The sequence below is a fragment of the Eucalyptus grandis genome, chromosome 8 (genome assembly GCF_016545825.1).
Source record: "Eucalyptus grandis isolate ANBG69807.140 chromosome 8, ASM1654582v1, whole genome shotgun sequence".
NCBI classification, from domain to species: Eukaryota; Viridiplantae; Streptophyta; class Magnoliopsida; order Myrtales; family Myrtaceae; genus Eucalyptus; species Eucalyptus grandis.
This window is the reverse complement of record NC_052619.1, coordinates 32,459,825-32,531,913: the sequence shown is the minus strand read 5'-3', so window position 1 is coordinate 32,531,913 and position 72,089 is coordinate 32,459,825. Positions and strand designations below refer to the sequence as shown.

General features: G+C 40.0%; 1 protein-coding gene and 5 pseudogenes across 1 annotated transcript; 3 read left to right on the top strand and 3 right to left on the bottom strand.

Moving 5' to 3' along the window:
* The first annotated feature begins 4,808 nt into the window (after positions 1-4,808).
* On the top strand, positions 4,809-6,801 carry LOC104416947 (L-type lectin-domain containing receptor kinase IX.1). Its single transcript, XM_010028279.3, has one exon. It carries the CDS (start codon positions 4,861-4,863, stop codon positions 6,757-6,759), a length of 1,899 nt encoding a protein of 632 aa, XP_010026581.2. The 5' UTR covers positions 4,809-4,860; the 3' UTR covers positions 6,760-6,801.
* A 7,400-nt stretch (positions 6,802-14,201) lies between these two features.
* LOC120286721 lies at positions 14,202-16,216 on the top strand (annotated as a pseudogene).
* Positions 16,217-28,906: 12,690 nt separating this feature from the next.
* Positions 28,907-30,855, top strand: LOC120287169 (annotated as a pseudogene).
* Positions 30,856-41,790: 10,935 nt separating this feature from the next.
* LOC120287168 lies at positions 41,791-52,030 on the bottom strand (annotated as a pseudogene).
* A 119-nt stretch (positions 52,031-52,149) lies between these two features.
* LOC120287167 lies at positions 52,150-54,099 on the bottom strand (annotated as a pseudogene).
* A 7,414-nt stretch (positions 54,100-61,513) lies between these two features.
* Positions 61,514-69,823, bottom strand: LOC120287166 (annotated as a pseudogene).
* Positions 69,824-72,089: the final 2,266 nt, after the last annotated feature.

Sequence of the window (72,089 nt, the reverse complement as noted above, 5' to 3'; positions counted from 1 at the left end):
CTGAACAACGTCATTTTAACCTTATTCTTATTGTTTTGGCCACATCAATGTCACGTATGAGAGAGAAAATAATTAAAAAAAGTCATATCATCATTTATGTAGTCAAATTGGACGAAGTCAATGGAAGGGCTTGATTACACCAAATTAACAATTTTTAAGACTTCTTTGCACTTTTCTAAATTTTACCATTAAATTGCACTTTCTGACAAGTTTTAAAATTTTTATACAAATCCTTTTTTTTTCAGAAAATAAAAGGCCTTCATTTATACTGTATTTTCCTTTTTTAGAGAGTCGTTTCATAAAACTAAGAAAATTTTAAAAAAAAAATTCAACAAGGCCACTTTTTTTCCAAAGTGGTAGTTATTGCAAAAGGAAAATTAAAATTATTCAATTCGTCTCAGTTGATCCTCTAGCTGAGAAAGTATTAGGTGCATTAAATGTGCCAAACCCCTTCTTTTTTTTTTTAAATTAGGTATTGAATTTTAAGTACCAAAAACCGAAATAAAAGATTCTTCAATGATGTGTAAAAAATCAAACACCTGAATATCAAGGTGTAAGAGAAAGTCTTCATAAGGATTTTAGCTCTTAGTTAATTTTATTAATTTCTTTCCATACACATGGAACTAGGGCCATCATTGATAGGTTTTAACAAGATGATTGGTAAGGTTTTAATTACCATATTTGATCTTTTTTTTCTAATTGAGTGAATATAAAAACCCTTCCTTACTTAGCTCGTCAAATGAATTTTTGGTTTAATTAAAACTTTTATGTCAATCTTACCTCTTTGTATGTGCATAGTTCGAATCTGTTATGTGTTGAGGAGAACCGGTAACAATTCACTAAGGAGAATTCATGTGAAGCGGAGAACTGGATAACAATTTATCAAAAACTAACCTAATGCAAGATCATTTTTTTTCCCCAAAAGTAAATTGGCCAAAATTGACTTGGCCCCAACAACAACCGGCATTACATTCTAATAATACAACCTCAAAATAAGTATATATAATGCTGAACTTTACGTGAAAAACCCAATATAAGAAAAATCACAGACCGCCAATAAATTTTCACTAATCACCAAGACTAGTATGACACATAAAGTTTCTTAGCTCAAAAACTTGCATTAATAACTAAAAATAGTAGGATATATAAAGATTTTTATCTAGTCAGACATTACAAGTTAACATCAACAATACAATAATATTTCATCATTACAAAAGTAGATTAACACAAATGGAGCAAGAAAATCTAACCACAATTATAAATTACGGGAGATAACTTAGAGAATGTTTTTATAGAACGAAATCAATCAACTTATAGGTCTTGATCTCACGAATAACACATTGAAATTCGAGCCAATTTTGAAAATGGTCGACAGTTGAATCATCGCCCAAGCATCTCTTTCTCTGTCCTACATTTTTACTCCACGAACAGCCCCACTCTTTTCTCCTTTACTTTTCGACTTCTTTCAACTTTCCTTTTCTTTTTATTACATGTTAGCTGGGCCCCGGAAAGAAGCGGGCCCAGCCAAAATTATGCACGATGAAACGAGTCGAAATGCAGAACAAATGGAGCCGGTAATCCGTGGACAAGGGGATGGGCTTAAGTACGATCCTTGAGGGCGCCTAGATGAAGCTTGCACAAAACTCATCACAAGAAACAATATTATATATTAAATTTATATTATATAAAATTGAATCAAAGTCGAATATATAAATAAAAATAATATTAAACTAAAAATTAAATTTTTATTTTTATTAATTTAAGTGTATTGTATTAGAGTTCAAATATTATTTATGTTGAAATATAAATCCAATTTTGCTAATTTAATAAATTTATTATTTATGAAAAAAATTCCTATCATAGATATAAAAAAATTTATCCACATTTTATCACACCTCTTCATGAGATATTTTTATTTGGCTTATATTCTCCTTATATCTAACTTTGTTCATGTCTAGAGTAGGTATCAAACGCAGAATATGATAAATTCTATTATATCCCGAATTTTATTCTGACTTCAAAATTCAGTTTTTGTTGTGTGACGATACGAGCTTTCATTGAATAATTGAAGAGTTAGATGCCAGCATGTTCGCACGTATCCTCAATGCTTTGTCCGGAGTTTTAGACCCAATCACATAATGTGAACGCATTTTCTTTTGAAGTCTCCCCAATCCCGCCAGCTCACTTCAACAGTTGACCGATTGAATTAAATTTGTTTCCGAACGAGGAAAGAGGAGCTCCGAGTGTGAGCTCATCTTAGGATAGGACAAATGGAGCTCTGCCCTCGTTGACTACATCGTTATTTAATCCTATAATGTCGTTATTTTCGCCGTTGTATTGGGGATGATGATCGGTCTGGAAAGATCGGTGCGTTGTTTAGATTATCCGCTCTGGCTTCACCTTCAAATGAAGCCTCACGAAAGTCAACAAATCATTGTGGCCGAAACTTGAGCATCAAGGACTGATCTTGTTTCGAGACCATGGACAGCATAATCTAACCGTCACTGCATGTCTCGAAACTCAATTTTCACATCATCTCTCTCTCTCTCTATATCGCCATGGCCATCTATTCGGAATTGAAGGGCTCGTTGCGCCACTTCCTTCTCTTCTTGTCCTTCCGAATGTCGCTTCGATAAGGCTATTCTCTTTCCTTCAACATATCTCGGTTTGACCAGCAGGCCACGGACATGATCTATGAAGGCGACACGAGGCTGAACAAGAAGTTCACCCCATCTTCCTCATCCTTCTCAGACTTTCGTATGCCAAATACTATTAAGATTGACTATCTTTATGAAGTCTCTCTTAGTGATGAAATCAAGATTTCTGAAACTCAACTCCTCAAACCCCTATTTTGTTTTTGCTAAACCTGTCTCATTATTTTCTTCCATTTGCTCTATTCGACATTTTATTCAACAAACTCCTAAAGAAGTAAAAAAATACATAAAGTCCCATGAAGTAAAGTGAATGTTTTTTGAAAAATTCTCAATGTCTCTCTAAAAACACTTTTTCTTCTCCAACCTGATAGAATCCTCTGAGGAATACAGCTTGGATAGCTAGAGTTGTTATCATCCTAGCACTCTTGAATGTTTCTATGCTCTGAATTAAAATTTTGAGTAGTTTGTTGTTAAAAGACTGTTCCTAAAAGGCTTGAACAAGAAGTTTGCCTATTGTGAGAAGGCATACTTGCAAAAAAACTAACTTCATTTTCCTTGGTTCTAAGCATATGACTATTTATTGATATTAGAGCTGGAACAATCACTAAAAATAGTATTTTGAAAAGAGTAACATGTTGAATACAGCTGTAGATTAGCACTAATCAATTTCTACGTCTCTGTCTCACGAACAACATATTAAAATTTGAGCCAATTTCGAAAATGTTTGACCGTTGAATCATCGCTTGATCTGTCTCCTCTCCTTGCCGGTAGGGGGCTTCGGCTCTCTCTCTCTCTCCTGGCTTTTAAATCCTCGGACAGCCCCACTCTTTTCTCCTTTACTTTTCGACTTTTTTTACTTCTTTTTTCCTTTTATTTTACGTTAGCTGGGCCTTGAAAAGAGGCGGACCCAGCCAACGTATTGCACGATGAAACGAGTCATGATGAAGAGCAAATGGAGCTGATACTCTGGGGAAGGGGATGAGCTTAAGTACGAGCCTCTGACGGCGCCTAGATGAAGATAGGTACAAAAGTCCTCACAAGAAATAATATTATATATTAAATATAATTATAAAATTGAATCAAAGTCGAATTTATAAATAAAAATAATATTAAATTGACAAATTTAAATTTTTATCTTCTATTAATTTAAATTTTTATATTAGATTTCAAATATTAACTATATTGAAATATAAATCCAATTTTGTTAATTTAATAAATTTTTTATTCCAAACAAATAATTTTCTTATTATAAATATTATAATTTTATCCATCTTTATCCTATCTCTCCATGTGATATTTTTATCTGGCTTAAATCTTTCTTATATCCATTCTATCACATTCTGAATTTTACTGAATACCAAACGTAACCTTTGTTACCCACCCACGCATAATTACGTTAGTTAAAGCCTAGCCTCTTAACCGCCAAGTCAGGGTTCGACTCTCAGAGTCTGCTACTATTCCCGAGCAGTTCTGTGACTTAAGTGGGGGGCCCTAGCTAGTAGGTTGTTGGGCTAGTTTCCCGATGTATAATTGGTACTGTACTCCCGTAAGGTGAGTTAGGTCGAATTCTCAGCATAAATAATTAAAAAAACAACAACAACAACAACAACGGAACCAATGTTGTATGATGACATGAGCTTTCATGGAATAATTGAAGACTTAGATGCCAGCATGTTCACGCATCTCGATGCTGTGTCCGGAGTTTTAGACCCAATCACACAGCGTGAACACGTTTTCTTTTGAAGTCTCCCCAACCCCCCCGCCTCACTTCAAGAGTCGACCGATCGAATTAAATTTGTTTGAGAACGAGGAAAGGGAAGAGCTCCCAGTTTGAGCTCATCTTAGGTTAGGACAAATCGAGCTCTCCCCTCGTTGACTACGTCGTTATTTAATCCTGTAATGTCGTTATTTTCGCCGTTATGTTGGGGATGACGATCGGTCTGGAAAGATCGGTGTGTTGTTTAGATTATCTGCCCTGGCTTTACGTTCAAATGAAGCCTCACGAAAGTCAACAAATCATTGCAGTCGAAACTTGAGCATCAAGGTCTGACCCTGCTCTCAGACCATGGACAACATAATATAATCGTCACTGCATGTCTCAAAACTCAACTTTTACAGCATCTCTCTCCCTCTCTCTATCGCCATGGCCATCTGTTCGGAAACGAAGGGCTCGTTGCGCCTCTTCCTTCTCTTCTTGTCCTTCTTCATGCCGCTTCAATCAGGATATTCTCTTTCCTTCAACATATCTCGGTTCGACCCGCACGCCACAGACATGGTCTATGAAGGCGACGCGAGGCCGAACGTTGGGACCATCGACTTCACCAGCCTCACTTACTCTTGCCATGTCGGCCGGGCATTTTACGCGGAGAAGCTGCGGCTCTGGGACTCCGCCTCTAGGAGGCTCACGGACTTCTCCACTCACTTCTCCTTCGCCATCGACACGCGGAACCAGTCGGGGTATGGGGCGGGCTTGGCCTTCTTCCTCGCCCCGGTCGGGTTCCAAATCCCGGTCAATTCTGTTGGTGGCTTCTTAGGCCTGTTCAACACCACGTACAGTGACTCGCCCTCAAACCAAATTGTCGCGGTCGAGTTTGACCCCTTTGCCAATCCCGAATGGGATCCTCCATATGAGCACGTCGGGATCAACATCAACTCCATCGCCTCGGCCGTGACCACCCCTTGGAACGCTAGCTTCCACAGCGCTGACACCGCTGATGCGTGGATTGTGTACAACTCCGAGACCAAGAACATGAGCGTTTCTTGGAGCTATCAGACTACGCCGAACCCACAAGAGAACACAAGTATTTCGTATCAGATTGATCTCACCACTATCTTGCCCGAGGAGGTGATGATCGGTTTCTCAGCTGCGACTGGCTATTACATTGAACGTCACCAGCTTGAATCTTGGTCCTTCAATTCAAACCTCGAAGTCAAGCAACGGCAAGGAAATGCAAAAAGGACAAAGTTGGTTGTCGGCTTAGCAGTTCCGCTGGGGGTCCTACTCTGCGGCATCGCAGCAACATCGGCAATCCTCTGGAGGAGGAGGAGGAGGCAGGGGAGGAGCGAGAGATTGGAGACGGCAAACATAACGTCCATAAATGACGAGCTTGAGAGAGGCGCCGGGCCACGGAGGTTTTCATACACAGACCTCGTTTCCGCCACCAACAACTTCGCCGCAGAGAGGAAGCTGGGCGAGGGTGGGTTCGGGGCAGTCTACAGGGGATATCTGGTTGGCCTGGATGCGGTGGTTGCGGTCAAGAGGATATCAAGAGGGTCTAAACAGGGGAAGAAGGAGTTCATCACCGAAGTGAAGGTGATCAGCAGCTTGAGGCACAGAAACTTGGTGCAACTCATAGGTTGGTGTCACGAGGCGAGCGAGTTCCTGCTCGTCTACGAGCTCGTGCCAAACGGGAGCCTTGACACGCACCTCTTCGGCAAGAAGAGCCCTCTAGGCTGGGCTGCCCGGTACAAGATTTCGGTCGGGCTTGCCTCTGCGCTCCTCTACCTCCACGAGGAGTGGGAGCAGTGCGTGGTGCACCGGGACATCAAGTCGAGCAACGTGATGCTGGACTCGGGGTTCAATGTCAAGCTCGGAGACTTCGGGCTGGCCCGTCTCATGGACCACGAGCTTGGGCCACAGACGACTGGGCTGGCCGGCACGTTCGGGTACTTGGCCCCGGAGTATGTGAGCACGGGGCGGGCAAGCAAGGAGTCCGACGTGTATAGCTTTGGGGTGGTTGCGCTCGAGATTGCGACGGGACGGAAGTCCGTCGACCCAATGTACCAATCCTTGGAAATGAGTTTGGTGGAGTGGGTGTGGGACCTTTATGGGAGAGGCCAGGTTGTCGAGGCCATGGATGAGAGGCTTCAAGTGGATTTCGACCGGAAACAAGTGGAGTGCTTGTTGGTGGTGGGCTTGTGGTGTGCTCATCCCGACCGAAGCCTGAGGCCCACCATAAGGCAGGCGCTTCAAGACCTCAATTTCGAGGCTGCGGTGCCGGTTCTTCCTAATAAAATGCCCGTCGCAGTGTACCACGCGCCGTTGCCACCGTCTGTCAACTCCGGCGAGCCAGTCATCACGAGTAGTATCCAAGAAGGTCGTTGAGCGTGGTTGATTGACAATTGGAAAGGATGGAACAAGAATTATGTAGCATGTGTTCTCAATTGTTCAAGTAACGGAATCATGAAATTTGTCATTAGTGGCTTTTTGTGTTTTTTCCAAGTAAATTGAATACATGTAAATTCTTGTTTGATAACTCAATTCGATGTTGGAAACTAAAATGTCCCTATCTCGATCTTAATTGTATTAATTTGTTCTGAATTCCAGATGTTTGGTTCGTGTTGAAATATGTGGAATTGATGCCAAAACTAGCGACTGTGCAGAAGCGTCCCTTCATCCATGGGAAACCGTTGTTGCATTTCACATTAATGCAGCTTCCTTTGAACAAAGAATGAAATTGTTGTTTTGTACTTGGTTCAGAAGTCAGATAATAATGCTGAGAAAACTATTGTGATGTAATGAGCTCTAGTTGTATTAAATTAATCTCTTGGCTTTTCAGTCAAATGACAGCTAATTTAGCGTGTGATTATTGATAATGAATGAATTGACCTTTCAAAGAAATTTATAGGAAAGCGGTCGGGCCATAATTACAGACTATGGAAAGAAAGACTACCTACGTTACCTCTTGTTGTATTTACTTAATGGATTGCAAGCTATAACAATCAAGATTCGGTGAACTGGTCAAAACGTAACCAAAATATTTACAAACTCCTCTTTGTGCAATTGCACTTTAAAAAAATTCAATTAAGTCTTAAAATTTATTATAATAGTGCAATCGAATTCTAAAATTTTCAGAAAGTGTATAATCAATAAAACGATTTGATTGAATCAATTTGATAAGTTTTAGGATTTGTTGCACTTTTTGAAAATTTTAAGATACGACTGCACATTTATGATAAGTTTTAGGATTTTTAGTATATTTATCCCATTTCAGAATGGTAATTGGCAAAATGAGCACAAGCATGTACTTGCAAATTCAAGTATGTGCAATTCTTCTTCTTCATGGCTTCAAAGCTTCCTTTCTTTTATTTATAGATAACCAAATCTGAATGTCGAACCTTGAATAGATAGTTGTTGTATTGATCAATTTTCCTTGAATATGATAGCTGTTAATTCACGAAATCAGCTATAAAAGAAACTATCTTTCAAGGATGAGTTAGGCTAATTTCGCATCAGATGCCCAACTGAGTTTCGCATCACTAGTTGCTTCATTTCCTATGCAAGAGTTTTCCGAAGGAGTGTATGCATTCTCACAACATTTTACTCCCTGATCAGATAGACAAATTGCATGTCCTTGTAAAAGAAAAAGGAACAAGTTAAGTGCACTATATAGCTCAAGCAGAGACGTGTTCCGTAGCACGCTCATGTGGGAGAGTACGACTAAGAGAGAACAAGAGAGCCAATACCTCCCATTAGCAGCCAATTAAACTTTATCTAAGAACTTTCTCTCTTCTTCTTTTTTCCATATCTTCCGATGGCAGCCTATACTTCCCATTTGCGATTGATTCTTAAAATTTATGTAAGAACTTTCTGGTTGATGCATCTTGGAAATGGTGCAATAACTCTCATTTGCATAAATCTTTTGAGAAACATCTAACCCTATCACTTTTTTGCAGCCAACCAAGAAGCCCTTTTTGCATACATTGAAACATAAATACATCTTGTCAAACTTAGTCTTAGAATTAGGTGGTGGCCTTTCATATCATCTATATAGACTTTACTACCTAAGTTGTGAAGCCTACATTCTCCTGCATGGTCACATGTTTGCGCATATTCTTCTTTGTACAAATTTATCAATGTACGCATCACCTTATACTTAACCCATTTGGATTGATATCCAAACACATTACCACTAGTTGCTTTTCACTAACTATTTCAATTGAGGACTCTTAATTTTTGGCACGACTTGTATAGTGTTGAAGAAATGATTGAACAACCGCATATTGATCACCTTTTATTGTCAAATACAATGCTATAGCTATGTTCCTCATGGAATCACCATACATAGAATGAGCAAGTGCTCCTACTCAATGTTTTATACCTTTCATGGACAATTCTCTTATGCACACATTGCTCTGACTTATTCATTTCTATATTTAGTGAAATCAACCTTTCTCTATTTTACACTCAAGTACTTCAAAATTACATCTATGAATCGTTTTGCATCATCAGATTTCCTATATAGTAACATGTGATTTCTAGCATTTGGATTATGAGAGGGAGACCTACTTTTCCTTCTACATAGAACTACTTCGTTATCTTCATTATCATCTTTTGATCTAACATTCTCATCATCACCTCTTTTGTCATATTTTGTGTCTTAACCATCAGCTACTAGAGCTCCTTGGTCCTTATTTATAACTTCATGTGTTCATAGAGTGGTGCATTTCTCCTTTGTTGAAATTCCCTTACTTGTTCCCTTTGCTTGCACAAGTTCCTCATCATCACTTGGGCAATTTACATGCACCAAAGATTCATCATCCTCATCATTGGAAAGTGCAAGTTCCCAACCTACCCTTCTCCAATCCATTCTTGATCAAGTGTGTCTTCTCCCCCATATTTGTTCCATGTCTCAATTTGCTCAACAATCTGTTTAAAACTAGCTCTGTGCGTTGCCTCAATCTCCTCTGCTCTCTTTTCAATAGTACTTATATTTACTCTTAAACCAGATCCATCACTTACTTGGATACTCTATTCAATACAAGCTTCCACTCCTTCTCAATCACATCCATCACTTACCTATGTATCCTGTTCTTTATCGCCATAATTCTCAAACATATACAAAAACATTATGACCATGAAGATAATGATAAATAAAATCCCTAACACCATTATCATCACGCAACAATCTTAGACCATTCTTTAAACTCTTACCAAGTACCCTATAATAAAAATTTTCTATTTTGCATACAAGTTTCGCTATATTCATCGCACATTCTTTTATGATAATCTTTCCATATTAACTAGGAGAGAGAGAGAGAGAGAGAGAGAGAGAGAGAGAGAGAGAGAGAGAGAGAGAGAGAGAGAGAGAGAGAGAGAGAGAGAGAGAGAGAGAGAGAGAGAGATTCCAAATTAATTGATGTGTTGTTGTGAGACAACCAATTGCCATGTTGAGATCAATTGTCCATTTTGGATTTAAATCTCTTTAAAGTTGCAACTTAGGTTATGTTATGCACATACAAAATAAATCTACGTAGGATTCATTGTCAGAAATATGTCCCTAGAGTAACTAAAATTATACTACATATGATGTCCTTTTTCTATGAAAGAACTGCATGTTTCTCATGGTACATTAACTCCAAATTTCCTAACAAAAACATATAGATAGGATGGGTTTTCCATCAAGAAGACTTGCTTGATCGTCACTTATCAATTGTGACAAGAGGGTTCAGTCATTTTTATTAAGGATTGTCTCTTTATAAGCAAGATTGAAGATTGCTTGAAGAGAACGCCCACTGGATTTCAACTATTCGAGTCACGGCCTGTTCACTCAGAAGAGATGTGGGTTTGGCCCGCTCCATCAAGTGAAGTGTAAATTCACAATTGGACCCTCCTTCAAACTTAGGGCTTTTATGCTAATATTGAAATATATATACTAAATATTTAAGGTAGAAGAACAGCCCAAGTGACATAACTTGGCACAGAGGATACTTAAGTACCATAACTTCGAAAATGTACATTTAAGAGCCAGTTTGGTTAAATAGAACACTTAGGTGCCACTTCGGTGAAAATCCAACCAAATGGCGACGTAGCAATTTTCCGGCGAGTTTGGTCCAAAACGATGTCGTTTTGCACGTTGACGTGGCAGAAAATACAAAAATGACGCCGTTTCGTGTTTAATGTGTAAATAATAATATAAAAATTAATTAAATTAAATTTTAAATTAATTTTATTTAAAATATTCTAAAAATTAAAAATCTAAAAATTAAAAAAAATTAAAAAATTAAAAGAAAAAGGGGAGGCCGAAGGGGGCGGCTGAGGGTGAGCCCTTGCCGCTGCGCCTCCTCGCTGTCACCGGAAGGGCTGGCGACCTTGGCCGACCCTCCCCCTCCGTCGCTAGCCCTTCCCGGTAGCGACAAGGAGGTGGCGAGGGCCCGTAGCCTCGCCAAATCTGGGCGAGGCTCGCAGGCCCTCGCCGCGATCTAGCGAGGCTCACGGCCCTGCCGCCGTGGGCCGTGGCCGGCGACCCCAGCTAACCCTCTTCCCTCCGTCGCCGGCCCTTCCCGGCGACGGTGAGGGCTCGGCCCTCGCCTGCCCCCTTCGGCCTCCCTTTTTTTTTTTTTTTAGTTTTTTAATTTTTAGAATATTTTAAATAAAATTAAGTTTTAATTTAATTTAATTAATTAATTTTTATATTATTATTTACACATCAAATATGAAACGGTGTCATTTTTGCATTTTTTCGTCACGTCGGTGTGCAAAACAACGCCGTTTTGGACCAAACTCACCGGAAAATTGCCACGTTAGTCATTTGGCCGGATTTTCACCGAAGTGGCACCTAAGTGTTCCATTTAACTTTGAAACTGGCACTTAAGTATACATTTTCGAAGTTATGGCACTTAAATGTCCTCCCGTGCCAAGTTATGGCACTCTAAGTGTCCCAAACTCGAATACTTAAGTATTGAATTCTAAGTACCTTAAATAGAAATAAAAGGTTTTTTGATGACAAATAAGAACCAACTAAAAATGAAGGTGCTAATAAATATGGTAAAGAGAGCCTTTTCAACACCAACCAATCATAAGGATTCTAGCTCCTAATAAATATGGTTAATTTCTAGCATACATATGGAGGGGTCGTTACTGATAGGTTTTAACAATATAATTGACAATTTACCAATTTTTTTTCTAATTCAACAAATCAAGTAACCCCTTCCTTAATTACCTCATTAAGTAATTTCTTGACTTAATTGAATCTTTTAGGTCAATCTTAAAAAGAATTATTAAACAAGCTGAAGATTAAGTTCACATGTTTTAATTTTCACCCTTATTTAGGTTATTAAACAGGTTCCGTATGTAATGGAGAGATTTGGTTTGATTCTCGAAAATTAACATTATGTTTGGGAAAGAAGGGAGAATGACTATTCGGGTGAAAATATTTGAAAATTATTAAAAAAGAATTTATAGTTAAAGAGAGGAATTTTATTTTATCTAGATAATAGGTGTATTCTTTTCCCTATTTCTTCCTCTTTGGTCTCCCAAACATAGCATAAATTGTTTGTGTTTCCCTCCAATAAGTTTAATTTGACCTGTCATTCTCCGTATATATTCACTCATAGGAAATGAAATAGCGTCAATATCAAATATGAAAGGCAGAAATTTTTATCACAAAATCCTCATTGTTTAAATGAAATTTTGACAGGGAAAAGTACCAAAAGTCATAAACTTATTGCATTAGTACCAATTCAGTCCTAAATTTTTCAATTGAACAAATTCAGTCATAAACCTTTTACTATTGGTACCAATTCAGTTCATCTAGCCAATTTTGGCCGGCCGACGCTGACGTGGACGTTGGGCGGTGGCCGGATGCTTGACGTGACAATTTTTATGATTTTTTAATTATTTTTTCGAATTTTTATCAATTTTTTTTTTCTTTTTTTTTTTTTTTCTTTTCTTTTTTTCCTTTTTTTTTTTTTCTGTCTTCTTCCGAGTGGCCCTCGCCAACGCCGATGAGGGTCGTGGCCCTCGCTCGGCCTCACACAGGGCTGCGGGCGGGCGGCTTAGCCTGGATCGGGTGAGGCCAGCCTCACCTGCGCCCCGGGTGAGGCCGAGCGAGGGCCACTCGGCCTCGCCTAGGGTTGCGACCGAGGCTGGCCTCGCCTAGGGCTGCGACCGAGGCTGGCCTCGCCTAGGGCTGCGATCGAGGCTGGCCTCGCCCACATCCTGGCAAAGCCTCCTCACCGGTGGCCCCGGGAGGCTGGGTAAGGGCCGCGACTCTCACCGGCGATAGGCTCGCCGACCACCGCTAGGAAGAAGACAGAAAAAAAATCAATAAAAATAATAAAAAAAATCGAAAAAATAATTAAAAATTGAAAAATAATTAAAAAATCATAAAAATTTCCACGTCGACGTCCGACCACCTGCCGACATCCACATCGGCGTCGCCAAAATTGGCCGAATGGACTGAATTGGTACCAATAATTAAAGGTTTATGACTGAATTGGTTCAATTGAAAAGTTTATGACTGAATTGATACCAATGTAATAGGTTTATGACTTTTTTTGGTACTTTTCCCAATTTTGACATGACCATGAGCAAGAGAAAAGTAGGTGTGGCAACTGTAGCAAGGGACAAAATATACCATATAAACTATAGCTTACCGTCCCCGGCAGTAAATGAGAAGAAAACTTGCAATATTAACTCTTGAATACGATAGATTAATTGTTGAAAATGACTCTTATTGTTTCTTGATAAGTATGGCTGATAGTCTAATTTCAATTGTTATAGATATAGAGCAAGAAGCAAACGGAGCTGGTACTATATGGCAAAGGGAGGAGCTGGTGCTATTGATCAAAATAAAACCTTAAGGTTAAAGTTCCACCTACATCGAGCTCGAGAATTGGTTGTGGCTTATGTAAAATCTTAAATTCTCAATGGATCAAAATAAAATCTTAAATCCTCAATTTTCTAGTGGCTTGCACTTATGTTTGCTTATGTTCTCTAAAATAGCCTTTCTTGTCTTCTGAAACATTTATGTGATCATTACTAATTGTTTTAAAATGTTAAGCTATTAAACGAAAACGTGAATTAATATTTAAGTATTCTAACACCATTTATTAGTGCATAGTTCTAATCTGTTACGGAAAAACTTGGCCCGAAAAGTCATGATATTGCCTGTTATGCAATATAAAATCAATTCCATATGAATAACAATGGAACTGGTACTGTGTAAAAACTAAAAGAGTGTGCCCTGCCCATATGCTGGCAAGATGGGGCAGGGTGAATTCCTTTTCTGCCACATCGAATAGACCTCGCTCAGATACCATCTGTAACGATCCGATTCTCATCCAAAAGAGCACTCAAAGCAATGGACATTTTGAGCATTTGTTATTTCTTAACCATCTCATTCGACTTTAGTATCATACACCCAACTTCGACATAGTTCGTGGAACCAGCTTCAATTGAATAAGCGCGAACCCAACTGGCTTATTTAACGATATGAGCTCCCATCTGGACTTTTAGACCCAATCATATGGTGTGAACATGTTTCGTCTCGAGGTCACCCCAGTCCCCACCTCACATGATGAGTAGGCCGATTGATTTTATTTATTCCAGACGCGGAAAGATAAAGAGAACCACCACCCGTTCGATCTAATCCTAGGTAGGAGAAATCGAACTCTGTCCTCGTCGCCTAGGTCATAATTAATCCTATAATGGCGTCATCTCCTGCTCTTGCTGTTCCTTCATACGAAGCTTCAAAAAGTCAACAAATCGTTTGGGTTGAATCGTAAACAGCAAGGTCGGACTCTGTTCATACCTCGTCCGATATAATGTAAGCATCACTGTATGTCTTAAAACTCAATTTTCTTTCACGAACTCTCTCTCTCTCTCTATGGCCCTCTATTCGGAATCGAAGCGCTCTCAGCGCGTTTTCCTTCTCTTCTTGTCCTTCTTCGTGCAGCTTCGATCGGGCTATTCTCTTTCCTTCAGCATATCTCGCTTCAACCCGCAGGCCACGGACATAATCTATGAAGGCGATGCTAGGCCAAACGTCGGCACCATTGACTTCACTAGCGCCACTTACTTTTTCCATGTCGGCCGAGCATTTTACGCAGAGAAGCTGCAGCTCCGGAACTCCACTTCCAAGAGGCTCACTGACTTCTCCACTCGCTTCTCCTTCACCATCGACACAGAGAACCAGTCAGAGTACGGGGCTGGCTTCGCCTTCTTCCTCGCCCCGGTTGGGTACCAAATCCCAGTCAATTCGAATGGTGGCTTCTTAGGCCTGTTCAACACCACGTACAGCAACTCGTCGTCGAATCAAATCATTGCGGTCGAGTTCGACACCTTCACCAATCCCGAATGGGATCCCCCATATGAGCACGTGGGGATCAACATAAACTCGATTGCCTCGGTCGTGACCACCCCTTGGAACGCCAGCTTCCACAGCGCCGACACTGCCGACGCATGGATTGTGTACAACTCCACGACCAAGAACTTGAGCGTTTCTTGGAGTTACCGGACTACGCCAAACCCACACGAGAACACAAGTATTTCGTATCAGATTGATCTCACCACTGTCTTGCCCGAGGAGGTGATGATCGGTTTCTCAGCTGCGACTGACTATTATACTGAACGTCACCAACTTGAATCTTGGTCCTTCAGTTCAAACCTCGAAGTCACGGAAAAGCAAGGAAATACAAATAGGACCAAGTTAGTTGTTGGCTTAGCAGTTCCACTAGGATTCCTACTCTGCGGCGGGGTGGCCATATCGGCAATCCTATGGAGGAGGAAGAGCAGGAGCAAGGGATCGGAGATGGCAAACTTGACGTCCATAAATGACGAGCTCGAGAGAGGAGCAGGGCCACGGAGGTTTAGGTATACGGACCTTGTTGCTGCTACCAACAACTTCAACGAGGAGAGGAAGCTCGGCGAGGGCGGGTTCGGGGCAGTCTACAGGGGATATCTGGTCAGCCTGGATGCGGCGGTCGCAGTGAAGAGGATATCGAGAGGGTCTAAACAGGGGAAGAAAGAGTTCATCACCGAAGTGAAGGTTATCAGCAGCTTGAGGCATAGAAACTTGGTGCAACTCATAGGTTGGTGCCATGAGGCGAACGAGTTCTTGCTCGTCTATGAGTACATGCCAAACGGGAGCCTCGACATGCACCTCTTTGGCAGGAAGAGCCCTCTAGGCTGGGCTGCCCGGTACAAGATTTCGGTCGGGCTTGCCTCTGCGCTCCTCTACCTCCACGAGGAGTGGGAGCAGTGCGTGGTACACCGGGACATCAAGTCGAGCAACGTGATGCTGGACTCGGGGTTCAATGTCAAGCTTGGAGACTTCGGGCTGGCCCGCCTCATGGACCACGAGCTTGGGCCACAGACGACCGGGCTGGCTGGCACGTTTGGTTACTTGGCCCCGGAGTATGTGAGCACGGGGCGGGCAAGCAAGGAGTCCGACGTGTACAGCTTAGGGGTGGTCGTGCTCGAGATCGGGACGGGACGGAAGTCCGTCGACCCGATGGAGCAGTCCTTGGAAATGAGTTTGGTGGAGTGGGTGTGGCACCTTTACGGGAGAGGCCAGATTGTTGAGGCCATGGATGAGCGGCTCCAAGTGGATTTCGTCCGGAAACAAGTGGAGTGCTTGTTGGTCGTGGGCTTGTGGTGCGTTCATCCCGACCGGAGCCTGAGGCCCACCGTAAGGCAGGCGCTTCAAGTCCTCAATTTTGAGGCCGCAGTGCCGGTTCTTCCTAATAAGATGCCGGTCACGGTGTATCACGCGCCATCGCCGCCATCTGTCAACTCCGGCGAGCCTCTCATCACTAGTAGCATCCAAGAAGGTCGTTGAGCAGGGTTGACTTACTATTGGAAAGGAGGGAACAAGAATTATGTAGCATTAAATTAATCTCTCGATCCTTTTATGAACTATATATGAAACTCTTGTTTTGTACTTAAATTCAGAAGTCAGATGATAATGCTGAGAAAACTGTGGTGATGTAATGAGCTTCTGTTGTATTAAATTAATCTCTCACTTGTGAGTCAAATGACAGCTATTTTAGCGTGTGCTTCTTGATAATGAATGAATTGACCTTTCAAAAAATGTCTAGGAAAGCGGTCGCGCCATTACTATAGACTAGAGTAGGAAAGAAAGACTACCTGTATTACCTCTTGTTGTATATACATATTGGATCGGAAGCTATAACAATCAAGAGTAAATGAACTGGTTGAAACGTAACCAAATTATTTACAAACTCTTTTTGTGCAAGTGCACTTCAAAAAAAAAAAAAAATACAATCAAATCCTAAAATTTGCTATAAAAATACAATTGAATCCTAAAATTTTCAAAAAGTACAATCAGTTAAATGTCTTAATTGAACCAATTTAACAAATTTTAAGATTTGTTGCATTTTTTGATAACTTTAATATTTAATTGCACTTTCATGATAAATTTTAGGATTTTTAGTTTATTTATCCCATTTCAGAATGATTTGCAAATATGAGCACGAGTGTGTACTTGCAAAGCCAAGTACGTGCAATCCTTCTTCTTCATGGCTTCATAGCTTCCTTTCAATTCTTCTTCTTCATGGCTTCATAGCTTCCTTTCTCTTATTTATAGATATCCAAATCTGAATGTCGAATCTTGAATGAATAGTTGATAGCCGTTAATTCACAAAATCAGCTATAAAAGAAACTTTCTTTCAAGGATGAGTTGGGCTAATTTGGCATCAGATGCCCAACTGAGTTTCGCATCACTAGTTGCTTCATTTCCTATGCATGAGTTTTGCGAAGGTGTGAATGCTTTCTCACAACATTTTACTCCTTGATCAGATAAACAAATTGCTTGTCCTCATAAAAGAAAAGAAGCAAGTTAAATGCACTATATAGCTCAAGCGAAGTGTTATGCGGCACGCACATGTGAGAGAGTGTGACTAAAAGAGAACGAGAGAGCCAATCCCTTCCATTTCCAGCCAATTAAACTTTATGTACGAACTTTCTCTCTCTCTTTTTTTTTGGGTCTCTCCATATCTTCCAGTGGCAGCCTCCACCACCATTTGCGATCGACTCTTAAACTTTATGTGAGCACCTTTTGGTTTATCCATCTCTTCTAGCGGGCGCCAATACCTCTCATTTGCATAAACCCTTTGAGAAACGTCCATCTAACCTAACCACTTTTTTACATCTAATCAAGAAGCCCTTTCTGTATGCATCGAAGCAAAAATGCAACCTGTCAAATTTAGTCCTAGAATTAGGCAATGACCTTTCAATATCCTTTATACAAACTCTTCTACCTGAGTTCTAAAGCTTGCATTCTCTTGTATAGTCACATACATATTTATGCATATTCTTCCTTATACATACTCATCAGTGTACTCCTCACTTTGTATTAGATTCATTTGGATTGATTTCCAAACACATTAGCCGCTAGTTTCTATTTCATTAACTACTTCAATTGAGGCCTCTTAGGGCACATTTGGTAACGATTCTGCTCCGAAAATAATTTTTAATGAGAAATGATTTTTTTCCATTTCTGCTCTCGGGAATAATTTTTAAGCAAAAGAACGCATTCGGTAACTTCCCAAAATTTGTATTCCAGGGATAGAAATACGTTTGGTAAGATTCTTAGATTTTTTTAATTCTTTTATTATTTTTTTCTTTTTTCTTTTCTTTTTCTCTTTGGCCAATCGCCGCCACCGCCGTGGCCGGTGACTAGCTAGGCAACATTTGGTGAGCTCACCGAAGCCTCGCTAAGCCAGGGCGAGGTCTAGCGAGCTTGCCGGAGGCCAGCTTGGCCTTGACGAACCTCAGCCTTGCCCAAGCGACGCGAGGTCAATCTCGCCTTGGCCTAGCAAGGCCTAAGCCTCGCGCCAGCTGGGGAGGCCGATCCTCGCCATGGCCACGCGAGGCTCGGCCTTGTCTAGGTTGGGTGAGGTCGACCTTGTCCAGATCTAGCAAGGCCGAGCTCACCTAGCCATCGGCGAGGCTCTCGCCAGCCCGGGCGAGACCGAGCCTTACCGTGGCGTGACATCTCCGAGGCCAGAGATGCTTCGGCAAGGTTGCTGGCCCTCGTCTAGTCAGTTGCTGGTGCCGGCCATGGCCAAGGTCGGCAACCGGCCAAAAGGAAGAAGAAGAAGAAGAAAAAAGAAAGAGAAGAAGAAAAGAGAAGAAAAAGAAGAGAAAAAAAATTGATTCTAGAAATTATTCCTGAGAACAAGAAGTTACTTCTTTCTACTTTTTGTTTCTATTCCAAATCTATTCCTAGATATATATATATATATATATATATATATATATATATATTGTTTCCAAGAATAAAAGTTTTACTAAATACGTTTATATTCTTTTTTTAGTTCCCCGAAACAAAAGAATAGAAATTTTTGTTTCTGGGAACATAATTTTTTTTTAACAAACAGGACCTCAATTTGTGGCAAGGCTTTGATGGTTTTGAAGAAGTGATTGAACAACCAAATACTGATAACCCTTTTATTGTCAAATACAATGCTATAGCTATGTTCCTCATGGAATCACTTGATGTAGAATGAGGTGATCGTACTCAGTGTTTTATACCAATTAAGGACAATTCTCTTGTGCACTTTGCTTAGACATATTCATTTGTATTTCAAGCGAAATTGACCTTCCTTTGTTTAAGAATCTAGTGCTTCACAATTGCATCTATGAATGGTGCATCATCAAGTTTCCCATGTAGTAACACATGATTTCTAGCATTTGGATTTATGAGAAGGATACCTACTGTTCCTTCTACATAGAACTACTTCATTATTATCATTATCATCATTACCTCTATTATCATATTTTGTGCCATAACCATCAGCTACCGGAGCTCCTTGGTCCTTATTTATAACTTCAATCTTGTTTACCGAGTGGTGCATTTCTCCTTTGTTGAAATTCCTTTACTAGTTCCCTTTGCATGCACAAATTCCTCATCATCACTTGGGCAATTTGTGTATGCCAAAGATTCATCATCCTCATCATTGTAGAGTGCAACTTCCCAAAATACCCCACTCCAATCCATTCTTGATATGATAATCTTCTCATATTAACTAGAATAATATCGACATTTCTCCCAACATGTTCATACTCATCACCAATAACAAACTCCCCAACGGAGCAAACGTCAATGGTTGCAATAGTATCACCTATGACGATGTTGGAAAAAATATGTCTCAAGACTAGAAGATACAAAGAGATGATAAATTGAGCAATCGGTCCCATAACCACACCAAATTGAATAGGCAACAACTAATTTCATTATTAAGTGGACAAAAAATAATAATCTACCTCATGAAACACAATAAACCACTCACCACTCACCTTTTCCTAGTTGTGACATTCCTCGCTCCAGTGCCGAGTCCAATGTTTTCCCTCAAAGCTATGTCCTATTTCCCCCTTTAAGTCCATTTTGGAGTTAAATCTCTATAAAATTTGCAACGTAGGTTACGTTATACAAATATAAAATAAATCTATGTAGGATTTATTGTCAGATATATGTCACTAAGTTACTAAAGTTATATTGCGTGTTGTGTCCTTTTTAATATAAAAGAATTGCATGTTTCTCATAGTACGTTACTCCAGTTTTCCTAACAAAAACATTTAAACAGGATGAGTTTTCCATCAAGAAAACTTGCTTGACTGTCACTTGTCAATTGTGACAAGAGGGATCAGTCATCTTTATCGAGGAGTGTCTCTTCATAGGCAAGATTGAAGATTCCTGAAGAGAAAGCTCACTAGATTTCAACTATTTGAGTCGCGGTTCACTCAGGAGAGATGTGGATTTAGCCCGCTTAATCAGGTGAAGGTGCAAATTTCACGATTGGACCCTCCTTCAGACTTAAGGCTTTTTACTAACACTGAAAAATATATACTGAATATTTAAATATTGAATTCTAAGTACCTTAAATAGAAATAAAAGGCTCTTCGATAACAAATAAAAACCAAAGAAAGATGAAGATGCAAAGGTAAATATAAAGCCTTTTCAACACCAACCAAACATAAGGATTCTAGCTCTCAATAAATATGGTTAATTTATACCATACTCAAGGAGGGGTCGTTATTGGTAGGTTTTAACAATATAATTGATAATTTACCGAGAATTATTTTTTCTAATCGAACAAATTAACACATGCCTTAGTTACCTCATTTAGTAATTTCTTGACTTAACAATCTTTTAGGTCAATCTTAGAAAGAATTATTGAACAAGCTCAAGATTAAGTTCACATGTTTTAATTTCAGCCGCTATTGGGTTATCAAACAAGTTCTGTATGTAGTAGATAGCCATGGTTAAATTCTCAAAGAGTAACGTTATGTTTGGGAAATAAGTGAAAATAAAAATTCGGGTAAAATTATTTGAAATTTGTAAATGATCTTTTAAGTGAAGAGACGAAAAAAATTAAGATAATAGGTGTATTCTTTCCTATTCCTTGTCTCCCAAACAAAGCATAAAAAATTTGGGTCAATTTCTTTCCAATAAATTTAACTCCACCTGTGTCATATATTCTCATTGTTTAAATGAATTTTTGACACGACCATGAGCAAGAAAAAGTGGGTGTGCCAACTGTAGCAAGGGACAAAATATACCATATAAAATAGTTTACCGTCTTCGACCTTAAAAAAAAAAGAAAAAAAAAACTAGCGTATCGTCTCCGGCAGTTCTTGATAAGAAAACTGGCAATATTAACCGTCGAATACTATAGATTAACTCTTGTAAATGACCGTCATTGTTTCATGGTAAGCATGGCTAACAGTCCAGTTTCAATTATGATATATATAGAGCAAGGAGCAAATGAACTGGTACTATATGGGAAAGGAAGGATCTGGTACTATTGATCAAAATAAAATCTCAAGTGTAAAGTTCCACCTACATCAAGCCCGACAATTGGTTGTGGCTTTTGTAAAATCTTTAATTTTTTTCTCTCTCGTTTATGTTAGAGTTTCTTCTCGCGTCATGCTCGAGTCTTTCCCAATGTCTTTGATATACCCAGATGTCCTTCTGCACTTCGCGTTCTGTTTGCAACACCATCGCTTCCTTCTCATTTCACCATAAATGCTCCCTGTCTTTGTTTGATACCTTTGCATGCGAAGTTTCTCTCATCCCCTCCAGTCATCGCCATCTTCTTTCTCTTCCTACCCCTTTTCTTGTTACTACTGACCTTCTCAATTCCACAAAAATCTGCAATTTCATGTATGCATGTTGGCGATATGGAACATGCAACCCCTGAGAGTTTATTTGATGTACTCTGTTCCTGCCACTTATCCATACTAGTGAATTACTATAATTTTGGCTATGGATGAAAGCGACGATACCTCTCGCATTGCTTCATTATGTCATCGTCTGGGCCGTCTGTGTTCGGAACAGGAATTGGAGGTTTGGGATGACATACCTGCTTCAGAAAAACTGAAGGACTGTCGCCTTATACTGGTGGGTAATATCTTCACAAATCCTACTGTCAATTTATCTGCTTTTCAAGTTGCGATGAAGAAAGCATGGCGAGTTGATTATGTAGAGATTTCTTCGGCTGATACCAGGCTGTATATCATTAAATTCAGATCTGAAATGGAAAAACGACGCATATTAGAGGGCAGCCCTTGGTTATTTTCAGGTCAATTGGTTAATCTACGTCCATGGCAACCCAATACTCCTTTACAATGCTATGACTTTTCCAAGTGCCTGTTCTGGGTGCATGTGATAGGCTTACCTTTGGAGTGGACTACTCCGCCAATCTTGCGAAGAGCCATGCAACAGGTTGGTTGAGTTCTGGAAGTGAAACATGATACATCTGCAAGAATTCGAATAGAATTAGACCTGAAAGCTCCTTTAAGGTCAGGAAAACTTATCAGCATTGAAGGAAAAACCCTATGGCTAGACTTTAGGTATGAGCGACTATCCCATTACTGTTATTCATGTGGAAGGCTTGGTCATTATGCAGCTTCATGTCCAGAGTACTCTTATGACAAAGCACAATTTGAAGGCCGCAAGACGATGGTCTATGGACCTTGGCTAAGAGCAGAGGTTAAACAGCCCTTATTGGGATGCTTTTTATCATCCTACAATACCTATAGAGCAGATGGAAGAGACAGTACCTGAAACTCCACCTCCAATGCAGCCCGCTATCCCAGCTCTCCCTCCCATTCCTACATCAGAGGCCCCTGCTTCGACCCCTGTTCTACCTCAAGGGACTTCTAAGCCTCTGAATTCTGTCAATCCAACTGCAATAACTACTGATTTAGTACCTGCAAAGGAAAAGATGAAGAGCATTCAACCCCCTCCATTGGACATTCCTCAACAGAAGAAACCCAAAATCCCTCGACCAATGCCAATTGGGGGATCAAGTAAGAAAACGAAACGCTACTCACCCTATGACATCAGACTTCCTTACTCTACAGGTTTTGATGAAACTTTACTACTGGATACTCCGGTGTTGGAGGCAGACAATCCTACTCCTTGGGCTTTGGCGGTTGGCCCTCAACAGCCACCGTGTTCCAAAGGAAACTCCTGAGTTGGAATTGTCAGGGGTTGGGTAATCCCCTGACAATTCAAGCACTAAAGGCGATGTTAGCCTCTGAAAAGCCCGATATCGTGTTTTTAATGGAAACTAAGAATGCACAATCAGTAGTGAATAGTTTACAGCGAAGATTTAAATTCCCTCACTCTTTTTGAAGGACCCAGTTGGCTTTCTGGGTGGACTTGCTGTGTTCTGGAATGATTTCTTTGAAGTTACTATTGTAAAATCAGATGATCATTTTGTTGATCTCATAGCCCTTGACCCTTTGACAACTGCCTCGATGCATATCACGTGCCTGCACGCCCCTTCAACTTATCAGATACGCCAGGAATTTTGGGATACAATTCAGGTCATATATGCTGCAAATCACTTACCTTGGCTGTGTGTAGGTGATTTCAATGACTTCCTTTCCCCCTGGGAGAAAATGGGCAAGAGACCAGCCATCACTTCGCGAATGACATCCTTTCGGAATGTAATCAATGACTGTGCTTTATTAGAACTGCATAGTAAAGGATGTGAATTTACCTGGTCAAATAATCGAGCAGGGGATGCTTTGGTAAAGGAGAAGCTCGATCGTGTTTTTTGTTCCATAGAATGGATGATATCTTACCTTTCTGCAGAAGTGTTTGCCCTACCACCTGTCGGTTCGGATCATTGTCCTATATTGCTGCACACTTGTCCACCATCTGTCAAGCGAGCAAAGACCTTTCATTACGAAGCTTTCTGGAATCAAGATCAGGAATGTCAAGAGGTAGTCAAACAAGCATGGGAGAAAAGTAATACCTCGTTGGTCTCTAAATTACAGGCAGTTGCTACTCGGTTAACAAACTGGAGCAAAGCACGTTTTAGCAATTGCCATCAGCGAATCTCTTAATTCCAATATCAACTGCAGATAATTATCAACATAACATATTATCAGACTGGAGATAAGGAGCAAGCCACTGCTATTAGAAGTGAAATTCAAAAACTCTGGAATCAAGAGGAACAATTCTGGGCTATGCGTTCCCATATTCAATGGTTGAAATGGGGAGATCACAATTCAAAATTCTTTCATGCCTACACTATGCAAAGAAGACAACGCAATAGAATTAATATGCTTAAGGATACTAACCAGAATTGGACTAGAGAACCAGAACAGCTCAAAGCTATAACACTGGGCTTCTTTTCTCAATTATATCAATCTGTGGGGTACCGGGATTTTCGTCCATTCTTAGAGCAATGTCCAGCAGTGGTAACACCTGAAATGAATCAACACTTGATGAGTAGGGTAACAGAGGAGGAGATTTACCAGGCTACCTTCCAGTTGGGGGCTTCGAAGGCCCCTGGACCTAACGGCCTTAATGGACTCTTCTATCAGCAACACTGGAATATCATCAAAACAACCATCATTAAAACAGTTCAAGATTTCTTCGCAACAGGTTGTATGCCTCCTAGACTAAACAGAACAATAATTGCCCTAGTTCCTAAAGTTCAACACCCAGAAAGCATTGAACAATACCGACCCATCAGTCTTTGCAATTTCGCTTACAAGATTATTTCGAAAATATTGGCCAACAGACTTAAGCCTTGGCTATCTAGTTTGATATCAAAAGAACAGGCAGCATTTATCAGTGACAGGCAGATACAAGACAATATCATGGTGGTACAAGAAGTGCTTCATCAGTTTAAAGTGCGAACATGCAAGAAAAGATTCAACCTTATTCTCAAAACAAATATGCAAAAGGCTTACGATAGGGTTGAATGGGATTTCTTGGAATCCTATTTGAAGCATTTGGGCTTTAATGATAGATGGGTTACTATGGTTATGGCTTGCATTACTATGGTCTCTTTTAGTATTCGTTTTAATGGGGAACAGCTCCCTTACTTTCAGCCTACTAGAGGGCTACGCCAAGGTGACCCCCTATCTCCATATATCTTCATTCTACTTGCCAATGCTCTGTCAACTACTATCAGTCAAGCTGTGGATATGGACTTATACAGGGGATTAATTCAATAGAGCCTATCCTAAGTTATCTCACTTGTTTTTTGCTGATGATTCAATATTTTTCCTAAAAGCCACAGTTTATGAATGCCAAAACCTTGCCAATCTCCTAAACCAATATTGCCTCGCTACAGGCCAACTCATAAATTGGAACAAATCAGGTTTGTTCTTCAGCAAACACTGCCCTCTTACCTTACAACACAATTTAGCGCAAGAACTCAGAATACCTATTATCAATAAATATGGAAAGTACCTAGGCATTCCCTCGGATTGGGGTCGTTCCAAACGGGAGATGTTCTCCTAGATCTTGGCAAGAGTCAATGCTAAATTAGCTGGTTGGTAGGAAAAATTCTTATCAAAAAGTGGCAAGGAAATCTTATTTAAATCAGTAATTCAGGCCTTACCTCAGTATGCCATGTCAATTTTTAAGTTTCCTTTGTCGCTCTGTAGATTAATAGAAAGAAAGATATTAGCATTCTGGTGGAGTAAACACAACAGTCAATCTGGAATTCATTGGAAAAATTGGACAGAATTAAAGAACTCAAAAGCATCAGGGGGGATGGGATTCAGAGATTTAATTAACTTCAACAAAGCTATGCTTGGTAAGCAAGCTTGGCATCTTCTTCAGCAACCTAATGCTATATGGAGTTAGCTTTTCAAGGGATTATATTTCAGATATTCATCTTTTCAAACCGCTCAATCAGGCTATCGACCTTCTTGGGGGTGGCAGAGTTTGTTGAAAGGATGAGAAGCTATTACTCCTAAACTTCGTTGGTTAGTTGGGGATGGATCACAGATTCGAATAAGAGAAGATAACCGGTTACCAATTGGTCAGATAGGAGGATTAGTATAGGAGGGAGAACCTGAGGTAGTTGCTGATCTAATAGACTTACCAAAGTCCGAATGGAAGACGTCTCTTGTTACCACCTTCTTTGATGCCCAGGTCAGTGAAGCAATTCTAACTACTCCTCTCAACCCTTCACTCCTGCAGGATCAATTAGTTTGGATTGCTACGTCTTCAGGTACCTACACAGTGAAAAGCTATTATCATTATCTCTCTTTGACACATCAAACCCCAATGAATGTAGCATCATCATCTTATACCAACCCTACCTAATTATGGAGGAAAATCTGGCATATGCAAACTGCTCCAAAGCTTCGGGTGTTTCTCTGGTTAGCTTGTAAAAACGCCATCGCTACAAAAGATAATCTCTATCAACGCCATATTTCCCCTAATCCCTACTATTCACTATGTAACCACAACATTCCAGAAACGATTGAGCATCTTTTCTTCTTCTGCCCTTGGACTAAAGACATTTGGAGTTATGAAGAAATTAAGGTCACAATTTTACCTACCTTAGTTCGGCGTTTTGATGCCTGGGTTGCAACCCGAGCTTCTACCCCACGAGCGTCTCCAGATTTCGAAGTGATCGCCAGTGTGCTGTGGGAGATATGGCGTCAACGAAATAATGTAGTCTTTCGGCAGCACCAACTGGATCCGCTCCAAGCCTTGGACAACGCCCTTGCCCACAACAGAATCTTCAAGCTTTTACACCCCTCTGTACAGCGGATTAACAACAACCACGTCGGTTTAGATCAGAGATGGAAACTGCCTGAAAAGGGATGCCTAAAATGTAATATTGATGGGGCTTTTCGCATGGGGTCGGAGAAAGGATCAATCGCATGTATTTACAGAGATAGCAAAGGTGTTCTTACCGATGTGATTACCAGAATTGTGCCCGCCCAATCGGCCTTCCAAGCCGAGATCTATGCTCTCATATCAGCCCTTCAACGGCTGATCCAGCAGGGGCTTCATCTTCAACACTTAGTGATCGAATCTGACTGCATACTATTGGTGGAGATCGTTCAACAAAAACAGCAGCCGCCATGGACGAAACGCCATCTCTTCGTGATTCTCAGCGACTTACTTGCTCAATGCCCTAACCTCTCTCTTCAACACGTTCGACGACAAGCAAACCTAGCAGCCGACTGGGCTACTAAAGCCCACAGGGATCAAAGCCCACTTAGAAACTGGCTTCTTTTCCCTCCATGTATTTTCCAGGACATTCTATCTTCGGACGCCGTTGCATCCGCTTGTATTACCTTATAATCTAATATATGTTATCTTTCGACCAAAAATAAAATAAAATAAAATAAAATTTTAAGTCCTCAATTTTTTATTGCCTTGCCCTTACTTTGCTCCTGTTCTCGAAAAAAGCCTTTCTTGCCTTTCGGAATATTTTATGAAATCTTTATTAAAAATTCTAAAAATTAAAATGTTCAATAAAGACGTGATTTGATAATTAAGTATTTTAATCCCTTTATTAATGCATAGTTTAAATCTGTTACTTAAACTTGGCCCAAGAGTCATGAAATCGCCCGTTATGCACTATAAATCAATTCTATGTGAAGAGCAATGGAGCTGGTGCTGTATGAAAAGACAAAGGTGCAACCGCCCATATGACCACAAGCGGTTTGTTAGCATAGGCTAATCAAGATCAGCCTTTCCCTTGGACAGAAGAACACTCTAAGTGGCACAATTTGGCACGAGATGACAGATAAGTGCCAAAACTTTCAAAAGATAATCAAAGAAGAAAGGAATACTTAATTACAAATGGTAAGAATTTTTGGTCAAATAGCTAACGTGCCTTTTTTCCAATGAAAATTTTAAATGATGTGGTATTTCTTTAAAAAATTAGTTATCCACATAGACAAGGCAAACAACATCATGCTGTCCACATAGACAATGTAAGACAATGCTAAACGATGTCGTTTTGACACTTAAATAATCACTTTCACTTAAATATTCACTTTTAATCACGAGTGACACTTAAATGATCGCTTATATCATAACTTGACACTTAAGTAATCATTTTTTTAACCACAACTAGCACTTAAGTGAACATAGAGGATGACGTCGTTTTAGACAAAGATTGTAATATAGATGGGTTTTATTAATAAAATAACGCCGCGTCGGATTTTTGGCAAGCTTGCTAGAGTTGGTACTTAACTATCCAATTTTTTTTTTTTTAAAGTGATACTTTAATCTACTTTTTGGAAGTTTTCATACTAATATGTCCCCCCATACTAAGTTGTGGCACTTAGGGTGTTCTTTACCCTAGCATCACGAGGCAGATTGAATTCCTTTGCTACCATATTGAAAAGATCTCACTCAAGTACCATCAATAATGGTCCAATTCTCATCCAAAAAAGCACTCAAGGTAAGAGTGTGCAAAGAAATGAGAACCAAGAACCAATGGTTCTTGAAGGAATCGTTCTTGGTTTCCAATTCCAAATTATTAGAATTGGTGGATATTGATCTGGTTCCCGCTTTTGGTATGGAACTATCCACCCGCTTACCTGACCAAACTAGTAATATATATAATATATGTCTAATTTTTAATTTAAAAATGAAAAATCTTAAATCCCTAGGCTACTAACTAATTTTTTTTTTTTAGACTTTAGTATCATATGCCCGACTTCTACGCATTTCGCGAAGTCAACTTCAACAGAACGATATGTACTTCCATTGAATAATTGAAGACTTAGATGCCACCATGTTCGCGTGTAGCCTCCATCCTACATCCGGCATTTGAGAAGCCGATCATTTAATGTGAAAATGTTTCGTTTCGAAGTCTCCCTGAGCCCCACCTCACTTTATGGTTCGACCGATTGAATTGATTTATCCCGGACGAGGAAAGATATTACAAAAATAAAATAAAAAAAATCACCTGTTCGATCCCATCCTAAGAAGGAGAAATCGAAGTCTGCCCTCGTCGGCAACATCATATTTAATGCTATCTTGTCGTTATCTTCGCCGCTATGTTGGGGACGATAATTACCCTGGAAATATGGTATGTTCTTCACATTATCTGTTCCGGCTGTTCCTTCAAACGAAGCTTCAAAAAGTCAACAAATCGTTGGGGTTGAAACGTGAACATCCAGCATGATTCAGTTCATTCCTCGCTCTATAGAGTATAAAGAATCGCTGCATCTCTTAAAACTCAAATTCTCTCTCTCTCTCTCTCTCTCTCTCTCTATGGCTTTCTATTCGGAATCGAAGCGCTCTCTGCGCGTTTTCCTCCTCTTCCTGTCCTTCTACGTGCTGCTTCGATCGGGCAATTCCCTTTCCTTCAACATATCTCGCTTCGACCCGCAGGCCACAGACATGGTCTATGAAGGCGATGCGAGGCCGAACGTCGGGACCATTGACTTCACTAGCCTCACTTACTCCTGCCATGTCGGTCGAGCATTTTACGCGGAGAAGCTGCAGCTCTGGGACTCCGCCTCTGGGAGGCTCACCGACTTCTCCACTCGCTTCTCCTTTGCCATCGACACGAGGAACCAGTCGGTGTATGCGGCTGGCTTGGCCTTCTTCCTTGCCCCAGTCGGGTTCCAAATCCCGGTCAATTCGATTGGCGGCTTCTTGGGCCTGTTCAACACCACGAACAGCGACTCGTCCTCAAACCAAATCGTCACAGTCGAGTTCGACACCTTCGCCAATCCCGAATGGGACCCTCCTTATGAGCATGTCGGGATCAACAAAAAGTCGATCGCCTCAGCCGTGACCACCCCTTGGAACGCCAGCTTCCACAGTGACGACACCGCCGACGTGTGGATTGTGTACAACTCCACGACCAAGAACTTGAGCGTTTCTTGGAGCTACCAGACTACACCAAACCCACATGAAAACACGACTATTTCGTATCAGATTGATCTCACCGCTGTCTTGCCTCAGGAGGTGATTGTAGGTTTCTCTGCTGCGACTGGCTATTACATTGAACGTCACCAACTTGGATCTTGGACCTTCAGTTCAAACCTCGGAGTCAAGGAAAAGCAAGGAAATGCAAAAGGGACCAAGTTAGTCGTTGGCTTAGCAGTTCCGCTAGGAGTCCTACTATGCGGCATGGTGGCAATATCAGCAATCCTCTGGAGAAGGAAGAGGAGGAGCATGGGATCGGAGATGGCAATGACGTCCATAAACGAAGAGCTTGAGAGAGGCGCAGGGCCACGGAGGTTTGCGTATGCGGACCTTGCTTCTGCTACCAACAACTTCGCTGAGGAGAGGAAGCTGGGCCAGGGCGGGTTCGGGGCAGTCTACAGGGGATATCTGGTTGGCCTGGATGCGGCAGTCGCGGTGAAGCGGATATCGAGAGGTTCAAAACAAGGGAAAAAGGAGTTCATCACCGAGGTGAAGGTGATCAGCAGCTTGAGGCATAGAAATTTGGTGCTACTCATAGGTTGGTGCCACGAGGCGAATGAGTTCATGCTCGTCTATGAGTTCATGCCGAACGGTAGCCTCGACAGGCACCTCTTTGGCAAGAAGAGCCCTCTAAGCTGGGCTGCCCGGTACAAGATTTTGGTCGGGCTCGCCTCCGCGCTCCTCTACCTCCATGAGGAGTGGGAGCAGTGCGTGGTGCACCGGGACATCAAGTCGAGCAACGTGATGCTAGACTCGGGGTTCAACGTCAAGCTCGGAGACTTCGGGCTGGCCCGCCTCATGGACCACGAGCTTGGGCCACAGACGACTGGGCTAGCCGGCACTTTCGGATACATGGCCCCAGAGTATGTGAGCACAGGGCGAGCAAGCAAGGAGTCCGATGTGTACAGCTTCGGGGTGGTTGCACTCGAGATTGCTACGGGACGTAGGTCCGTCGATCCGATGGAGCGATCGTCGCAGATGAGTCTGGCGGAGTGGGTGTGGGACCTCTATGGGAAAGGCCGGGTCGTTGAGGCCGTGGATGAGAGACTCCAAGCGCATTTTGATGGGCAACAATTGGAGTGCTCGGTGGCCGTGGGCTTGTGGTGTGCTCATCCCGACCGGGGCTTGAGGCCCTCCGTAAGGCAAGCGCTTCAGGTCCTCAATTTCGAGGCCACGGTGCCGGTTCTTCCTAATAAGATGCCGATCGCAGTGTACCCGTGCAGTCGCCACCGTCCGTCAGCTCCAGCAAGCCTTTCGTCACCAATAGTCTCCAAGAAGGTCGTTGAGCGTGGTTAATTTACTATTGGAAGGAGGGAATAAGAATTATGTTGCGTGCGTTCTTAGTTTTTCAAGCACTGGAAAAATGAAGTTTGTGTCATTCGTTTTTCTTATTTTTAACTAAATTGAATCTAAGTAAATTCTTGTTTGTAACTCAATTCGATGTTGTAAACTCAAATGTTCCTATCTCTAGGTTACTTGTATTTGCTTGTTCCTGATTCTATATGTTTGGTTCGTTTTCGAAAGATGTGAATTGATGCCACAACTAATAACTTCTTAAAAGCGTCTCTTCATGGAAAGTCAGCGGATTTCATGATTAAGAAAATTAATGCAACTTTCTTGGGAAAATGACACCATGAGTGCCAGAATTTTCGCGTGGTGTTCTAATTTCTTTTTTTCCCCGTAGCATTATATAACTTACCAATTGACTACTTGAATGACATAACTCCTTAAAGTCCTTCACCACAAGTGTTATGCCACTTCGTTATTAGCATAAGTACATAAATATTTATAAGGATATATGGCTATGTAATCTATCTTATTAGTTTGGCCCTTCTGATATTTCGAAGCTCGTTGAATTGACATGGCAAATTTGCATTATTGTAGTAGTACTGGGTTGCTCTTTACAGATAACATCTTAGTGGAGTCAGGACGGCATTCATGAGGGTATTCTTTGTTAGGATGCATGTACAAATGAGTTGTGTTAGAAAAATCTCACATCGGATAATTAATGTGGTGTGGAGTAATTAATATATCATAATTAACCCATAACTCATTAGCCTCAACTTTTAAGTAAATGTGGGTCTAATTGAATATATTGATAGACTCAAACTTAACTCTCTCTTGGCTATATCCTCAGTTAAAGTGTCGGATTTCTATTGCGTACTTCCAACATTCTTAATGGCCAATTTTGTACCTCTATTGTACTTTATGAATAGAGGAATACATAGAGTTGAACATAACTCAGGTCTCCCTACAAAACTTTTGTCTTGTGATTCCGAAGATCGAACTACAGGAGAACTAGGAATAGGTTCATTATTTGTTTTTGTTGTTGGTCAAGTTAGAAATATCTTGTGATCTTATCACACAACTTAGCCGGCTGAAGCATGAACCACAATTTATATAGTGTGCTTATGGAGGATCATCATACCGTCAGATGACTTTAGATAACAAGCTCAAGATTATAAGATATACATGGTCTAAAGACAGCAGAAGTAAATCGAAAATGAAAAAGAAAAGGACCATTTGCACACCGCTTTAGATGTAGATGGATACTTGAATTACTATGCTTATCTAGATAGACGGATACGTGTAGATGGATATAGGTGATTTTTGGAAATTTAGGGACAAAAATGAAGTTAAGGAATATAATGCAAAATAGAGAAATAAGGTTATTATTATTTATTTATTTATTGTAAATTTTGATATATTTTGAACAAGAATACGTGAGCCTATCTAGAAACATTATTAGATAATTATCTAAAATAACATATCAATCAATATATACAAGCCATCTTGAGAGATACGGAGAATCAACATAATTATCAAAATAATTCTAATATAGGAAATTATTCTAGAGAATTCTCTAATTATTTTTAACATCCTCTCAAACTCAAGATGACCTCCGTTTGGTTCAGGATTTCAAATCGGCTATGGGACTCTAAAGTTCCTTGGACTAATGCAAAGAGTGTTTAATTCATTTTTTTGCCCAACTTTGGGTAAATGCAATTGCATTTCCAAAGCGCTCTAAGGGCCTCTAGCCCGAGGCAGATTTGGAGGTCCTTCAGAAAGCAACGTTCTTGGAATTTAAGTTTTGGCCTTGATCACTATTCATTCTGAAGATTTTAGAGAAAAGAATTGTGATAATTCTCTATATTTTTGTACTAGGATTACAAAGCTATTTATAGGACTTCTACAAGTACTAACTAGAAAAAACATATATGTAAAATACAACAATAATCCCACAAATCAAGGGATACCAATAAATCATTTCCTAACTAATTATTTATAGCTATTTCCTAATAATTAGGACCCAAAAAATCAGGATTGAATATTCCTAATAATCAGATCCTAAAATCAAGATAATTCAACACTCCCCCTCAAGTTGAGGAATATATGCCTTACATTCCCAGCTTAGAGATTATTTCATGAAAGATCCCACCATTAAGTCCTTTGGTTAACACATCAGCTAGTTGTAGGACCGGCCAAAAAAAAAAAACACATCGGCTAGTTGATCTCCGAAAGGTATGTAGGACATGCAGATCAACCCCTCTTCTATCTTTTCTTTGATGAAATGCTTGTCAATTTCAATATGCTTCGTCCTATCATGCTGTACGAGATTATGAGCAATATTAATTACTGATTTATTGTCACAATACAGCTTCATAGGACCCTCCCACTTGATTTTCAAGTCTTCTAGGATGATTTTAAGCCATAATAGCTCACATATTCATTGGGCCATTGCTCAAAATTCTGATTCAGCACTTGATCTTGTAACTACATTATGTTTTTTACTCTGCCAAGTCACTAAACTTCTGCCAAGAAATGTGCAATAATTAGATGTTGACCTTTTATCCACCATGGATCCTGCATAGTTAGCATCGGTATAAGGTTGCAGCACCAATTTTTTGTATTTCTTCTAAATAAGACTCCTTTTCCAAGACTTCCTTTTAAATAATGTAGCACTCGATTAATGGCTTGTAAGTGTGATTTTCTTGGGTCATGCATAAATTGACTAATCACACTTACTAAATAGGCAATATCAGACCTTGTATGTGATTTTCCCAGCCAATTTTTGATACATTTCTCGATGTATAGCAAGTTCTTCCTTTGCATCCCCAAGCTTTTTATTAGGCTCAATAGGTGTGGCTACTAGTTTACAACCAAGTTTTCCAGTTTCCTTCAAGAGATCAGTCACATACTTCTGTTGTGAGACAAAAATTCCTTATCTAGAGTAAGAAACTTCAATGCTAAGAAAGTATTTGAGTCTTCCTAGCTCTTTTATTTCAAACTCTTTAATCAAACACTACTTTAGCTGTTGTTTCTCCTCATCATCGTCACCTATGACAATAATATCATCAACGTACACTAGAAGTGCTGTCACTCTCCCTCTTGCTGAATGCTTAATGAAGAGGCTATGATCACCTTGGTTTTGTTTGTAGCCTGAAGCTTTCATAACTTTGGAAAATCTCCCAAACCAGGCTCTACGTGATTGCTTGAGCCCATATAGTGCTTTTTGTAATCTACATGCTTTGTTTGTTGTCTTTTCTCCTTCAAATCCCAGTGGAATACTCATGTAGATCTCCTCTTTTAGGTCTCCATGTAAGAATGCATTCTTCACATCATACTGCTAAAGTTGCTAATTAAAATGAGCCGCCAAAGAGAGTAAAATTCTCATAGTGTTCATCTTTGCCATCATAGCGAATGTCTCCTGATAATCTACTCCATAAGTCTGAGTGTCACGCCCCGAACCCCGAGACACGTGAACAACCCGCCATGGTCATGGAATTGCGACATTCCCAGGTAGTGTCGCCGACCCCAATTTACTTTTTAATGCGCAAGCGGAACGTACTAAGAAACCCCTTACAAAAGCATACGGGATAGGACAAAGGAACATCAACTCAAAATCAAACAACATACTTTCATATATCATCAACAAACCAGGGCTTACATACATCAACCGGATCCAAGGCCTATACACCAAAAATGGGTCAGAGTCTATGTGCATCAAAAGAGGGTTAGCCTACACAACAAGGATCAGCCCACCAAAAAGAGGAACGGTCCTGTAACTACTAATTGGACTCGTTCGACGATCCCACATCCTCCACGTCTGACGGCACAGGGTCCGGAGATGATGGGTTGTCCACCCTACCATCGGGAAGGTCAGCCACACCCTCTCCTAGAAGAGCGTCCATCACAGCCAGGGGAATGTCAAAACTGTCAAGCGGACCAACCCTAAAACCATTGGCCCCAAAACGAAACCATGCCCTATACCTATGGGGCACCCTAACATCTTCGCCTCCGGATCCACACGGTAGCCCCGACTCATAGACCCAATGGCTCCCAGGATCAGGGGCGCTGCGCACATGCTCGATGATCTGCACTGGGAGGCCATTCTTCTCTGGGGGTCCCGCCATCTATGGTCCTGTAATGTTTTTCCCCAAACCGGGATGAGACTTTGTCTCAGCAAGTTCACCCCTCCTAAACCTCTATTAGAAAGTAAATACGCCCCGAGATAGCTTAGCCACAACACATAGAAGACTTACCTCGGCTTAGCCCTCATCTGCAGGTTAGCACAATTTATATAATTCAACCACGTACAATTATGATAACTAACCAACCATGGCACAATCACATCATCAAAACAATTCAACCACTTGGATCGTCTCAGCGATCAATCGACTCGGCCGACTACATGTCATTCTAGCAAATCAATCATTGCTCTCAACTACGGCCCTACTCGGCAAATTTAAATCAGTGGCATCACGGCCCCACTCGGCGCGACCTTTAACAGGTGGCATATCACGGCCTCATCGGGCACGACCTCTAATAGGTGGTTTATCACGGCCTCTCTGGGCACGACCTCTCATAGGTGGTTTATCACGGCCTCTCTGGGCACGACCTCTCATAGGTGGTATTTCACGGCCTCATCGGGCATGACCTCTTGTAGGTGGTTTTTCACGGCCTCATCGGGCACGACCTTTCCTAGGTGGTATTTCACGGCCTCATCGGGCACGACCTCTAATAGGTGGTCAATCACAGCCAATCTCCCATCAATTTCTACACTTAGGATTTCATAAAGAATCCCTATACATCGCAATCACACTCAATTCATCACAACCAATCATCAATTTCAAATTCTACTAGCACAAAGAATGATCGGCACGAAATTCTGAGCAACTAGGGTCAAAATAAATTTTTCGAGTTTTTTTTATTTTTTATAAAATAATATTTTAATGAATTTCGAATAAGATATATTATTAAATAATCCAACAATTTCGAGGCATTTATTTAAATCATAAATAAACTCCTTTAAGTCACATCAAGGTTTATTTTAAAAATAAACATACTTAACCATTAAACTAAACACCATTTACCTTAAATAATCACCTTAATATAATCCACAACTAATTAAGCCAATCTATCCACCTAATCTCAATCAACTTAAGCTAAACATACTTAGGGCATCATTATCTCGCTAATCGCGGATTAGTGAGGTAAACTCACCGGAAGCGCTTTCCGACGGGTCTCCGGTGAAGAGCACGACGACGCCGACGACAAACCTATACGGATCAACACCAAATGAGCACTAGAAGGGGACCAAAACGAGCTCGGAAGATGCTAGATCTCGCTGGTTTTCTTTCCAGCAACTAACCGGCTTGAATGGCGGCGCAACAGCGGCTGAACGGACGGAGAAACTGCAGAGGAGAACCAGCGACAGCTTGAGCAGCAACTGGCGGGGGCTTGAGCGGACGGTCGGCGGCGACGGAAGCTTCGACGGTCGGCTACTAGCAGCTCGGGTGAGGAGACAGCGGCGACGGAGACGCGACGAGCTCGCACCCGGGGCCTCACGCGCACGAGCGGCGAACGGCGACGGCGTGCGACGGCGGGCGAGACGGCGGCGACGGAGACGCGACGAAGGGCGGACGGATAGCTGCAAGTTCGCCGGATCCTTTCTCTCCCTCTCCCAATTTCGAATTCCCTTCTCAAGGTGCTAGAGGTTGAAGATGAAGTGGATGGGACACCCCACTTTAGGTGAGCCAATTGGCTTGTGACACTTGTCAAGCTCTCCTTAATTTTGGCCTCCACCATGACATCACCTGCTGATGTCACTCTCCACTAACTCAAATCTTCACAACATCTTCCAATAGGTTCACTTTCATTTCCGCCGGGGTCCAAGTTCTTGTTCATTCAATTACTTCAATTTCCATCAATTCTCTTCTAATTGAGTCCAAATTAAAGTCCATAAATTAATCCAAGGTTCCTAATAGGGTATGTGACATGACCGGCTTCCAACTTCTAAGTTCAATCCCAATTTTTACGGTTGAATTCAATCCGGTGCGATTTCAGCTCGCCTAATCCATTGAGTAGCTTTTGGGAAATTTTCTTGCATCCAACCCGAGGGTGATCAGTCCCCAAGTCTGATGCGGTAAAATTCCTTAATTACTTTACTCAATAAACTAGTTCCCTCGTGAGTGGCCAACTCTAAGAGACGAACTACATGCACGGATGAATTGCCCGACTCAATTGACTGAAAATAAAATTGAGAAAAATCGGGATGTCACATTGAGTATAACCCTTTGCCACCAATTGTGCTTTATATCTCTCAAGAGAACCATCAGCTTTGTATTTGAAGGTAAAAAACCCATTTGCAGCCCACAAGATTCTTTCTTTTAGGTTTTTCGACAATCTCCCAAGTTTGATTTTTTTTCTAGTGCATCAATTTCTTCTCTCATTGCATTCCTCCATTCTCTTTTTAGACAATGCCTCAGATAAAGTATTTGGAATAGAAAAGGTGTTTAGACTCACAGTGAAATTTTTATGAGATGGTGATAGGTGGTCAAGTGACACATAGTGAGATAGTGGATATAAGGGTCGTTTTGTGTATTCTCTAGTACCTTTTCTAACAGCAATGGGAAGATGCGAGTCATTTTCTGGTATATCAATTGACTGTTTATGCAAAGGAGAGTCGAAACTTACCGGAAATTCATTTGCAAAACTTGGATGGGAATCTTGAACTTGTGTTTGGTCTGGAACAACTGTCTTTCTTGAGTATACCTGAGGAAATCTCATAGAGTCATAAATATGGGTAGATACGAGAGTGGATTCTTGTTTTGAAATAGGCTCAATCATAGAGAGTGAGTCCGGGATTGAAGTAGCACAAACTGATTCATCAAAAACTAATTCATGAGGAGACCGTTGATCAGAGTTGGAGGTTGATTGGTTAGGAGTTGATTGATTAGGGATTGGTTGATCATAAGTGGGAGTTTGGATTGGAAGATTATTAGGAGGTAAGTCAAGATTAAGGCCGTCAAAGTCTTTATTTTCAACTAATGACTTCTCCCCTTGAAGATAAGACTTTGGAAAGTAAGGTTTGCTTTCTACAAATGTAACGTCGATTGATATATATAGGTCTTTCGAGAAGGAGGATGATAACATTTATACCCCTTTTGTGTAGTGGAGTAACCAAGAAAGACACTTGATTACTCTAGGATCTAGTTTTCCCCTTTGCTGATTATGAACATGTACAAATGAGGTGCAACCAAAGACTCTAGGTATGAGATTATTTGTTGTCCTGAAATGGGGATAAAAGCTAGAAAGAACTGCCATAGGAGTTTTGAAATAAAATACTCTTGATGGAAATCTATTATTCATGTATGTAGATGTAAGGACGGCTTCCCCCCAATAAGACTTAGGGACATTTCCATGGAACAACCATGCTTGAGTACTATTGAGCAAATGACCATTTTTCCTTTTAGCCACCCCATTTTGTTGTGGTGTGTTTACACAAGATGACTCATGCATGATCCCTTCCTTTTGGAAATATGTTGACAAGATCTAATTAAAGTAGTCTCTAACATTATCTTATCTAAAGCTCTTAACTTTAACTCCATATTGATTTTGAACCATAGAATTAAAATTAGGAACAATACTAGTTACATCAAATTTGTGTTTGAGTAAGAATAATGTGACCCTAGTGCAATCATCGATTAGAGAAACAAACCATCGAGCCCCTGAGATAATTGGAATTGTGGAAGGTCCCCAAATGTCACTGTGAATCAAATCAAAATGATGAGAACTTCTTTTGTTGTTTATAGGAAAATATACACGAGTGTGCTTAGCAAATTCACAAGTATCACATTGGAATTGACTCTTATCTAATTCTTTAAACAAAGAAGGAAACATAATATTTAAGACACGGAAAGATGGATGACCAAAACGAAAATGGTAAAGCCAAATGACATCCTTATTTGAAGCACTAAGAAATGACAAGGGTGAATTATTCATGACTTTCTTTGAAATCCTCAGCATCTCAAAATAGTACAACCCATTCTTTTCCTTAACAAATCCAATCTTCCTCTTTGAATCCTATTCCTGAAAAACACAATAGGTAGGGTAAAAAATTGCATAACATTTGAGGTCATTGGTGAGGCTTTGTATGGAGATTAGGTTGGCTGATAGTTTTGGCACATGGATGACATCTTTTAGAGCGAGAATAGGCGTAATATAGATATCACCAACTCCTACAACAGTGGCTAGAGAACCATCTGCCACCACTATTTCCCTATTGCTTGGACATGGGGTGTAGGTACTAAAAAAATGTGAAGTGTGAGTCATGTGATCAGTGGCACCTGAGTCTATTATCCAAGCTTCACTTGAAAGTTTTTCTAAGGCATTTAGACTAAAAGAGAATGGAAACTTACCCGAGAGTGCTAAGGAACATGCAGTAGAACATGCACTAGAGGATTTATCAAGAGACCCTAAAAGTTCTTTAATTCTTTCTATTTCCTCATTGCTGAAGGATTCTTTCACCTGTCCTTCATTGTGACTGATTTGCTGGTTGAATAGAGCCTGGGGCCTTGGCTATCCTCCTTTGTTTCCCCACTCTCGGCTTGAGGTTGCTGGTTTGCCATTCAGCTTCCAACAATGTTCCTTTGTATGCCTTGGCTTCTTATAGTAGGTACACCACAAACTGTCTTGATTATCCCTCCATGTAGGCCTCGAAGCATCCACCTTTCCTCTTTCTTGTGTTGACGCATTGCAAGTTACTAATGCTGAGCCTTCCACAGCTTGAGGCTCTAGCATTATTCCCCTTCGACTTTCTTCTGCCCGAATTAGAGAGATCGTCTCTTCCAAAGAAGGGATTTCTTCCTTTCCAAGTATTTGAATCCTGACTTGGTCAAATTTAGAATTAAGACCTACCAGGAAATCATATACTCGATCCTTTTCAATGAAGGTTTTTAGAGTTGCAGCATCATCCGCACACATCATCTCAAATACTCTATATAGATCGAGTTCTTGCCATAGATTTTGAAGGGAATTGGCATATTTTGTCACCGTTTTGCTCCCTTGTTTTGTTGCACTTGTCTTTGCCTTGATTTCATATACTTGTGTTGCATCTCGAGCCTTTGAATAAGTCTTGCGAATAGAATCCCAAATCTCCTTTACAGTTTTGAGAAACATACATGTATCACTTATGGCCGGATCCATTGAATCCCAAAGCCATGACATGATCATTGAATCCGCCTCATCCCATGTGTTGAACGTGGGATCTTCTAGTGTTGGACCTGTTCCAAGAAGATGGCTGAGTCTTCCTTTACCCTTCAAATATGTCTTGACGAATTGTGATCATTTGAGATCGTTCTTTTCATTGAGCCTATAAGTTGCTCTCACATTTTGCAGATCTCTGGTCATATGGTTGGTGTTGGCCTCCTCATTTTGACCCGAAGTATCTCCAATCAGTTTTGTCTCAGACATGGATAATTCCAAGCACAAATAATGTACTTGGAAAGGAGGAGCAAAAAAACAGAAGCAATAAGGCTGCAAGTGAATGAGGTTTTAGGGCAAAAATTGGGACAAATTTAGAAGCGAAGAGAGAAAATATAGCTAAATGGATCACAATAATGACAGCTGCGATTAGACTATTAAGAACAAAGACAAACCCAGCAATGAAGGCTATGATTGGAAGATTATTGCATCAATGAAGGATGCACTGCAACACTATCCCAGAAATAATGAGCCTAATGCTCTGATACCATGAAGAATTTAGAGAAAATAATTGTGATAATTCTCTATATTTTGTATCAAGATTACAATGTTATTTATAGGACTTCTACAAGTACTAACTAGGAAAAACATATCTGTAAAATACAGCAATAATTCGACAAATCAAGGGATACTAATAAATCATTTCCTAACTAATTATTTATCACTATTTCCTAATAATTAGGACCCAAAAAATCAGGATTGAATATTCCTAATAATCATATCCTAAAAATAGGATAATTCAACACATTCATTGTTCATCTTCTCCATGGTTTGCATGGAGGAGCCGAACGCGGCCTTGGTGATTGTTGCCCTAGGGGTTGCACGACCTCAAGCATCGCCTGGGTCACGTGACCCAAGCAACTATTGGCCTAAGTCACGTGACTTCTGGCCACTTGCAGTTGGCTAGCGGTTGTTTTGACCCACCAACAACTGAACTCCATCAAAAATTATTCAAAACTTTTTATTAAGAAAATTAGCAAAAGTCTTTACAAAATGTAGTTTTTATCAAACGGCATTTAAGCTAAAGTTGTTTTCCAATGTATGTTAAAATTACAATTTACCAAACACTATTTATATTTCGGAAAACCCATTTAATCCAAAGGTATTTGCATTTTTCTAAAGACAATTCTCCAAAGTCGAATCAAATGGACCGAAGTCAGTTTGAAATCAAGCAAAACAATGTGACGAAAACTTGTTTCTTCATGAAATTAGCACTTCATGGATCAAAGGTTGGGAGGTGCAAAAAGTTCCAAGTTGAGAAATATAGCATGGAAAAGAGAAATAAAATTTTCTCTATATTTCAATATATTTTGAACAACAATACATGACTCTATTTATAGGTTTTACCAGATAGTTATCTAAGAAAACATATCAATCAAGATATACAAGTAATCTTAAAAGATATGAGAAAACATTAGAATTATCAATATACATCTAACTTAGGAAATTGTCCTAGAGAAATATCTAATTATCTATAACCAATGAAATACTGAAATTACTTTGGTCCTTGATAGGTTTTAGAGATGTTTTTACATCCTTTAGATGACGCAATCGCAAAAGAAATACATAATTTTGTGTTTGTGATCTAACCCCTGACGCAGCATGGTGAAATGAGAATTGATAACGAGGCCTAGTGCAGTCAATACACTCTTGTTAGGGTAGTGAAGATTCAGCGGTCAACGACCCTCTTCGATGATTGAAGTTAAAAATACTTCACCCGAATCGACCGGTGGTGGAGCACGATAAACAGGAACGGGCATCTTCATTGGGAGGTTCGGGACGTCAGCCTCGAATTTCAAAACTTGAATCGCTTGCTGTACGGACGGCCTCAAGGTCCAATCTGGATGAGCACACCACAGCTCCACCATCATTAAGCACTCGACTTACTTCTTCCCGAAATCTGAGCTCATCCTTTCATCAACAACCTCTAGAAGCTTCCCGTCTCCGTAACGATCCCAAACCCACTCGACTAGACTCATCTCCGACTCCGGATCTTTAGGATCCCTAGCTCTCCTTCCCGTGGCAATTTCTAGGGCGACGACTCCAAAACCGTACCCATCTGATTCTTTGCTTGCCCGGTCAGTGGTTACGTACTCAAGTGCAAGGTACCCAAAAGTACAGGCTAAACCAATAGTCTGTGGACCGAGTTCGTGGTCCATCAGCCTTGCCAAACCGAAGTCACCCAATTTCACATTGAAATTAGAGTCTAGCATGACATTGCTAGATTTGATGTCCCTATGTATTACACGCTGCTCTCTCTCTCCTCATGCAAATAGAAGATCGCCGACGTTAAACCGATCGAGATTCTATACCTAATTGACCAATTGAGAGGACCCTTCTTTCCAAAGAGATGCAAGTCAAGGCTCCCGTTCGGCATATGCTCATAGATGAGCAAGAGCTCGTGCCCGTCGTGACACCAACCTTTGAGCTGCCCGAGGTTCCGGTGCCTTAAACTACTAATGATCTTCACCTCAGTGACAAATTCTCTTTTCCCTTGCTTGGAGACTCTCGATATTCTCTTGACCGCAATTGTCATATCTAGGTTGAGTTAAAATCCCCGGTACACAGCCCCGAATCCTCCTTCACCAAGCTTTCCGTCATCCGAGAAGTTGTTGGTTGCTGAAGCAAGGTCCTGGTAGGAAAACCTCCTTGGTCCAGCTCGCCTCTCGAAGTCATCATTGATAGACGTCAGCGTCGCCGTCTCTGGTATCTTCTCCGCGCTCTTTCGCTTCCTCATCATCCGTATGATTCCTATAGCTATAACTACACCAGAAGCTACCATAATGCTCAGCGGAATCGTCAAGCCAAGTCTCTGGCCAACCGTTTTTGGATTACCACTATTCGGTCCCTCCACAGCTAAACTCGACTTGAAATCCCAAGAAAAAAGGGTGTGTAATTCCGCGGTATAGCCGCTCGTGGCTGAAAATCCTATCACGACCCATTCGGGAAGGACTGTCCTCAGATCGATCTGATAAGAGAGGCTTCTGTTCTTGTGGGTTTGGCGTGGTGTGGAAGCTCCACGACACACTTAAATTCATCGTGGAAGCATTATAATCGATCCATGCGTCAATAGTATCTACGCTATGATAAGTGACATTCCAAGGAGTGGCAACATTCGTAGAAATCGAGTTCTTGTTGATTCCGACATGCTTTTAAGCAGGGTCCCATTCTGAGTTTGCGAAAGTGTCAAACTTGACGTGTATGATTTGATTCTAGGATGAGTCGCTGTTCATGGTGTTGAACAGGCCTAGAAATCCACCTGCCGAACTGACGGGAATTTGAAATCTTGCAGGAGCCATGAAAAATGCGAACCCCTCACCATATTGGCCAAGAGGCTTATTGCCGGTGTCGATGGTGAAGCGGAAGTGGGTGGTGAATGATGGAAGTAATTTGAAGGTGAAACGCTCACAACTCATACAAGAAAGAGAAGAAAATAGATAAACTTCCATATTTATTTTACCTTAACAAAAAATAATTGCAAGACTCCCCTATTTATAGACTTGTTACATGACGTTTACTCTTCCTATTAAATAAAGCTAGCACTCCAAATAAGATTTAGAAAATAGCAAAGCAATCACCTTATCTTATCATGTTTCACTATATATCTAAAAACAATCACTACCTCTAGAAATATGAACAGACACATTAAAGATAACGCTTTTATGACTCTTCTTCAATGCAAATACTAAACAGTTATTGGTATTGATGAATTTGGTTTAATTTCTAACACTCTCCTTTAAACCAAAATTTCTTCCATCGATCATTCCAAGTAAGCTCTTAAACTTTCGGAAAGTATCGATCTTGAGAGATTTGATAAAAATGTCTACTACTTGATCTACAATCTTCACATGTAACAATTCAACCTGATTCTCTTTAGCCTATTCTCAAATGCAATGATATCGAATATCGATATGTTTGCTTCATTCATGAAAAATTGGATTTTTCGCCAATGCAATAGCAAAAATATTATTAACAAAAATCTCAGTTTTTTCTTATGCTCCATAAGAATATCTTTGAATAATCTTCTCAACCAAATTGCATGACAAACACATGAAAAATTCAGCTATATATTCAGCTTCACATGTCGATAGAATAACATCGAGTTGCTTCTTTGATAAGTAGGTAAAAGTAGTGTCAGACAAGAAAAATACAAAGCTTGTAGTGCTCTTTCGATCATTAATATCTCCACCATAATCACTATCCGAATAAGCTCTAAGTTGGAAGGATTCACGATGATAGTATAGGCCATGAAATGTAGTACCTTTGATATACCAAAGTATCCTCTTTACAGCTTTAAGATGAGATCATTTCGGTTTCTTCACATATCGACTCATAAATCCAACACTATACATAAAATCCGATCTCGTGCATGTCAAGTATCTCAAACTCCCAATCAAACTTCTATAATATGTTGAATCAACATTCACACCATCATCAAACTTTGAAAGCTTGGTTCCGCACTCCATTGGTGTATTGACCGGAGTACAATTCTTCATGTTGAATTTTTCAAGGGTATTTTCTACATATCCTTTTTGGGAAATAAAAATCCTCTCAACACTTTGCTTCACTTCAATCCCAAGGAAATAATTCATGAGACCATTATTAGTCATCTCAAATTCTTTCACCATTGATGCCTTAAAAACATCAATCATCGCTAGATTATTTCCTATAAAAATAAGGTCATCAACATATAAACAAGTGATTAGAACATCACCTTTTTCTTGCTTCAAATAGAGTGCATGCTCATTTGGACATTTAGAAAATCCATTCGCCTTGAAATATATATCGATTCTGGGATTCCATGCAATCAGTGCTTGTTTAAGTCCATATAGAGCTTTCTTTAACTTTAGCACTTTGTCTTCATGAGCTTTCACAACAAACCCTTTCGGTTGTTCAATAAAATCTCTTCTTCAAGGATGCCGTTAAAAAATAATGATCTGATATCCATTTGATAAATTCGTCAATCACTTTGAGCAGCGATAGAAATAATCGATTTAATTGTTTCCATGTTGATGACAAGGGTAAAAATTTCATCATACTCGATTCCAGCTTTTTGTTTGTACCCCTTTGCAACTAATCTAGCATTGTATCTTATCATCTCTCCTTTGTCATTCTTCTTGGCCTTATACACCCATTTGACTCTAATCGATTTCTTGTCCTTTGATAGATCAGTAAGCTCTCATGTTTGATTCTTCTCAATGGCTTCAATTTCTTTGTTCATGGTTTTTCTCCATTTTTCCTTTTTAGCCACATCATTATAAACAAGTGGCTCACAATTTGCAAGAAGAGATACCAGGTGAACCTTGTCGATAACTTCATAAATGTCAGACAATCTCCTTAATTTTAGCATTAGCGGTTCATCGACACCAATTCAAGAGATTGGTGATAATGAACTCGAAGAAAATACTGGAGAAGAAGGTGTCGGATGATCTATCAACTCTGTTAGATTAGTATCACCATGAGCATTCACTTCATCTTTTGGAGGGAGAATTACCAAAAAAGTCCTAAACCTATTGCAATTGTGCAAATTTAGTCCTAAACTTTTTTTTTTTTTGCCAATTTAGTCATAAACATTTTACAATTGTGCCAATTCAATCCATTTGGCCAAAATCGGTTGGCGGCGATGTGGACGCAGCCGAGGACAACTAGGTTGGCAAACGTTGATGTGTCAATTTTTAACTTTTTTTAATTTTTTTTTTTTTTTCCCCATCTTCTCCTTCCTCCGGCCAATCAGCGTTGGCTAGAGGCAAGGGCTCGCGAGATTAGCCTCACCGACCACTAGTGAAGGTGAGCCTCGCCCGGCGATGGCGAGGCCGCCGTCGGCACATCTGGCGAGGCTCGGCCTCGCTCAACCTCGCCATCCCTAGGCAAGCAGCCTCACCGGCCACTAGCGAGGTTAACCCTCGGCTTGGTTGGGCGAGGCCCCGCCAAACGAGGCTGCCATCGCCAAATGCGGCAAGGCTCGGCCTCTCACCGGTCGATGGGTGGCCTCGGCTTCCAACACCTCTCGCCTCTAGGGTCGCATTGAGGGCAGCATCCAGAAGCTCCGCGCCGAGCGAGAGAAGTCAATCCGGGCCATGGCCAAGATCTCCAAGACCAAATCCAATGCTTCATATCTCAAACCCTCGAAACCCGGGTCGACGACGGCGGTAGAAAGAAGGCCAGTTCCGTCTCCCGCTAGGCAAAGCCGAGCCTCGCCAGATCTGGCGACGGCAGCCTTGCCCACTCGACCTAGCCATGGTTGGGTGAGGCCAAGCCTCACCATATGTGGCGACAACAGCCTCTCCGTCGCTAGATGAGGCTCGCCTTCGCTAGTGGTTGGCGGGGGTGAGCCTTGCCAGTGACCGGGCACCAGCTAGCCAGAGGAAGGAGAAGATGGGGAAAAATAAAATTCAAAAATTCAAAAATTCAAAAAAAAATTAAAAAATTACCACATTGGCATTCGCTAGCTACTCGTCACGGCGGTGTCCATGTCGGCGTTAGCCGGCCAATTTTGGTCAAATGGACTGAATTGACACAATTATAAAAGGTTTAGGACTAAATTGGAAAAAAAAAAAGTTTAGGATTGAATTGGCACAATTTCAATAGGTTTATGACTTTTTTGGTAATTCTCCCTTTTTTGGATTGTCTTCCCACATGCCATCTTCATCGAACCTGACATCTTTGCTTATATACACTTTCAAAATGTTATGATCAAATGATTGATAGGTTTTGGATAAGGAGTCTTACCCAAAAAAGATGAGCTTTTTGCTCTTGTCTTCCAATTTCGATCTTTTCTAGTCTGGCACATGAGCATACGCAATACTTTTGAAAATTCTCAAGTGTGAAGCACTTGGTCTTCTCCCAGTCCATGCTTCTTGTGGAGTTACACCTTCAAGTACATAAATGGGATATTTATTTTTAAAGATAGACTACACACAAAATAGCTTCAGCTGAAAGCTCATTTGGCAAATTTTTGCTCTTCAACATGCTTCGAACCATGTCAAGAATGGTTCTATTTTTTCGTATGCCATTTTGTTGAGGAGAATACAGAGCCATCAAGAAATGCTGAATACCATGATCCTCACAGAATTTGTTGAATATGGTTGAGGTGAATTCTCCACCATAATCAGTCTTCATAGCTTTGATAAAATAGCTACTCTCCTTTTTAGCCAAGTTCTTGGATTGTTTAAACATATCAAACCTGTTTTTTTTAATTAAAACCCAAGTTTTCCGAGTAAAATCATCAATAAAAGTAACAAAATAACGATGACTACCATATGAATGAGGAGTAATTGAGCCACACACATTAGAATAAATCAATTCAAGCGGCTTCTTCACTCAATAAATCGCTTCCTTTGGAAAGTTAATTTTGGAATGCTTACCGATAACACACCCTTCACATAATTGATCGAGATGATCAATATGTGGTAAGCCACAAACCATCTTCTTGCAAGAAAACAAATTAAGTATGCCAAAATTGAGATAGCCAAATCTCAAATGCCACAACCATGAAGGATTATCAACACACACCTTCAGATATCGAGACATATCGTTCTTTATACTGGGAGTAAACATCTTGTTATTCGACATCTTTACATTCGCAATCAGTTTGTTATTCCTATCTCTTAGTACAAGATTTAAATCTTTCATATGAAAAGTATAGCCTTTCTTCAAAAGCTATCCCAAACTCAAATATTATTTGACATTTTCAGTATATGATAAACATGAGTAATAAACTGATGTGCACAATTCTTCAAGCGAATCAGAATTGTACCTTCGCCTTCAACAAGAATTTTGGAGTTATCACTGAAAGAGACTTTTTCTTAATTGTCTTGTTTAACTTGGTAAACATCTCCTTTCTCCCGCATATGATTGCTTGCACCAATATCCAAATACCACGTACCAGTTTGACCTCCTTCATCTTTTTTGAACGCCAATAGTAGAACCTAATTAGCGTCATTCACTAAATTTGCCTTTTCATCTGCTCCACTACTCTCCTTGTTCCAACAGTCAGAAGCATAATGGATAAGTTTATTACAATGATAACATTGAATTTTAGATTTATCATATCACTAGCCTATCGAGTTCTTTATTTTTCCACCAGCACCTCTTTTATACTAGTATCTACCATCACTTCAAGTAGCATCTCCTCTACTTCATCCACAACTTCTTCCTTGAAAACGACCTCGTCCTTGACCATGATCACAATCTTGGTTTGTCCCGCGAGTTTGTGTAGGTTCTCTTCTTTGTTCCTTCTCATCTCAAATGGTCAACCGCGTTTGGAGAACTTCTTCCACTAGTTCAATCTTTTTTCTTTTGAACCTTTCTTCATAGGCTTGTAACGAACCTATAGGCTCATCAATCATCATGGCATCCAAGTCTTTGGATTCTTCAACTGCAACAACAAACAATGTGGTCATACTTCTTGTCTAAGGACTGAAGTATTTTCTTAAACACAAACATCTAAAACATTTTCTCTGTTTCTTTTCATCCGATTAACAATCGCCAAAACTCTTGTGAAATAATCAGCAATTGATTCAAATCATTTCATATCAATTACCTCGAATTCGCCTCTTAAGGTTTGAAGGTGAATCTTCTGAACTTTTTTGTACTCCTTAATGTGTATTATGAAGAATCTCCCATGCCTCCTTAGTAGTAGTAGCATTCGAAACTTTTTCAAACATGGAATCATCTAAAACTTAATAGATGATTGATAGAACATATTGATCTTTCGAACAAACCCTCTCCAAGGCATTTCTCTAGTTCTGGTTCAAGGTAGCTTCTTTCTCTAGCTCATCATAGCCAGTATTGACAAGTTCCCACACACCATATGCGTTGAGTAGAGCTTTCATTCTAACAATCCAATTACCATAATTTTCTTTGATAAGACAAGGGTATTAAAGAGGAAGCTGATTGTTTGTCAAAACCATGATCACAAACCGCAAAGCTTTGATATCACTTTAATGGAAGTAATTTGAAGGTGAAACGCTCACAACTCACACAAAAAAGAGAAGAAGATAGATAGGCTTGTAAATTTATTTCACTTTAATAAGAAACAATTACAAGACTCCCCTATTTATAGACTTATTACATGACATTTACTCTTCCTAATAAATGAAGCTAGCATTCCAAACAAATTCTAGAAACTAATAAAACAATCACCTTATCTCATAATGTTTCACTATATCTCTAAAATTAATCACAACATCTAGAAAAACAAAGAGACTCATTATAGATAATGACGAACAAACTCATTAAAGATAGCACTGCATTTATGACTCTAGTATCGAACAGTTATCGGTACCAATGAATTTGGTTTAATTTATAATAGTGAAGTTGGAGAGCTTCCCTGAACCGGAGTCCCATAGCCGGACCTTCTTGATGTATGTGGCTCTGCCACGTGGCAATAGTAGATCTGACTCGTAATGTCGACGTTTCCAACTGTAGGAGGCTCCGCATCTCCCTTGTATGGTATTGTAATTCAAAGCAAATCACAGAGCATGCAAGAAGGGAAGGGAAGACGAGAGACAAAGTTGTAGAAATTGATAAAGACACTGTTGGACATAGAGTGACCAGAGAGACCTGAGATCGTGCAATTGACGTCGCTATAGATGGAAATGTCGCTCAGATCAAGTAGCTTGATGTCTCAATCTTTTCTTGTTTGTCATGTTGCTTAGGTTTCGGTGGTACTCGCAAATATTTTAAATTGGATTGCGAACCTACCGAAGAATATTCGAGCATGAATATATAAACAAGGACATGAAGCCAACCAACTCCGACTAATAAACCGCACCGTTGTTTGGAGGTAAATAGGATATGTTTAACAATTGCAAAGGACCCTCGATTAGACTGCGGCAAAGAACCGATACTCGTTAGGTTGTGCTTCGATTGGCTGTGTGACAGAATGGTGGATGATTTCAATGGAAGAAATTTAATGACCGGCCAATATTTTTCAGGCATAAGTTACCTCAAAGCTTTGTGGATAAGACATTGCAGATGCACTTTGTAGTACATTAGATATATCCTCCTAAGGGGGAGAAGAAGGGAAATAGTTTAATAATAAGTATCCGAATTTTTGCTTAGACTAGTTCCCACTTGCACATGCAAACCGATAGAATCCATAAAAAATATTCCACAAGCTCTAGAAGGTACCCCAAAGATTAGAATAGAGAAACCGGTGCTTTAATATAAAAAGGACAAAAGATAAATGATTTTAATACCTATCCATAATAAAGACCATCTCCTATTTTGAATTTGCCGAAGTAAGATTTTTATGTAAAAGTTGAAGTTATTTGAGACTTTTTAATAGGAGATCCGAGTGGTTTCCTCGGAGGTGGGAAATTCGTCTACTTAAATTTATTAGTTTGATCTTTTTTCTTTTGGCTTTATTCCTTTCATTTTAACCTTTTTTTTTTTTTTTATGCGGCGATTGTGTGGTGCCATATTAGCGCCACTTGACCTTAGATAATATCAACAATGAAACATTATATTCATGTAGGATTTTTAGGCAATTTTGGACAGAACTATAATAAAATGTATACGTATCACACAAATACAAGTATGGGATTTTTAGTGTCACGAAAAAAGAGTTTTGGGCAAATGTGTTACAATAAGCATAGTCTGATATTTTTGTAGTTTTTTTTTCTTTATTTAAAAGCACTTATTATTAGCATTCATCTTGAGCCAAGATCGAACTCTCCATAAGATTCATAGTTACATTACTTATTGAGCTCTCCATAAGATTTATAGTTGCCTTACCTAAGGTTTCCTTGTTCGTAGACAAAGCTAATTTGGGATTGTCTTTCATTTCACGGCATAACCTATATCCATGTGCTTCATATTCGACTAGAGTTTGCTCCCAAAATAATAGTCATCCCTACCCTTCACGTCAATCCCGTGAGTCTTTTATCCATTCTCATTCGATTATGGTAGGGGAGTAACTCAAAATAGAAAAGCTCACATTTTTTTTTAGGGATAAGTAAGCTCGAATTGATGATTTCCACCACGTTAAGATAACACTTTACCGCGAAGTTATATCCCCTCCCCACTCCCATCAAGAAATAGAACTAAGTAATCTTAAGATAAAGGTTTGAGAAACTCAACGCCGTGTCTATGCAATTGATCTTATTAGCCTATAAGCTTGGCCTTATAATCTTTTAAAGCTTAGTTGAATTGACACAGCGAATTTGCATATTAGAGTAATATTAATGGGTTGTTGTGTACAAATAACATCTTGGTTTTGCATTCACTCCCGTGAACAAAACCAGTAAAGATGGGGCAGCATCAATGAGGGTACTCCCGATGGCCAATTCTGTACCTTCAACATACTCTACAAATAGAGAAATACATAGAATTGAACATAACTCGAGTCTCCCTACAAAAATTTTGTCTTGTGGTTTTGAAGGATCCAGCTACAGGAGAAATGGGAATAAGTTCATTAACTCTTTTTTCAAGTTAAAAATTTCTTGCGATCTCATCACGCAACTCCATCGGCTGAAGCATTGATCCAATATATATGGTGTTCTTATGAGGATCAGCGCATTACATAACTAGACTTTAGATAACAAGCTCAAGATTATATGAGATAAAAACGCTCTAAAGATAGCAGCGAATATAGTATGTTGAAAATGTAAAAATAAAAAATAAGAAATTAAAGCACTAACAGAAAAACACACACACACACACACACACATCTATATATATATTTTTATATATAAAAGAAGGGCCAATTGCACACCCTTTTAGACGTAGATGGAAACCTCAATTACTATGCTTATATACACAGACAGATACATGAAGATGGATATGAGTAGATTTTGGGAGATTAAGGACAAAAACGAAAGACGGAAATTACTTTTGTCCTCAACAGATATTAGAGATGTTCCTATATCCTTCAGATGACGCAGTTGCAGGAGAGGTACCTCCCAGAGGCATTATTTGCTTGTAATGTAGCCACTAACGCAACATGGTAAATTATGAATTGTAAATTTACAACGAGGCCTAGTGCAGGCAATATACACTTGTTAGGATAGTGAAGATACCACGAAGCCTGGTCAACGACCCTCTTCGATGATCGAAGTTAAAAGCGGTTCGCCGGAACTGACCGATGGTGTAGGCACACGATAGACAGGAACAGGCATCTTCACTGGGAGGTTAGGGACATCGGCCTCAAATTTCAAAACTTGAATCGCTTGCCGTATCGACGGCCTCAAAGTCTGATCTGGATGAGCACACCACAACCCCACCATTATTAAGCACTCGACTTGCGTCTCCTCCAAATCTGAGCCCATCCTTTCATCAACAGCCTCTGGAAGCTTCTTGTCTCCGAAAAGTGCCCACACCCACTCTACCAAACTCATCTCCGACTCTGGACTTTTCGGATCCCTAGCTCTCCTTCCCGTGGCGATTTCTAGGGCGACGACACCAAAGCTGTACACATCTGATTCTTTGCTTGCTCGGCCAGTAGTCATGTACTCAGGTGCAAGGTACCCAAACGTACCGGCTAAACCAGTAGTCTGTGGACCGAGTTCGTGGTCCATCAGCCTTGCCAAACCAAAGTCACCCAATTTCACATTGAAATTAGAGTCTAGCATGACATTGCTAGACTTGATGTCCCTGTGTATTACACACTGCTCGCACTCTTCATGCAAATAGAAGATCGCTGATGCTAAACCGATCGAGATTCTATACCTAATGGACCAATTGAGAGGACCCTTCTTTCCAAAGAGATGCAAATCAAGGCTCCCATTCGGCATATACTCATAAACGAGCATGAACTCGTTCCCTTCGTGACACCAACCTATGAGCTGCACGAGGTTCCGGTGCCTTAAACTGCTGATGACCTTCACCTCAGTGACAAACTCTCTTTTCCCTTGCTTGGAGCCCCTCGATATTCTCTTTACCGCGATCATCGTGTCTAGGTTGAGTAAATATCCCCGGTACACAGCCCCGAATCCTCCTTCACCAAGCTTTCTATCACTTGAGAAGTTGTTGGTTGCCGATGCAAGATCTTGGTATGAAAATCTCCTCGGTCCGGCACGCCTCTCGAAGTCATCGTTGATGGACGTCAGCGTCGCCGTCTCTGTTATCTTCTCCGTGTTCTTTCGCTTCCTCCTCATCCATATGATTCCCATAGCTATTGCTACACCAGAAGCTACCATAACGCTTAGCGGAATCGTCAACCCAAGTATAAGGCCAACCCTTTTTGAATTACCACTATTCGGTCCCTCCATAGCTAAACTTGATTTGAAATCCCACGAACCAAGTGTGTCGTTCCATGTAATAGCCACTTGCGGCCGAAAAACCAATTATGACCCATTCGGGAAGGACTGTCCTCAGATCGATCTGATACGAGAGGCTCGTGTTCTCCTGGGGGTTTGGCGTAGTCTGAAAGCTCCAAGACGCACTCAAATTCATTGTGGAGGCATTATAATTGATCCATGCGTCGACAGTATCTCCGCTATGATAAGTGACATTCCAAGGAGTGGTAACGGCTGAAGCAATTGACTTTGTGTTGATTCCAACATGCTCATAATTGGGGTCCCATTCCGGGTTCGCAAAGGAGTCAAACTCGACATGTACGATTTGATTTTGGGACGAGTCGCTGTTCGTGGTGTTATACAGCCCCAGAAACCCGCCTATCGAATTAACGGGGATTTGAAATCCCACGGGAGCCATGAAAAACGCGAATCCCGCAGCGTAATGGCCATGAGACTGGCCGTTCGTGTCGATGGTGAACTGGAAGTGGGTAGTGAAATCGGAGAGCTTCCCGAACCGGAGTCCCATAACCGGACCTTCTCGTTGTATGTGACTCGGCCCACATGGCAGAAATAGAGCTGACTCGTCATGTCGACTGCTCCAACCATAGGCTTCGCATCTCCCTCGTACAGGATATCATTCGCAGCAGGATCGAAGCGAGAGATGTTGAATTCAAGGCAAATGACCGAGTACACAAGAAGGAAAGAGGAGAGGAGGGAAAGAGGTGTTGAAACTGATGAAGACATTATTGGACATAGAGTGACCAGAGAGAGACCTGAGATTGTGCAATGGACGTTGCTATAGATGAAAATGTCGCTCAGATTAAATAGCTTGATGTCTTTATCATTTGTTAGTTGTCATGATGCCTAGGTTTCAATGACTCGGGCATATTCTATAACAGAGGGAAGATCTACCAGAGAAAAATCAAGAGCTTGAAAATATAAACAAAGACATGTAGCCATCTGACTTCGATCAATCGCCAGTACCATTCTTTCGAGGTACATAGGAAATGCTTAACAACTGCGAGTGACTCGTTCAATTCACATATAAAGCCAGATTTGAAAGGTGCATGTACGATTAGATCGTGGAGAAGACCAATTCTCGTTAGGTCGCACTTGAGGCAGCTATAAGAATAAGACAAAGACTGTTGGACGATTTCAACAGAAGAAATCTAAAGGCCTGCCCACAGCAATTAGTCTTTTCGCTAAAATTAGTTCTCACTTATGGCTGCACGCTGGCAGAATCCATTAATATATATACACACACACATCATATATATTTAACTTGCTGTCAAAGGAATTCCAGAAATTGAGAATTAAAACTCGGTGCTTTGATAGAAAAATGGATCCGAAATGTAATGATTCTTATTTTATATAGATTAATAAGAAAAAAAAAGATTCTTTTGAATTATCAAAGCAAGAACTTTGCGTAGGAGTTGAAGTCCCAAAAAGACAATCAAGAATTCCTTTTAATGGGAGATCGGACTGTTTTTCATTGGAGGTGAAAAAATCGCCAACTTGATTGTACCAATTTGCAAACTTTTTCGTAACCTCGTGGCTTGGTCTGGGGCCTCTCTCTCTGTCTGTGATCTACTGCCACCTTGTGATGGTTATTGTCCGAAAGCAACGACGACCACCGTTCTCACTCATCCGAGAAAACTTTTGTGATTTAATGACCTCTTGTACTAATTTAATCTCCTGTTAATCTAATGAACGATACTTTAGCATTTGATTCGTAAAAATGAACGAATTGACCTTTCAAACAAGGTGCAGGAAAGCAGTGGGGCCATAATTAAAGGCTAGAATAGGAAAGGAAGGGAAAATTATCAATTCGGTCATAAACCTATAGTACGAATACCAATTCAGTCCTAAATTTTTTTAAATTTATCAATTTAGTTTTAAATCTTTGCTCTAAATTCTAATACAGTCATTTCTGTTGATTTTCGCCGAACATCACTAACAAAGTGGTATGCCATGTAGGACAGCTAGCGATGACTGCACTACCACGTTATCGATCTTTTGCAAAAATTGAACAAAATGATTACATTAGAATTTCACATGAATGTATAGAAATAAATTGACAAAATTAAAAAGTTCAAAATTAAATTGGAATCTATACAATAAATTTGTAGAAAATTTCAAATATAGAACTAAAGTGGAGGTGTTTTCTTAAAAGAGAACCTAAAGTAGACATTATATCAAATAAGGGTCTCAAGTAACCAATTAAGTCTCAAATAAGGGCCTAAACTCGCTAGATGATGAAATCTTATTTATAGTGAGGTGTATTATCATCCATGGACTTTTTCTTTATTTTTTCTTTCTTTCTTTTTTCTCTCTTTCTTTTCATTTTCTTTTCTTTCATTTTTCTCACGCCTCCTCCTTTGTTGTAGTCTCCCCCCCTACAAGCTTGAAGTTATACGCTATCGGTCGCCTTCTCTAGACCTAGGCTCAGATATACCTCCATCTGATGACAACGGTTCTAAAGTTTCTCTCAAAGGTGGTGGCGAACAAGGTTGAGGGCTCGAATAGGACTTGTCATTGGCAGCAATGTGGTCTGAATTTGAAATTAATGAGGCAAAAACGTTGCCAAGGTTGAAACAGATGCCTAATTAAGTCAGTCAAACAAGATGATTTGGCGACGTGTGAATAATGTTACTTCTGTTGTTAGCAAGCAGGACCAAAATCAGTGCAAAAATTGCAGTTGCTGGGTTGGTGCAAGGCGTGGAATATGTGAAGTTTGGTGTGCTCTCGAGGTGAGAGAACATATGTTGCTAAAGGGATTGGTTTGGACAATTCGGCGATTGTAGAGTCTCGGCAAAAGCAAAAGGTATTGCCAAGAAGATTAACCAATTGGTAATATTAGCCAGAGGCTTAAGAGGAGTTATGCTAAGGATTTATGTAGGCTGTCTGCTTGGAGGAATTTTGGAAAGAATCACTTAATTTGAGCAATCTTCCTTGTATGATTATTGAGTGCTTCAAAGCTCAAAGTTCAAAGTTCAAAGTTCAATCCTGCTGTGATGATAGAAGGACAAACAATTGCATAAACTTGGCGCTGAAGAAAATTTTACACATAAGATATAAGAGAATATTCAAGAAGTTACAATCTTGCATTGTCTCAATGAGATGTACAACTCATTCCGACATTCAAGAGGATGGTCTCAACAACCTAAAAACAAATGGTGGAAGCTTGTGTAATTGAACTCAATTCAACACAATGTCAATTCATTCCCATATTAGTTGTGCGGCTGAATTTGTAATCTATGAAAAAGAAATCACAGCACAACATATATGGATTTTTCATTCCACTAATAGCAAAAACTTATGATGGTTGATGATGAAAATAACATGAGAATATGATCTAAGTTGTGTCAAATTTGTAGCACCACCGCAACAACTTCAAAGCATTTGATACTGAGGCAAATGATATGCACTCTATTAAATCACCCGCACCTGATTCAACATGATGTCGGAGGACTTGTATGATTGCAACATTTATGCTCAAATTTACAGGTCAAGATAAATCAAGATCTAGATGACACTGAAGCAATTTTATTAAGAGCAACGGTTTCAAACAAACCGAAGATGCAAAAAGCTAGATAAGAGGCCAACCCTAAAGTGCTCAAACTTTGTCAGCAAATTCAACACTAACAATTTGCTCATAGTACTTTTGCTTCATAACATGTTCTCAAACACTCCTAATTCACCCAATATCATGCCCTTTTATTCTTGGAGCTCCACAATGAACTCATTCCTCATCCTAAACTGCAGCTTCTAAGCTTCTTGCTCAAACTTCTTGTTCTACAGCTCCTAGTAGTTATAAACCTCTTTATCAGCTTTAGCAAGGGCCTTTTTGGCTCAACACCTTCTCGACATCATAGCAATTTGATATAATGAAGCCCTCAGATAAAAAAGGAAGAAGTTTCTAATTATCCATTGTTAAAACAAAATAAACCCATTCAAACATTTCATCGAACATCTTTGGGCACGTGGCGTGCCTCTAAGAAAGACAATCAACTCAAACTGGAAACTTGTAATGGTCGTCGGGATAAAAGAATCATATTGTAAGCTTGTCACTTTTGGCTTTGTGAGATCTTTTATGAACGATTTTGAGGAATGTAACTTAAAATATTCAATGAGCTAGGTTGTGTTGTAATGGCTTGCGTTGAAGAAAAGCTAGTCCTAGTCATGAGACGAGATGGCAGAGAGAGAGGGGGGCTGATAGAGTAATGATAATGTGGAAGATGGAGGTGTAGATGACTAGCTGGTCCTCATCCTGGTCCTGGTAATTCATTGAGCTCGCAGGTAGGGGCAACTAAAGCATGAGGAAGATGAAAGAACAAGAAGAAAAGAAAGAGAGAAAGAAGAAGGAAAAATATAATTAAAGAAAAAAATTTACTTGGATGAAAATGCCCTGGAAAGAGATAAGATTTGGCCAACCAGTAAAATCAGAGATCTTTATTTGAGACTGAATCGGTCACTTCACATCCTTATATAAGAGAATGTCTACTTTGAGCCCTCTTTTAAGAAAACACATTCATTTTGGGCCCTTATTTGAATTTTTTTCCATAAATTGACTAATTGGGTAATTTTCTAGAAAATAAAGGCTACTAATATTAGGAATCCACTATTTGACAACCGCTTATTATTAGATCCAGATATCACAAACAAAAGGGATAAATTGGTTGAAATGTAACTAACTATAGATTGCAAACTCTTTCTCTGCAAGTGTAGTTATTAACGCTTTTTATAAACTGTAAACTCTGGATCTTCTTAAAATGGTGTGAATGTAATAGCAAGAGTGACCCAAAAAAAAAAAAAATGCAATAAAAAAGAAAGAGAGATGGAGAATATCAAAATAGAGATTTATAGCGATTCCCTTCTCCTTTCACCTATTCCCCTCTTTCTGCTCTGGATAGAACTTGTTTATTTTACAGTTCACCTGCTATAAGATTGGTTCCTCTGTTGTTGCCACACAGTGAATCAGGACACGTGGATGAATATCATCATTTTTCTACGTCGTTGCATTTAGAGTGAGGTCATATTGCATGGAGCATAGTTTTCATTAAACAAGCAAAAACCCAAAAATAGTTGGTTGAAATTTTGTGTTAATTAAAAATTATCACTAGGTTGAATATGTGTTTTTCTAATTAACCTTGTGATACTTACGTTGCTTTAAGGTGAGTAATTCCATCGTCTTCTTGCAATTTAATGCTTTTGATTTTCAAGTGTTAGATAACGATTATGCACTCGCATGATTGCCTCACATGTTAGTAGATTGGTGTAAAATCAATTCAAGATGCTTGACAAACATTTTCTCAAAATGAACAAATTTAGGTACTAAAAGAGCATTAGTTAATTAATTAGTGTAACCAAGTCCCTGACTATAAATTCTTTGATTCCATAGGAAATGAGGTATATTTCCATAGCTCACTTGAATTCTAATAGACCCCAATAAGCCAAGAGTATGACTTTTCATTAGAAATTTTTATAGCATCAATTTGAACCTAAAATTGAAAAATAACGTCACATGAGGTATAGGCTTAGAAAAACTCGCACCTAAATGAGGACCATAGGTTCGCCTTTTAGGCGATACCCTTAAACCTTTGTCTTTCCCCTCTCGGACTGAAAACGTAGGTCACGATAATCATAACTTTTTTTTTTTCTAACCACTTGAATTTCGTTACTCCTAAAAAATGGTCACCTGAGTACCATAATTTTTAATTGATCACTTATGTACTATAACTTTTTAAAAACATTCACCCAAAGTGCCGAAAATCCAATGTGGCATGCCCCTTGTCGTGAACATTTTAAAAATGTTAGGGCACTTAAATGATTGATTAAAGCTATAGAAACTTTAAGTAAATGGAAAAAAAGTTACATCACATCTCACTTAAGTGAACATCGTACATAAGTTATGACATTTAAGTTATTGAAAAAATTGTTATGACACTTAAATAAGCGACATACGAGAGTTATGGCCTTTGTATTGTCCTTTTTCTATTATTTTAATTTTTAATTAATCAACAAAACCCAAAATTAGCTTAATGTCTCATTTATGTCATGTCTAGTTGATTGTTGCGTCATGGAATTTATTATGTAAGTCACTATGTGATTTAAATTATGCTTGCATTAGTCATGTTCGTGTAGCTTTCTTAGGAACAATTTCGAATTTATGATGATACTCAAAACTAGGAAAAGCAAAAAGATTAGGTTGCATATAGCAGTCTTTCATCATAACGATTATTAACTCCGAGACCGATAGTCTATGCATAATCATACATGCTTTAGGCATCTCATTTGGGTAATGCATAGATTAAAGGATTGAATCTTTACCTTTTGATTCATAGTTCATAGGGGTCGCGCTCTGGGACTTTATAGCAAAGCTTTGTTTGAGTCGCTCAACATGATCCAGGTTCTTTAATTCTTCTAGTAATTTATTTATTGCTCCATAATTTTTGTTTATTGCATCATGCATGATCACCTTTTATATGTTAGTGGCTTAGGAATATAAACTCATGAAAATTGCACGTAATATTTTGTTTCAATAAAAGAGCAAATATACTGAAAAGACTTTAGATCCATCTAGTTTAACTAAATTGCTGAACTCATAAATTTGTGGTTCACAAAAATAAGATAGACTCCTTGCCTTACTCAGGCTTCTAACCCACCCTTACCTTACTCGGGCTTCTAACCAACCCATAATTAGTTAGCGGGGACTACTAAATTAAATTTTGAATACATAATTGATTGAGAAAACCAAGTTGCCACCAGTATGGATTCAAAGGGCTTGTGTAGGGAAGTTGCCACCCCACAACAGGAACCATTTGCGCCCGCTTTGCAATCCGCCTGCTTTTTTGGCGGTTCACGTCGAGAGGTTTGGAATAGCTTCCTCAACTTCTTTCGTTTGAAGTCGCCTTCCTCTTTGCCCCAAATCCTTAGTTTAGGGTTAGGGTTTGAAGAACGCCTCTGATTTAGAATCAATTCGTTAATTTAGGGTAAATATTGTGTTAAACGACATTGTTTAGGTCCAATCATGCTTACTTCACTTTGCCAGCAAGCCACATTGGAGATTTCCAGCCACATAAATTTGTGATGACTATGAAATAATTATTATTTTTTTCCAAAAGTGTTACCAAGTGAGTGATCAAAAGTTTTGGTGCTAAAGTAAGTATCGTATTACGGTACTTCATCCTTCTTTCATAAATTTAAAATAGGTAGTCTTTGTTTTGTATTTAAGTCCTTAATTATGGCCCGGCTACTTTCCTAGACATTGTTTTTTTTTTTTTTTTTGAGCAAAACTATCCTAGACATTGTTTGAAAGGTCAATTCATTCATTATCATGAATCACATAAAATAAGCAGTGGTCATTATACTGACAGGCCAAGAGATAAATTAGTACAGCAGGAGCTCATTACATCACTTAAGTTTCTTAACATTGTCTGATTTCTGAAGTAATTATTAAACGACTTAATTTTTAGGTTTTGTTTGGCAGTCCCAATTTGAGCTAGATAGGAAAACAAATTATTATATATGGTGTTTGGTGACGTTCTCCAAACCGGATAAATCCGGATATAATGCCACATATCTTATCTAAAATGGGGGGACTCTAATTGATAAAAATCGAGAAAAATAAATTAAGAATTTCTATCATCTTGCAGCAATAAAGTAATAGAGTGGAAAATTCAAAAAGTTTTGGTACTCACGTGATTGAAAAAAAAAAAGAGTTAAAACCTTTAAACGAGTACCGTACGTGTGTTGTGGCACTTGGTGTCCTTTTCCTGGGAAAATTTCATTAATTTTCTTAATAATGAAATCTAATGACTTGACCTATAAAATAAAAAGAAATCCAATGACGGTTTCCTGTGGATGAACGGACGCTTTTAAACAGTTACTAGCCGCGGCATCAATTCACATCTTTCAAAACGAACTAAACATCTGGAATTCAGAACAAGTGAATACTAGAAACCCCAAGATAGGACCAGTTGAGTTTTCAGCATCGAATTGAGTTGTCACACAAGAATTCACTTAGATTCAATTTACTTAAAAATGAGAAAAACGTTTACGACAAACTTCATTGTTCCGAAGCTTGAGAAAAAATTAAGAGCACTTGCAACATGATTCTTATTCAATCCTTCCAATAGTAAATTAACCACCCTCAAGCTCAACGACCCTCTCGGAGGCTATCGGCGATGAGAGGCTCGCTGGAGCTGATGGACGGCGGCAACTGCACGGGGTACACTGCAGGTGACATCTTATAAGGAAGAACAGGCACCGGAATCTCAAAATTAAGGGCCTGAAGCGCTTGCCTCATGGAGGGCCTCAAGCCCTTATCAGGATGAGCACACCACAAGCCCACGACCAACAACCGCTCCACTTGTTTCCCATCAAAAATCCACTTTGAGTCTCTCATCCACAGCCTTAACGACCCGGTTTTCCCATGGAGGTCCCACACCCACTCCACCAAATTCATCTGCGACGATTGCTCCATTGGATCAACGGACCTCCGTCCCGTAGCAATCTCGAGCGCAACCACCCCGAAGCTATACACATAGGACTGCTTGCTCGCTCGCCCTGTGCTCATGTACTCCGGGGCCAGGTATCTGAACTTGTGGGCTAGCCTGGTCGTCTGCGGCCCAAGCTCGTGGTCCATGAGGCGGGCCAGCCCTAAGTCTCCAAGCTTGACTTTGAACCTCGAGTCTAGCTTCACATTGCTCCACTTGATGCGCCGGTGCATCACGCACTGCTCCCACTCCCGAGATAGAAGAGCGCAAGGCGAGCCCGACCGAAATCTTGTACCAGGCAGCCTAACTTAGAAGCCTCCTCTTGCCGAAGAGGTGCCTGTGGAGGCTACCGTTCGGCATGAACTCGTAGACAAGCAGGAACTCATTGGCCTTGTGGCACCAACCTATAAGTTGCACTAAATTTCTGTGCCCCAAGCTACTGATCATCTTCACCTCCGTTATGAACTCCTCGTTCCCTTGTTTCAAACCTCTTGATATCTGCTTCACCGTGACTGCCGCGTCCAGGCCTGATGGATTTTTCTTTTTGATGGACTTGAGTTGGCCCGTCCGCCCATGTTGGGTCCAAAAGGCCCGGCCCGTGAGTTGAGGGCCCATGGAGGAAGTTATTTAAAAATAAAGAAAAATCAGAGAGGCGGTTAATAAGAGATTGAAGGGTTACATATTCTAATAGGCTGAAGAAAGATTACGCTCTCTCGCTCTCGACTTACGTTCGCTCTCGACGCACGTCCTCTCTAAGAAGAACTTATGTCCTTTCAGACTGCTCTCCCCGAAGAACAGTTTATCCTTTGAAGAACGGCGTGGTTTATCCCTCTTTGATTCGCAACACCAGGGTTTAGTCTATGGAAACAAGGTACGTTTGTTTATGTGACGTGCCTTAGGATCGGTGATTCATGAATTTTATTGGGTTCGCTTCCGCTACGTTTGTGTTCGACTTTGTGTCGAATTACTGTTATGGGGATCTGTTTCCCGAATCTAAAACACAACATTGGTATCAGAGCCTAATTCATGTTTTCCCGACCCTTTTCATGTTTATGAATGATTTTTGATTGATTTTTCGTGAAAATAATCGGCCGACACGGATCGGGCGAAAAATCCCAACACCCGAGCATTCATCCATTTTTCGAGTTTACGTAATTCAAAATCAATTTCTGATGGCGTAGGATAGAAGGGCTTGTCAAGACGATCGCGACGAGTGGCGAAACGCCGTCAACGGTCGCCAGACGCGCCCCCACGCGCAGCCGGAGCGAAGCGACGTCTACGGCGCGTGCGTCGCACGCACGTGGGCGACCGACGCGCGCACGTGCGCATCCGCGGTCGCTGGCGCATGCGAGGCACGCGCCGGTCGGTCGGTCCGACCCGGCCCAACCGGTCCGACGACCCGGCGACCCGACCCACCGCCTGTTGACTCCGACCCGTTAACCCGTTGACTAGACCGTTGACTTGACCGTTGACAAAAAAAAATCTGTTTCTTTTTCAATTATGTCAGTGGGGTTATAAGTAATCCATTTTTATTCTGCATTTGTTACATGAATCATGGAAAATTATGTATTTTCCCTTATGTTCATTATGGATTATAAGTAATCCATTTTTAGTTCTGCATTTGTTGCAAGAACTATGATGTGTTATGCACGGATACCTGCATTCCCGAGAATAGGCGAAGGAAGAGCAAGACTTAAAAGGCTAATGACAAAGTTGGCTAATTATCGGTGGCATGACGGTGATTTAGTATCACATATGGTCAGGGTCAATCAGATAATACAGGAAATCATTTGGAATGGTTATCTTATGCCGAATTTTGAGAAGGTGCCGACTTTGATGAACACTCTTCCACCTGAATGGCAAGCAGTGTTAGATTGCCTATGGGAGGTCAACGTGGTCCCGGGTTATAGGAGACTAGTATAAGCTTTTGTAAAGTACTATAAGATTGAATTAACCAAAACTTCAACCCTTAGATTGAGCGCCACATGGCGCAGAGTGAATGCGCCTTGAAGGTGACATGAGTGCTCTCCAAAGTTTTCCACACAGTTGGCAAATGTGCCTTCAAATTTCTTAAATATTTTGACTGATAGATTATAATGGACTTTCCCTATTTATTTCTTATATTAGTTTGAGATGTTTTGGGTGTAAATATCTCTTTCTATGTTGATATTTTCCTCTGTGTATATTACTTAGTGTAGTTGATAATTGTATTATGTGAAAACATTATTATTCTATTGGATGTCAAATATTATTTGCTTTCAGTTATTGTTGACTGCTATGCATAGTTCATAGAAGTTTTTGTAACTTCATAGAACTTATTTTGCATAAGACAATTATATTAATAATAGTTTTAAGTTAGGATTTTTGGAGGATAATTGAAAACATAGTGACATTTTGATTTTGAAACCTTACTTGAAATTGTTCATTGATATGATGGGTCTGTGCAAAATGGATGCATAAATGATAGGCATTAATTATGCGTGCATATATGTCTGATGTGTTCAGATCGATGGTTTCAGCAACTAAGAACGTAATTGCTGATATAAACGGCAACAATTGTGAAATATTGAATATGAAGATTCAATATATGCTGGAAAAGTAAGAAGCACTAGGAGCTCTTGACCATGTTATGGAAGATCTTGAGGATGACGTGCGCCACCTTGAGCTAGTAGAGGACCGCATAACGGCATTTGAGCCGAAAATAGATATTTGTAATGCTAGTTCTAGCTCAGAAAGGGCTTTGAGCTCTAAACACAAGCATATTGATTCGTTCAATATGTGGAAATGCAAATGATCAAGTCCTTATTGCAAGAAATCAAGAGTTAACTAACACAAGAGAGGAAAACATCCTCAAGTGAAGAAAATGTCAAAGGTGAGGTGTTACAATTGTGACATGAAAAGTCACTATGCTCGCAACTGTTGTGAGCCGAAAAAGGTAAACACCTCTTGTACATTTGAGAACTTTGCTTATGTGTCAAGTTCTGTATTATTGGCTGAATCCAATCCTTTATGGACTGTAGATTCAAGAGCGACAGACCATGTAGCGAAGGATAGAGAATCATTCGTGGAATTCCAATGATACCAACTGGAACTAAGTGAATCTATGTGGGAAATAACTCCAGAGCTGAAGTTAAAGGGATTGGCACCTGCCAATTGAACATGCGTGATGGACGCACCTTGTTCCCACATGATGTTCTATATGCTCCGAAGACTCGTCAAAATTTAGTGTCTGTTTTGGTGTTGGTTAAGCTTGGTTTTAATGTGAACTTCCGTAATAGAGGTGTAGATTTGTATTTGGATACAAACTACTATGGCTGTGGTCATTTTTGGATGGTTTTATTGTATTAAATGTTGACTGGTGATGTCAATGTTTGTTATTCCCTTTTCACGTCTTCTACTTCATATAATAATGATGTGAGTGTGTGGCATGCTAGACTTGGTCATATTGGCCAACAACGTATGAATAGACTGGCCAAAGAGGGCTTGTTGGACAACATTGAAAAAGGCGATTTGCCTAGATGTGAGCATTGCCTAATAAGGAAAACGACAAGGAAACCATTTGGAAAAGGTAAAAGAGCTGAATTTTCTCTGCATTTAATCCATTCTGACGTCTGTGGTCCAATGAATGCGAGAGGAAGGCATGGGGCTGTTTATTTCATCACTTTTATAGATGATTATACTCGATTCGATATGTCTATTTGATTTCTCATAAATTTGAAGCATTAAGTTGTTTCAAAAGGTTTATGAACTTGGTAGAAAATCAATTAGATAAGAAAATAAAAGTATTTAGATCCGATCAAGGTCGAGAATATTTATCTGATGAGTTCAGAAAATTATGTGATGAAAAAGGAATAGAAAGACAGTTGTCTATTCCATATACTCATCAACAAAATGGTGTTGCGGAGAGAAGAAACAAAACCTACTGGAAATGATTAGGTACATGATGGCGCATGCTAACTTACCTATCACTTTTTGGAGTGATGCGTTGTTAACTGCTGCCTATGTACTTAACCGGATGCCTTCCAAATCAGTTATTTCCACTCCATATGAGTTATGGACAGGTAGAAAACCGGACTTAAGTTTTCTTAAGCCATGGGGTTGTGTTGCCTATATTCATAAGTCCTCTCACAAATTTGGGAAATATGGTCACAGAGGAAAGAAGAGTATTTTCATAAGATACTCTAAACACTTAAAAGGGTATGTGTTCATAGGTGAGCAGGAAAGTGGGAGTATAACTGAATTTAAATCACGGGATGTCACATTCTTAGAGGATGAATTTCCTAAGAAAGGCAAAATAGGGGAAGATTACCCCCTATTTGAAACCTTGGATCAAGATAATGATATTAGAGGAGTTCGTCCAAGTGGGAGTAATATGAGAAGTAATGAATTAAATTCAACTCATTCTCAATTGCAACCACATGATGAGACGACGTTATCATTATCTAATCCTAGTGGGAGCATAATGGGGAATGATGTGCAAAGTGTACAATCTCCCATACGGCGAACAAGTCGCCAAAGTATTCCCGTCGACGTTTTGACATTGAAGGGAAACTTTTATGATTGCTCCAAGCAAAATGAGGATGAGCCAAGAAATATTAATGAGGCTCTAAATTGCCTTAGTAAGGAAAAATGGATTTATGCAATGAAAGAGGAGATGGAGTCAATGAAATCAAACCAAGTTTGGAAAAAGGACACAAAGTTATTGGGAACAAGTGGGTTCTCAAAATAAAGCAAAAAGCTGATGGCTCGATAGAAAGGCATAAGGCTCGCCTTGTGGCGAAGGGGGTATAATCAACGGGAAGGAATTGATTATGAAGAAACATTTTCTCCTGTAGTGAGATTTATCTCGATTCGCATTATTCTGGCAATAGTGGCTAGTATGGATCTTGAGTTACATCAAATGGATGTAAAGACTGCTTTCCTCAATGGAGAATTAGATGAAGAAATATATATGGAATAACCTACTGGTTTCATTAAAGAAGGCCAAGAAGAAAAGTATGTCGACTTTTGAGGTCGATATATGGCCTTAAGCGATCGTCAAAAACAATGGTATATACGTTTTCATAATGTCATAATGGCATATGATTTTACAATGATAGATGAGGATCATTGTATATATATCAAAAGATTCAAAGATCAATTTGTGATCATATCATTATATGTTGATGATATACTAATAGCCGGAAGTAATATGGAGTTTGTTAATATTGTGAAGAGCTGGTTATCTTCCAACTTTGAGATGAAAGACATGGGTGATGCTACATACATTCTTGGAGTTAAGATTTCGAGAAATCATTCGAAGAGATCATTATCTCTTTCGCAAGAAACATATAAAAATCGGGTTCTTGAACAATTTCGTATGCAAGATAGAAGACCCATAGATACTCCTATTAGAAAAGGTGAAGGATTGAGCCACAGATTGTGTCCAATGACTTAAGAGAATGAACAAATGAAACATGTTCCTTATGCTAGTGTTGTTGGGAGCTTGATGTATGCTATGATGTGTACAAGACCTGACATATGTTTTGCAGTTGGAATGGTGAGTATATACAAATTCAATCCAGGTCAAGCACGTTGGAAAGCCGTTAAAAGAATACTAAGGTATCTAAAGGGAACTGTTGATTATATGTTAAGTTATCAAGGAAAGGATCTACGACTCTAAGGCTATTCGATGCTGATTGGAGAGGAGATTTAGATAAAAGGAAATCTATCTTTGGTTTGTTTTCTTACTAAATAATGGCGACATATGTTGGAGCAGCAAGAAACAAACGTGTATAGCCTTGTCCACGATGGAAGTTGAGTTCATGGTATTATCAGCAGCAGTATAAAGTGTTTGGCTTAAAGATTTTTGGATCATTTAGGTGCTATTGAGAAAGCTGCATATTCATTGTTAATTAATGTGATAGCCCAAGCAGCAAAAAGCGTACACCGAAGATCCAAAATATCATGCCAAGACAAACATATAGATATCAAGTATAACTTTGTCAAAGATATGGTTACACGAAAGGATGTGAATTTACAGTACATATCTACGCATAAAATGGTAGCAGATCCTATGACAAAGCCAATACCTAGATATGTGTTTTGTGGCCATGTGAAATCTCTAGGATTGCGTAGAGACTGATGTACTGAATATTGTAATTTCCCTAAATGCTCACATTTGATGAATTTGTGTTTTCATCATTAATGCCTATGAATCTTTGTTTGATCTTTATGCATCTTAATGCTCAGTGCATTACTTTAAGTTGAAAAAGTATGTCGGACAGATACAAGATTAGCCCACTCACACGGGTAATTGCCTCTATTTACTATGTGATAAATAGAGATGAGACTGTTTTTAAGCTTATTATCTAGGTGATAATCGAGAGCTTAAGCTTAAAATATATTTGTCGCCTTAACTGAGTGTACATAATATTTACTATATCCGAAAGTAAAATAACCCACATATTTTACTTTATCTGTCCATGATGCCAAATGTGAGTTCTGATGAATTTTGTGAATGAGTAGATATGTGAACTCAAGTTAGACATTGGGTATGTCTGAACTATCATTTGTACGGTATTGAAGTGTAGACATACGCTCCATGGGAAATGAGTTAATACTGTAATACGTATTTCATATTACGTATGCATGAGACGACCAATAAGAGTGGCAAAAGTTTAATCTCAACTTTTATGCCGTATGAGACTCTTGAGGAAAAGAGTTTCTCATTTTTAGTCCCCTCATAACTTTTACTTATTCTCAAGATTTCTATTTAGTGTTTGATATCTTAGAATGTTGCCAATGGTCATGAGTTGATTCGATCTAATGGGACATTTCTAGAAAAGCAAGCTGAATTGAAATTGAGAGTTTGAAGGAAAGAGGAAGATCGAGTTTGGAGAATCACGTTGTAGTTTTGTATTCACTGGTTAACCAATTATGACTGTCTTTGTGATAATCATAATTGTGAATACAACTATATATATATATATATATATATATATATCATTGTTTAAAAGAGATCAAAAGAAATATAAATGTGATCGATCGATCTAGGGTACTGCATACTAAATCTACTCAGGATATGATGCCCATTATGAGCTGCTATATATTCCTAACAGATGTATGGCAACAAGCTCTCAAAGTATGCTGGTCGCACGGACTATTCACTAGTATGAATGTTGCAGTGAGGAAAAGAGGATTTTGTTCGACCCACCATGTAAAGTGGGAGTCTATGATAGTCTATGGATTTTTCTCGATTGGCTTCGAGTAGGGCCCGTCTGCCCATGTTGGTTTTGAACCACCATGTGCGAGTGGGAGATGATGGATTTTTTTTTGATGGACCTGAGTTGGCCCGTCCGCCCATGTTGGGTCCAAAAGGCCCAGCCCGTGAGTTAAGGGCCCATGGAGGAAGTTATTTAAAAATAAAGAAAAATCAGAGAAGCGGTTAATAAGAGATTGAAGGGTTACGTATTCTAATAGGATGAAGAAAGATTACGCTCTCTCGCTCTCTGACTTACGTTCGCTCTTTGACGCACGTCCTCTCTAAGAAGAACTTACGTCCTTTCAGACCGCTCTCTCCCGAAGAACAGTTTATTCTCTGAAGAACGGCATGGTTTATCCCTCTTTGATTCGCAACACCGGGGTTTAGTCTGTGGAAACAAGGTACGTTCGTTTATGTGACGTGACTTAGGATCGGTGATTCATGAATTTTATTGGGTTCACTTCCGCTACGTTTGTGTTCGACTCTGTGTTGAATTACTGTTCTGGGGATCTGTTTCCCGAATCTAAAACACAACAAGGCCAACCAGATATCCCCTGTAGACCGCCCCGCACCCACCTTCACCCATCTTCCTCTCCTCGGCGAAGTTGTTGGTAGCAGAAACGAGGTATGCATACGTAAACCTCCATGGCCCTTCCCTCATTAACTTTGCCATCTCCAATCCCTCGCTCCTCTTCCTCCTCGAGAGAATTGCTAATATCACCACCATGCTGCAGGATAGGACTCCTAGTGGAACTGCTAAGCCAACAACTTACTTGGTCCTTTTGGCATTTTGTTGCTTTTCCTTGACTTCGAGGTTCAAACTGAAGGACCAAGATTTAAGTTGGTGACGTTAGTGTAATGGGCAGTTGCAGCTGAGAAACCAATCATCACCTCCTCGAGCAAGACAGCACTAAGGACTCATCCCTAGTGACGTTATCTCCTCAAAATAAATAGGAGACGGATAAAGCAATTTCTTGGGGAGTAAGAGACTAAGTGGATTTATTAAGGAGATAGTCAAAATATTTTTGAGGTGGTGTAATTGATAGAATTATTTGATTTCACTTTCTATGCAAATTTCAATATTTCATTGCACTACAAGAAGATTTTAAAAAAATTTATGGCACTTTGGTGACTAGTAGTACTAGAGAGAGACAGTTAATATCAAAATACTCGGTGTTGACACCTGAATTTTGTCAACACGTTTAAGTGTCCATTTTTGCAAAAATATAAAAATACAAGAAAAAAAAAAAGAAAAAAAAAAGAGAGCAAAAGTTTAATTGAATTGAAAAAATAGAGTGGGCAGGTGCTGTCCAGCCCACTTGTCTAAGCTTTCGGCTCACCCTTTGACCTATTTCCCCATTTCCCCATTTCCCCTCCTCTTTCGGCCCATTTTTATTTAATTCTTTAAGCTCACAACTTGAGTCGAAGAAGACAAGCAAGGAGCCCAAGCCCTCTCTCCCATCTTTTGCACAAGCTCACGCCTATGAGAAATGAAGCACGAACACATTCTAGGAGCTTTGGTATGTGTTAGACACCCCAACACGTACTATCTTGACATCTTTGAGTGTCTCTATGCTCTAAACTAAACTTATGAGTAGTTCACAACTAAAAGATAGTTCATTGAAGACTTGAATAAATTTTTCCTAGTGTGGGATAGCATATCTGCTGTAACTAATCTAGTTGCTCCAACACACGGTCAAGATGTGTCTGAAAATCTGACAAGCATCAACTTTTTTTGACAAGCTGCGACATGCGTGTTCGGAATTGCGAGAGGCATGGTGGTTTCTAGGGTGGGTCGGCAAGTGCGAAGGGAGAAAGAATTATTGAAGAAGGAGATAGAGGGTGGAGGCAAGGGCGAGGGAGCATAGGTGAGGCCATGTGTGACAGTGAGGCCACGACTAAAAGGAAGGCTAGAGGAAGAGTAAAGACTGAGGTGACCTAGAGGGCCGCGACTGCAATGCCACAATGGAGGGTCGAAGGTGAGGCTGTAGCTGCGAAGGAGGGAGGGCCATAGGCAAGGTGGCAAGCGATTGCGATGAGGCGACCTAGAGAGAGCAAAGATCAAGAGGAAGAGGATCATATGAGGAGAAAGAGGAGGAGGTCGGAGTTAGGATTTTAGCAAGAAGAGTAAATAAAAAAATTTAAAATGGCAATTCTTATGGGACTTGGCATGATTTTCTCCTCTTTGGAGAAAAAAAAAATTAAATGGGGATTTTGATGGTGTCACGCCCCAGACCCCGAGCGCGTGCCCATCCCTATCTGGTCGATAAAAATTTGCGACTTTCCAGGACGAGTCGCCGACCCTTTCCATTTTTATTGCACATGTGGAAGCGAAAAGAGATCCCACGACAAGAATCATCTCGGGATAGAAAGGCAGGATAATAGATTCACACACAAACATGCTTTTATATATACGCCGAGTCATGAACACAAGTCTATGGCCAAAGACTACAAAAGACCGGCCTTCCAAAAGAAGCGGTCCTAATCGACCTACGCTTCCAATCACCTCCTCTCGCTCCGGTCCTCCACTCGACGACCCTGAAAATGTTGTCCCACAACGGGGTGAGATATCATCTCAGCGAGTCTAAGCTCTAAACCCCAATTAGGAGGAAATACGCCAAGAAGCGTCCTAAGCACGCAATCACACAATCAAGGAGACTTACCTCGTCTCGATCCACCCTGCAGGTCAGTACAATTTATCTCATAGACAACACGAGAGCATGAGCAACAAATAAGCTCCAATAATTGAAACGCCACACTCAATTAATCATGCGTTCTTAGATTTGATCTCGGCATATAGCACGGCCTACTCTCAGTTCGGCGGTCTTCTGGCATTGCCAGGCATCGCCTCCCCCCATGGAGCGCGGCACGTCTCTTTATCAGACGGCTTTCCCGAAGGAGCATAGGGTCCCGATCAATCAGCTGCGACCGGCTTCCCGTTGTCCGGTATCCCACATAGGGATAACGTCCCGCTCAACAGCCGGGACGATTTC

What these genes read in the sequence shown, in the direction of transcription:
- LOC104416947 (XM_010028279.3), top strand. Translation starts at nt 4,861, where the DNA reads ATGCCGCTTCAATCAGGATATTCTCTTTCCTTCAACATATCTCGGTTC.